Below are 52,571 nucleotides of genomic sequence, written 5' to 3' on the forward strand. Positions count from 1 at the left end.
ACCTGTAACCTGGATTGGATCCAGTTATTTTCTTTTCTTTTTGTTTTTGTTTTACACAATGTTCCTTTCGTATTTATCATTTTTATTGGGGTGGCAGTTTTGTAATAAATTACAGCAGAAGGTTTCAAGTGCCTGTTGAAGGAGACATTTATCTCCCCTCTTTACAAGCTGCAACATCAAGGTTAACAACTCCAATTTTGACAGATAAATAGTATTCAGACTGCTCCTTTGATGATAATAGAACAAAGAGGAATCCGTTATCAATGATACTTGGGCAGTTATTGGCCTAGCTTTTCATCACGAGGAGGTCTGCAATTTATTGGATATAATATACCTTCATGATCAGAAAGGCTAATGTGAACATAATTAGAAGTCTTCTAAGAAGTGATTATCACATTATATGATTAACAGGTGTACAATTGAACTCAAATAATGGCATCATGTAGACTAGGAAAAATTCCTCTATAAGCTGGCAAAAGAAGATCAGAATTCAGTATTGCCTGAAAGCATATTTATCTTTAGCTCATCATCCCCACTACTGACTCCCTGTTGCTATTCAGCTTTAAAAAAAAAAAGTGTCCCTGGATTCATTGGAAAAAAACTGGTAATCATTCTCTCCATTCCCCCCCCCCTCTCTCTCTCTCACACACACACACACAGGCCAACCTAGCACACAGGGTTGTTGTAGGAGGAAAGTAAGTACACCACCCTAAGCTCCTTAGAGGTAGAACAGAATATATTTAAGATGCATTTTTAAAAACACAGCTCGCTCATGTTCTGATTTTTTTTCCCCTTTTGCCCCAAACTGGAACACAGACATTGAAATGCCAATCCCGCTTATTCAGAGGAACAATGCTGAAATCATATTCCATCAAATATTATCTAATTATCCCCGCATGGCGCCTGTCCCACTCGAGATCCATTATTACGAAAGCATGTGTGAGTTAAGACAAACCCCATGGCTTAAGTGCATTCAACAGTGTTGGCACCCTCCCTTCATAACTCTTAGAGACTAGAGAAAGGAATAAAAAAAATCCTTCAGTAACACCTTAAAGACCAACTAAGTTTTTATTTTGGTATGAGCTTTCGTGTGCATGCTACTGCACACTGAAGGAATTTTTTTATTTTGTTTCGACTCAGACCAACACGGCTACCTACCTGCAACTAGAGACATGGGCGTAGGCAGGGGGGGCAGAAGGGGGCAGCTGCCCCCCCCCAGAAGCAAAAAAATTAATGTATTTTACAGACCATAACCAGCACTTTTCCCCTCCAAAAACTGAAGTGGAAAGGGCTTTGCTTTAGCAAGAGCAGCTAAGTCTCCGCTTGCTGGGGGGGGGGGACACAGCAGTAACAAAAACACATCAAATAAATAAAGCAAAGTGGCTACCAGTAGTTAAGCAGTTAAGACAATGGAGCATATATCCCCAGGCAAGATTCGATAGCTGACCATTTCACCCTATTGTTCTTAAGTGGGAGTTGTTAATGAGCATTCAGGAGCATTAAGAGTTCTATTGGCGATTTAATGAGGGTGCAGACTCAGAGGATTCAATTTGACTAAGGTGGCTCTGCAAGGCTAAAAAGAAGTGAATAAGAAAGGGGGGAGGCTGTAGCTTTGACAGACACAGTGATGTTTATAAAAAGCATTGGTGTTCCAGTCTGCCCCTCCTCCTGCATCTGTATACTGTAAATCAGGGGTGGCCACCTCCTAAGAGACTCTGATCTACTCAGAGTTTAAAACTGGGGGTGATCTACCCCCTTTTGGGGGGTTCAGGTCAAAGCTGTTGAGTTTTTTTTAAAGGAAGGGAAGCCCTGTTTTTTGGGGTTTAGGTCAAACTTGTTGAGCTTCTTTTAGGAGGGAGGGAGGCCCATTTTTGTTTAGGGCTTCAGGTCATAGTTCAACTTTTTTGAGGGAGGGGGAAAATTTTGGGTGAGCTTTTTTTAGGGGTGCCAGTGACCTACCAGTGATCTACCACAGTCATCCAGTGATCTACTGGTAGATCACAATCTACCTGTTGGACGTGCCTGCTGTAAATCAAGCAGAGAGAAAGCTGCTTACAAGGCTCCTGTACATGCAGAGTTCCAGCATCACAGCGTCACCCAGAGGCACCCACAAATATGAGTTATCCCTCTCTCTATTTCTTCCTTCCTTCCCTCCCTCTTCCATCCTTAATAAAATACGGGGGGGGCAGATAATCCCCACATAGAAAGCCCATCAACATGGGGGGATGACTCTTTCAAATACAGTATTTACCAGTAATTGGGGGGGGGAGAGGCACCTAGGCCTCTAGGAGTATGACAATTCAAGAAAGCAGAACGATGCATATGGTATGGTAATATATCAATAGAATCGTAGAATTGTAGTCGGAAGGGACCACAAGGGTCATCTAGTCCAACCCGCTGCAATGCAGGATTTTTTTTCCTAAGGTGGGGCGTGAAACATGGTTGAAATATTATGCTGATATGCAGCAACGCCTCGGAGCCGTCGTGGCTGCGGCCATGCCTTGCCTCGCCCTCGCCCGCCCTGCCACCCCCTCTCGCCTGCCCGACCCTCCTGTCCTCTTGCTGCAGTTCCAGCATCACAGCGTCATCCAGAGACACCCACAAATATGAGTTATCTCTCTCTCTATTTCTTCCTTCCTTCCCTCCCTCTTCCATCCTTAATAAAATACGGGGGGAGGCAGATAAGCCCCACATAGAAAGCCCATCAACATGGGGGGATGACTCTTTCAAATACGGTATTTACCAGTAATTGGGGGGGGCACCTAGGCCTCTAGGAGTTGGCTGCTATGCCTAGGAGTAGGACAATTCAAGAAAGCAGAAGGATGCATATGCTATGGTAATATATCAATAGACTCATAGAATTGTAGTCGGAAGGGACCACAAGGGTCATCTAGTCCAACCCCCTGCAATGCAGGATTTTTTTCCTAAGGTGGGGCTTGAACCATGGTTGAAATATGCTGATATGCAGCAACGCCTCGGAGCCGTCGTGGCTGCGGCCGTGTCTTGCCTCGCCCTCACCCGCCCTGCCACCCCCGCTCGCCTGCCCGACCCTCCCGTCCTCTCCAGCCAAGCAGGGTAGCCGCCAACGCTACCAGCACCAGAAGCACAAGGTGGCCGCTGCTGCCACCGCCACGATGTCATCAGGCCCGCTGGCCCTTTAGCCCCGCCCACTTCGTGGCCCCTCCCCTTCCGTGCCTTGGCCCCACCCCTGAATGACCATGGCTCCCCCCCCCTAGTTTTGATCCTGGCTACGCCCCTGACTAGAGAAAGGAATGTTACTTGCTCAGAGCTAATTGTGCCAGCTTGGCAGAATGCAAGATGTCAAGGGTAGTTCTGGATATGTTGATGAATAAAAGGATTTATTCAGGCTGGGCATAAGTAGGAGTCATTCCCAAGGCTATATCTGATCCACAACATCATTTAAAATGATAAGCGCATAGAAGCTTTATGATCTCTGGGCTACCCTCATATATGGTACCTCAGTTCCCCTTCACAAACAAGGAGGGGGGTTTGTTGCATGGTTAAATTCTTTTTTGGGAAACTCTTAAGTTTCCTAGAATCTGGGTATGCACTCAGAACTTTGTCCAGATCCTGGGAGAGTCAACCCCTGGGAGAGTCAAAACATGTGTTATAAGTTGCATTTGTTATAAATTGCGGGGGGGGGGGGAATAGAAATTAATAAATGGTAGGATGTTGATTATTTGGAATGTGAAGTGAGAAATACAAGCTGCAGAGGAATTCCTGGGCTAGCCTATGCAAAACAACCTGGCCAAGCTAGGGCCATTTAGAAACAATACAGGGCCACAGAGAACCATTGGCAATGCAAGGGAACTCTCCTCCCCGCTTGCCCTGAGGTGCATAGCTGCCAAGTCTCCCATATTCCCCGGGAAATACCCGTTTTTCCAGCTGTTCCTAGCTGAAAAAACGGATTTTTTTTGTTTTTCCCCGGTTTATTCTGGTGCGACGGCCATTTTGGAACTGGGCGGAGCATGCTCAGAAGCGACTTTTGATGCTGCTCTGCCCAGTTCCATAATGGCTGCAGTGCGACTTCTGGCGCGGTGGCCATTTTGGAACTGGGCAAAGCAGCATCAAAAGTCACTTCTGAGCATGCTCCGCCCAGTTCCAAAATGGCGGCAGCACTACTTCCGGTCTGCTACTTCCGGCCCGGTCCCTTATTTCTCCGACAGCAGCTTGGCAGGTATGCTGAGGTGTGAACAGAGACTGGGGGTTTGGATGGTTGCCAAGGTAACTGGGAGTGAGGTGGCAGGAAAAGAGAGTCTCCAGCAAGGGTTGCTGGGAGGGAGGGAGGGAGGGAGGGAGGGAGGGAGGGAGGGAGGGAGGAAGGAAGGAAGGAAGGAAGGAAGGAAGGAAGGAAGGAAGGAAGGAAGGAAGGAAGGAAGGAAGGAAGGAAGGAAGGAAGAGGACTGGGATCCTTCTTGGGCAGGCTGGGAGAGATGCCTTGTTGGTCTCCAGGGCTTTACTGCTGTGGGGGATATAAGCCCCTCTTGAAATGACCATGCAATATCTGGAATCCCTCCATGCAAACTGAGTGCAAATAGGTGAATAAACCATATTTCCTAAAGCTACAACAGTCTCTCTTGTATCTCAGTTCTCCAAAGGACCACAGACCCTGGCTGAGTGCCGGGAACCCGCTGGAACCTCTTGCCACCACTCAGCAGAGAGAGAAGGGGAGACACCCAACTTTTGTAACAATTTCAAATACCATGAGGTGAAAGCATTCTTTTCCATGCACTATATCAGGATGTTTCAGGAGAGAACCTTCCCACTATATAGCAACAAAATGCTCAGCCAGCCTGAAACTGAGCCTGAGCCTTTGATAGCCTCAGGCAGGACTCAGGAGAGGGAGTCTTTTATCCCTTTTCTGCTTCTGAAACGCTGCCCGCTTTGAGTAGTCTGTAAACAGTAAACAGAGACATCAATCCTAGGTGCTGCCGGTATTGTGAACATGTAGGGCAATACAGTATCTAGGGTTGTTAGGATCCATGGGGCTGCAATTCCCCTCACCCCAGACCACACTGGCTGACACTGATGGGAGCTGGAATACATGGCATATAGAGAGCCACAGGTTAGCCGGCCTTGGATTGTGGGCGCATTCCTATTAACAATGCCTGGAGCTTAACACCACCACCTCACCTCTGGAGCTTTCAGGGGGGGAATAGAGCAGCCTGGAATGGTCCAGTGGTTGCAGTGGGCCAAAACGGATCAGTTCAGTCCAGACTCCAAAGGGCTCTCAATCGGTTTCCAAATGGATATGGGTATGGACCCATGAAATCTAATGTGTACATCCCTCCCATTTTCAAACTCCACTGCATCACTGTGCAAACTGGATACAGGTAGGTAGCCGTGTTGGTCTGACGTAGTCGAAACAAAATTAAAAAATTCCTTCCAGCAGCACCTTAGAGACCAACTAAGTTTGTCATTGGTATGAGCTTTCGTGTGCATGCACACTTCTTCAGATACACACTGTGTGCAAACTGGAGGCAGACACAGAGGCTGTGTCTGTAGGCAAATGGAAGCTGCAGTCTTCAGTTACAGATGTACCTCCTCCATCACTGAGCTGTTGCCTTTCATCTGTCTTTCATCCTCCTTCCCCTTCCCCTTCAGTCTTACTATACTTTTTAGGCAAAAGAGCAAACAAACAAGTGTGAAGAGTTGTAAAAGAAGCTTTTAATTCTTGGCAATCTCCTTTTACTATCCTATTGTAGTAGGATACAATACTTACATTCAGAAAACATCCGTGTCAGAACCTGGAGGACTTTTCCATCAGTCATGTGTTAGCTTAGCAAATGGAGTTTTTATTTCTTACTACCATAAATAATATTAGCTCACTTAGGAGTGTTTGCTTGCTGAGTCTCTAAGTAGCAATTTTGATGGCATAATAATAATATTTTTTTTCGAAGAGAACCAGGCACATCAACAGATGTGCATATTCTTGCCCTGTTCTAGCAGGCTTTCATCCCTCTGATTTTCATTGTGGCTTTGCCTTCTGCTGGAACTTCAGAAAATACATACATTGACACAGAACACCCAGCTGTTAACACACACACAAAATAAGATATGCATTTCCTAATTAATTCTTCAAGTGTTCTGAGTGCACAAATTATGGTCCAAGCAACATTCCATTGCAAAGAGAATAAAACTAAGAGAGTGATATTGAATATTAATGCAAATGACGAGTCCATTGCATCAGCCAGAAAAAAGGGGGAAAGCACATTATATTTTAGAATGTGTGGCATTTTTTCCCTGTTTGCTACGAAGGCTTTTTCTAAAGCCCTGTCAGGAACATCTTACAGTGCCACTTTGTTCTTACTTAATGAATATTACGAAAAAGCAGGAAAATATTCGGAAGTTCTTACTACAGATGGTACAGTTAAAGGGATTTGTCTGTGAAGCACAGCAGTCTATTTCAAAAGAGATTGGTCCAGTATAAATAAGCAAGTATTTCTCGCCTGACATTTTCCGAATGTCACCTTACAAAATGTCTTCTACAAGGACCTATGAAGACTTTGAGCTTGGTCTCACATGCCCTCTGATCATTGGATCCTGTCGTCTCTTCAGCATGTTTTTGATGCCACTGCCACTGCGGCAAGAGTGGCATGGAGTGTTGTTGTTGTTGTTTAGTCGTTTAGTCGTGTCCGACTCTTTGTGACCCCATGGACCAGAGCACGCCAGGCACTCCTGTCTTCCACTGCCTCCCGCAGTTTGGCCAAACTCATGTTAGTAGCTTCAAGAACACTGTCCAACCATCTCGTCCTCTGTCGTCCCCTTCTCCTTGTGCCCTCAATCTTTCCCAACATCAGGGTCTTTTCCAAGGATTCTTCTCTTCTCATGAGGTGGCCAAAGTATTGGAGCCTCAGCTTCACGATCTGTCCTTCCAGGGAGCACTCAGGGCTGATTTCCTTCAGAATTGATAGGTTTCATCTTCTTGCAGTCCATGGGACTCTCAAGAGTCTCCTCCAGCACCATAATTCAAAAGCATCAATTCTTTGGCAATCAGCCTTCTTTATGGTCCAGCTCTCACTTCCATACATCACTACTGGGAAAACCATAGCTTTAACTATACGGACCTTTGTAGGCAAGGTGATGTCTCTGCTTTTAAAAATGCTGTCTAGGTTTGTCATTGCTTTTCTCCCAAGAAGCAGGCGTCTTTTAATTTCGTGACTGCTGTCACCATCTGCAGTGATCATGGAACCCAAGAAAGTAAAAATCTCTCACTGCCTCCATTTCTTCCGCTTCTATTTGCCAGGAGGTGATGGGACCAGTGGCCATGATATTAGTTTTTCTGATGTTGAGCTTCAGACCATATTTTGTGCTCTCCTCTTTCATCCTCATTAAAAGGGTGCTTTTAATAAAGCAGAAGGAGAGCCCCGCTAGATCAGCCTGAAGGTGCATTTGTACAGCACCCTGTTCCCACAGTGGCCAACCAAGCCCCCATGAGAAGGCCATAATCTTGACATGAGCGCAGTAGGTCTTTTCCGCATATGTTCCCAAGCAACTCTTGTACAGAAGAATACTTTTAGAGTTGTGCATCATTAGCTCTCCCCTCACACACAAACATCTTACACCTTCCCAATACTTCAGGGCTGAGAGAATCTTTTTCTTTCGCTTGTCTGCATTCCACTCCTCACGTCTAGTTTAACAGTGAGAATTTCTAATATTAGTTCTGAAATTGGAGTGTGTCGTTTGCCTCAACCTATAGCTTGACCTTCAGTCTTTATCCAGACGGAAACTGTTACCCTCCAGCTACAACTCCCTCTGCCTCTGTCCACTGGCCAGGTTGGTTGAGACTGGAGAGATTTGTAGTCCAAAACAGTGGTTCCCAACAGGTGGTCCGGGGACCCCCAGGGGTCCGCGAGCTATGCCAGAGGGGTCCGCAAGATGCTATTAGAATAAAATATATATTAAATATATTTCATATGATAACAAGATTTTTTGTTTTGGCCGCTTCCTGCATGAGCAGATTCTAGCGCAAAACTAGAATTAGATAGAGGCAGTAGTTCTGCTGTATGCCGTTAGGTGGCGCTTTACAAACACTACTGTTTTGCAAAGAGGCAGCGCGCACATTCTACTAACGCTCACCTCCCCAAGATGCTTTGTGCGCGTCCGCTTCATTTGTGCGCTACTGCGCAGGTACCCTGTCTTCTCCATTCCCCTCCCTCCTTCCTGGTGCGCGCTGCCTCTTTGCAAAACAGTAGTGTTTGTAAACAAAGCAAGCATTTTCTTCCATGTGTTTCATGAAAAACAAATATAGGAATCGGCTCGACATGCGGTCGGATTTCAGAGTGAAAGTTTCAAGTTTGGAACCTAATATTTCAGAAATAATGGACTCAAAGGACAGATTTAACTCATCTCATTAAGTACTGAAAATTAAAACTAACTGTATACTGATGGAGTACTCTGTTGTAACTGTAAAAAACGTATAAATATAGAATATAAAAAGACTCTTAATTTGGCTCTGACTTTTTAATTTTAGGATTAGGAAGTAATGGGGGTCCTTGTCACAATAGCGGCTCAATGAGGGGTCCTCGAGAAAATTTTGTTGGGAACCCCTGGTCCAAAACATCTAGAAGGCCACAGGTTCCCCACTCCTTCCTTATCACAGCGAGGCAGAGTTTAAGTGCAACTACATCTGCCCATTTTCACCTCTCCTGCTATCACTTCACTTTTTTCTCCCATTTTTCGGTTGTCTCCCTCACTGCCTAAATTCAGACTGTAAGCTCCTTGTGGCAGGGTACTTTTGTCTTAATTCTTCCTTTTGTTCCGTGCACTGGCAGTACCATAAAAATACTGGTACTAAGCTTTCAGGGCCTTAGAGGTAATATCTTTCCTTCTTTCCACATTTTTAGACTTTCCCAAGGGGCTGTTCTGTTTAGAAAAGGATCTGCATCCTTTCAAAAAGGAAGTGGGCCTCATTACTCATTCAGCCAAACCTCAAGGGGCAGCTGCCTGGCAAACTGCTATATCGAAAGTCCTGCAGCCACATCATAAGGTCATACCTCCAGGCAGAAAAGAGCGACCTAGGGTCACAGGAGGAAATTAGTCAAGCCCAGAATGACAGGCTTTGTGTTTAAATGGTATCATTGCTGTAACAACTTTTGCCTTGTCAAAGGGTGTGAGGCAGTTGGTTTTAATGACCTGCCGAATGCTAAGCTGGAGACAAACATCCATAGAAGTCTTTAGATGTCACTCTGTAGACCCGGGGAAGGCACCATCAGTTCCAAGTCCTCAAAGAATATTTTGGAGTAGAATAAATTTAAGTGCTTACAGTCCAATTTACACACATTCATGCACACATATGTGAGCACCTACATTAGCAGGGGCGTAGCCAGGATGAAAATTAGGGGGAAAGGGGCGGGGCTAAGGGGCAGGGCCAAGGGGAGGGGGAGGGGCCACAGTGGGGCAAGGAAAGCTCCCTTCTCCCTGGCTGGCTGTGGGGCGGGCGGAGGGAAAGCCAGGCAACCACTTTGCGCGGCTCTGGGGCTTTCCCTCCACCCGCCCTACAGCCAGCCAGGGAGAAGGGATGTCTCCCTTCTCCCTTGCTGGCTGTGGGGCGGGTGGAGGGAAAGCCAGCTTTCCCTCCACCCGCCCCAGCAATTGTGGAGGGGGAGGAGGGGATCGGAGCAGCCCGATTTCGGGCTGCTCCGACCCCCTCCTCCCCCTCCTCGACCGGCAGGGGCGAGGGGGCGCCAGGATCAGCCCGAAATCGGGCTGCTCCGATCCTCTCCTCCCCCTCTGCGATCGCCGGGGCGGGTGGAGGGAAAGCCCCAGAGCCGCGCAAAGCGGTTGCCTGGCTTTCCCTCCGCCCGCCCCACAGCCAGCCAGCTAGAAGGGACGTCTCCCTTCTCCCTTGCTGGCTGTGGGGCGGGCGGAGGGAAAGCCAGCCAAATGCTTTGCGTGGCTCTGGGGCTTTCCCTCCACCCGCCCCACAGCCAGCCAGGGAGAAGGGAGACGGCACCGGGCAGGCAGCGGGGCAGGCTAGCCAGCGGCCCTGCTTCTAGGGGGGGCAACTGCCCCCCTGCCCCCTGCCTACGCCCATGTACATTAGCCACTGCCACACTCCAAAAAAATTATTTGTATCTGTTAAAAATGGGTGGTGGTGGGGAGGGTGATTTGATGTGATACTTGTAAAGTGCATAGAATCCATTCTGGCATGTAAGCAGTATAAAACGTTTTTTAAAATAAATAAATAAAATAAAATCATTTTTATTAAATTTTCCATTTTAACAAGCCAATCAAATCACATCAAATGTTCCACATTATACATATACATATCAAATAGTCCATATATTCTGCCAAATTATAATTTTGGGGGGACTCCCCATGCTTTGAAACTTTGGAGGGCTCTAATCAACATCACAATCCTACTGCATTTCAAATCTTCTGGTAATTCTTATTTCTCTTTCTGTTGTTATCCTTCCTTCGTTCACAGCCTCTGAGCTATTCCCACAAGCGAGTTAAAGCAATCAATAATATTTTTCTGTGTGGATTTTATGCCCTTGGTTCCCTTCAATTAGTTCGCAGTATCATCACACGCTGGTATTCTGCCAAATCATTCCAAAAGTATTCTCATAACAAGCAGACGCTACTGCTGGCTGACACCATCTTCACACAATTCTGATGAATTCAGATCTGAGCTTCTGCTCAATAATTTTCCAAACCTGTTGCATCAACATAGTTTTTCCAGGTTTTTCTGTTGTTGTTGTTTTAACCAAATTAGACTGGAAGTACAAATATTAAAGCATATTAAGGGTTCATCGCCCCCCTATAACTATTTTAATTTCTGCAACTCGGTTAGATTCCAACATGGTGGATTTCCAATTTTCGACTGCGTCATTGTTGATAAAGACAAAGATTCCGGGAATCAATCCAGAGTTTTTATCAAAAGTCCAGCAATTAGTGAGTTCTGTTTCTGTCTGATGTCAGCTGAATTGGGAAACCTTTTATCCTCTTCCAAGCAAACCACAAATCAAAGTCTTAATTATATTGTATTTTCACTTCCACACAGTTTATACTTTTAAAACCATATCAATGGATACCAAAAATTCCAAACTTTCCATTCTCGCTTGCTATAGATGTTATAAACAGCTCTTCTAGGGAGGTTTTGTTAGGTAAATAGTAAGACACAATAATAAAGAAAGTCTTGCCCCCCTTTCTGTTCCGTTCACATACCACTCTGGTTCTGGTGTAATCTTTCCTTGATTGTTTTTTATTTCCTCAGTGGCTGGGCTGTTTAGCAGATAATTCCTCCCTCCTCATCCAAAGCATGTCCAAAACTTAAATCCAATTTTTCATCTTAAGTTATGGAACTTGACGCGCTGCGGGGATAGCGTCCAGGAGAGCAGGCTATCTTGGGTGCTTTCCATCAAGTGCCCCCCAGCTCCTCCTTCCTTCCGAATTTGGGAGCCAGTTGAGTGGGCATCTGCGGATGAGACTGCATCTTCCCTTCTCCGGGAAGATTTTGGGAGGCTGTATACTCCTATAACAGGGACCCAGGTGGCGCTGTGGTTAAACCACTGAGCCGAGGGCTTGCTGATCAGAAGGTCGGCGGTTCGAATCCCTGTGACGGGGTGAGCTCCCGTTGCTCTGTCCCAGCTCCTGCCAACCTAGCAGTTCAAAAGCACGTCAAAAAAATGCAAGTAGATAAATAGGAACCGCTACAGCGGAAAGGTAAACGGCGTTTCCATGTGCTGCTCTGGTTTGCCAGAAGCGGCTTTGTCATGCTGGCCACATGAGCTGGAAGCTGTACGCCGGCTCCCACGGCCAATAATGCGAGATGAGCGCGCAACCCCAGAGTCGGTCACGACTGGACCTAATGGTCAGGGGTCCCTTTACCTTTACCTTATACTCCTATAACAGCCTCTAATTAGCCATTGATAGTCAGAGCGATGGAATGTTCAACCATCTTCTGTTGTGCCTCAAGCGCAAGTCCCATAAGCGGTATAAAACTTAATGACGATAAAAAATCTGTGAACCCTGTTGCAGCCTTAGCAATGGCCCAATGATGCTGACTGCGGAGAATGGGCACAATAGCATCATGTCAACACTAATGTTTGAGGAGTATCACTTCATCCAATACAGCAAGTTACTATAATATTATATAGATAGAAAACCTCATCAATTTGAATTTCAGTCTCATTTAAGAGGGAATAGAAATCAGAAAGTTGTGTTAAAATTATTTCAAATTGAATCTAATGCACACAAGTGCAAATGATTTACGGATTAGACATGTTCGTTCAAAACTGGGCTTTACTTTTCGCTTACCCAAGCAGCGTTCCTTTCAAGAAGCACTCAAGAAAAACAGATTGTACACCAGTTTGGAAATGATTTAGCAGGTTTAAATTAAACAATAGTTTCAAAGCACGACAACATTTGGTGGACAAAAATAGACATAAATTGGGAACTGGAGGGAGAGAGATATTCTAGTTGTATCAAAACAAGAAATTCAATCCACTTTATAAATGTATTGTGTTACCAGATTTTTGGGTACCTGTAGCCCATTGGAGGGCTACCACCAAGTTTCTGAAAACACGCCAGGGGTGGGGCAGTGGGGGTGGGGGTGCTAGTTCCCCCCTCTCTGCCACTGTTTCGGTTGCCCTCATTTGTGGAGAGCAAATGATTGAAGCAGGGAGACTCCTGGATCCATGGAACTCCCTGTGGACAGTTCTGGAGTTAAATGTTTTGAAGACTGCAACCTCTTGAATTTCTGCTTATTCTCTTTGACTAGGAAAGTCCCCAAGTGGGAATAAGGATAATCCTGCTCTGCTGTCACACCCTGGTTATCTGGACTATGCTCTTTCAGTCTAAAGCATCCGATTTAAGATGCCATGGATATATAGCTCCAGTTTATCTTCTTTGTGAGCTGACTTAAGGCATAAGACATGTATTACCTTGGTTCCTTCGTAAACAACTTGCCGCACTCCTGACTTCAACCCTTTAATACCAGCCTCAAAAGAAGGCTGACGTCTCACATTGCTCAGAGGTCCAGCATCCATTTCGTATGCCGAAGGCATTGGGTTCAATCCCCACCATCTCCAGGGTCTGAGAGCCACTGCCAGTCAGTGTTCGCAGTAGTGAGCTAGGCAGTATAAGTCCGCTTCCCATGCAATAGCCGATGGGGTTATGCTGCTCACCTGAGCTCACACTGGCTGATTTGCTGCTGCAAATAGGGGTGGAGAGGGGGAAGGGTTGAGGCAGCATCAAGGTCAGTGCAGTGCAAACACCCGATGAGGCATTCTGGTGCCCAGGGCCAGCCCACTCAAGAGGCACGATGAGGCAACCAGCTCAGGCAGCAGGATCCACAGGGCCGGTGGATCCCAATGTCAATCTTCCCCGCCTCCCAACATGCACTTAGCACTCCCTGCCATACAAAACAACAAGGAACGAAGACTGGTATTCCACAAGGCCTCTGTCTAGCTTGTAGTTTTCTTTATTTTATTTTCTTTTAATGTGTAACAAGCTTTATTAATAGTCTTACAATACATTACATATATATATATAGTACATCTCTTAAAGTAAATTGAAATTTCAATCATGTACCAAAAAAGGAAAAAACCCATATACTTATCTTTTCTTACATAATTATTACCTTAAGCTTCAGCTGTATTTATGCTACTTTTTATGCGATTATTAACAAAAATTATTAGCAAATATTATTAACAAAAAATATCATAAAGACTTCCTGTCAATTCCCATTGTATGATTTTATTCTAATAGTGAATGTACCTACCATTGTTAATCTATTCTTTATATATTCTCTAATACATTCTTACAAAATGTATTAGAGAATATATAAAAATTCAGGGCACCCCCCTACCTAGGCCGTCCGACTCTGGGAAATGCCAAGATGCCTAGAGCGGCCTCCAGGAAAATTTGGGGATCCCGGATTGCGATCAGAAGCCAGGGCAGCTTTGGGATGTCCCAATTTGGGGTGTCCCGATTAAATCGGGTCACACTTGAGGGGGTCTTTAATCATCACCAGCCCTGAAAGAGGCTCTTTGACAGGAAAGGTTGATAGGAAGAGGGTACTAAATACCGTACTAAACATCTAGAAGCAGCTTCATAAAAATAAGCAGTAGAAGACTGCCACAAATCAAAGGTATATCTATCTTGGGAGATATTTTGCCTCTGCGCCCATCGTGGCAATACTTCATCTTTTACTGAAGAAAGCATCACAGGATGATAGCTGTTCAGGTTTTAAGAGGGTAAGATGGGATGCATTTAGCAAGGGTATCACATGCTGTAAGTTGCTTTAGTGCTATCAAGAGGGGTAATCTGATCTCCTCGGAAACACTGTACAGAATGAGTGGCTGAGTCCCCTTCTCAAAAGAAAAATCTATAATGGATGTTTTCTTAAAACATTTGCTTAAGAGAATGCAATATGCTGGAAAATTACTTTTTTCCATCAGAATTCCGATACGATGACATTTACCCTATAAGGAAAATGCTGTTGTATGGATAACACGAAATATAGTATATTTAAAATTGGAAATATGACTAAAAAGAACTATTTGTGAGTTTCTTTCTTTCTTTCTTTCTTTCTTTCTTTCTTTCTTTCTTTCTTTCTTTCTTTCTTTCTTTGTATTGTTTGCATAGGTGCACAATTCCCTAATACCGTAATTGGGAAGAGAGAATCTAGGTGACTTTCCTCCATGGACAGCATTAGCACTTGGAATTTATTCATCCTTTTCCTTATTAGCTTCCTGTTGCTAATAAATGTGATCCTGCATCAACACACACATCCCAGCAACTGAAACAACTTTCAGGATGGAGGAGAAATGAGCTTGGTCTGCATTTTGCAGCACACTGATCCAATCCAACTTTGTCGAGCCTTCTTGCAGAGTGGAAAGCAACACCCATTCAAAAGACGTGCTTTTCTAGGTTTTGCAATTCAGTTTCAGTAGAGGGAAAGTGTTCACAGAAATATACTTTTTACATAAAAGATGTGTACAATGTGTGCATTTTATGGACTTGCATTGAAAAGTGCATGTTTTACGTTAAAAATGTGTACAGAATATAGCTGGGATAGCTCTTCATCTCAGGGTGGCGGGTTCAAGCCCCACATTGGGCAACAGATTCCTGCAATGCAGGGGGTTGGAGTAGATGACCCTTGTGTTCCTTTCCAACTCTTCCAATTCTACGATTGAAAGAATGAATACAATTTAAGTGCAGGTTTCACACACACTCTTTCAAAAAAATGCGGCAGCTAGACTGGTGACTGGGAGCGGCCGCCAAGACCACATAACACCGGTCTTGAAAGACCTACACTGGCTCCCAGTACATTTCTGAGCACAATTCAAAGTGTTGGTGCTGACCTTTAAAGCCCTAAATGGCCTTGGCCCAGTATACCTGAAGGAGCATCTCCACCCCCATCGTTCTGCCCGAACACTGAGGTCCAGTGCCGAGGGCCTTCTGGCGGTTCCCTCCCTGTGAGAAGCCAAGTTACAGGGAACCAGGCAGAGGGCCTTCTCGGTAGTGGCACCCGCCCTGTGGAACACCCTCTCACCAGATGTCAAAGAGAAAAACAACTACCAGACTTTTAGAAGACATCTGAAGGCAGCCCTGTTTAGGGAAGCTTTTAATGTTTAATAGATTATTGTATTTTAATGTTCTGTTGGAAGCTGCCCAGAGTGGCTGGGGAAACCCAGCCAGATGGGCGGGGTATAAATTTATTATTATTATTATTATTATTATTATTATTATTATTATTATTATTCCACACAGAATGGGACTGAGCACCAGCAATACGGAAACAGGACAGAATTAGCTCCTTAGCCCATCTGCAGGTATAAGTGTTGAGTGCATTTCGAGTAACCCGTATTAGCTTCTGCTTGTGGCATCACTGGGGCAAGTAAGGCAAGTCCCTTTCCCTGCCCAGACCATTTTTGGCCTCGCCTTCCCACTCCTGTGAACTATTTTCCTTTCCAAAATACGTTAGAGCAGGGCATGTCAAACCTGTGGCCCTCCAGATGTTTTGGCCTACAACTCCCATGATCCCTAGCTAACAGGACCAGTGGTTGGGGAAGATGGGAATTGTAGTCCAAAACATCTGGAGGGCCGCAGGTTTGACATGCCTGCGTTAGAGGCTGACTGTTCTCCCTTCGTGTCATTCATGGGCCACTCTGCCTATGGCATTGTCCTACCATATTATTCATAGTTCTTCTTTCCTCTTAAAACAGTGGGAGGGGGACCATTTTCTCCCCAAGGTCCACCGTTCCTCATGAACAGCTTTCTGGGGTGGGGACACATGCCAGTGATGGGTGCAGCAACAGATGCGAGTCCAGTAGGCTGCAGTCCAGTTACACAAAGGTGAGGACTCTATCCAGGCAAACAAGAGGCACATGGGAAGGAGGTGTGATCTGAGGAGACACCTGAAGTCTAGATAGAGAGGCCCAGAGGGCTTCATTTTGCCTGAGGCCTGGAGTTTCCCACCCCTGCCCTGACATTGTGTTTGAAAGTTAGTGCTCATCCCCTCAGCACATCTTCTGTGAAAGAGGATAATCCAGTTATCTCAGAGCCTTTTAGAGTGTCCTTTCATTTCAAACAGGGCCTGCTGAGTTCACATGTGCTTCTGCTCATCACTAGGCAAAGCATGAGGTGTCATTTCAATTTCAGCAGGTATCTCCCCTCCACCCATCCTAAGATTGACAACAAACAATGTCATCCAGAGAATACAGGACTTCTCCATGATGACATCATGGTGCAAACCCCGAACAAGATCTGAGCTAAAAAACATTGGCCCTCCCAGGGTTAATATGTATTGGTTAAATAAAGGTAAAGGTAAAGGGACCCCTGACCATTAGGTCCAGTCGTGACCGACTCTGGGATTGCGGCGCTCATCTCATGTTATTGGCCGAGGGAGCCAGCGTACAGCTTCCAGGTCATGTGGCCAGCATGACAAAGCTGCTTCTGGCGAACCAGAGCAGCACATGGAAACGCCGTTTACCTTCCCACTGTAGCGGTACCTATTTATCTACTTGCACTTTGACGTGCTTTCGAACTGCTAGGTTGGCAGGAGCTGGGACTGAGCAACAGGAGCTCACCCCGTCACCGGGATTCGAACCGCCGACCTTCTTATCAGCAAGCCCTAGTCTCAGTGGTTTAACCCACAGCGCCACCTGGGTCCCATTGGTTAAATAGGTCAACATTTAAACCTCAGTTGAATTTTCAGGTGGGACCACTGACAGAAATGCTCCTGCCCCAAGAATCTTACAATGAAAAATTTGACCGTGAAAGGGCAAACAAAAGAAGGAGAAGTAATAAGAGAGCAGAGATGGGGATATTTGTTTGGTTCACTTTTGCAAGCAAACCCACCTAATTTGCACTTCCACAAGCCAATATATGAACTGAATCACATCTATAATTTGAAATCCACACATCTTTGAATTTGGTGATACAGTTCTCCAAGTGAAAAAAAAACACATATGAAAATGCATACACTAAAGGAATGGCACACTCTTCCATTGTCTCTTGAGACAGACAGATGCTAACAAAAGGTGGCAAAAATATAAAATATATTAGGGGGAAATGCTTGCAAAAAATGTGTACTAGGAGACATGCTTATGAAAAGATGTATAAATTTTAATGTGGACTTAAAAAAAACGCCAACTAATGCAAAATGAGGTGAACTAAACCGAAGACTGGGAAAAAAGAAATGGGGAGAAATGAAAATTGGCAGATTCATCCATCCTATAAAGGTAACAAGGGAAGAATTTGCACCTTGATATTTTGATATACGGTAACAATAATCACTGAAAAGTCTCCAAATGTCTCCTCCTTGTGAGAGTAGCATCGTCTTGCCAGCTGAGAGGTTATTTGCAGATTCCATTTTTATATCCAAGAAAATATTAATAAAATGAGATCAAAGACGGTAATCAGATCCCAAAGCAAGAAACAGGCAAACCCAACACAACGGAGCAATCTGGCAACTTTATTGCCATTCTTTCTATGCATTGCCAGAGATACATTTTGTCCACATGCTCATGTGATGCGCAGCGCGAGTGAAATGTGACAGACTAGTTGGATGGACTTGAAGGTCCGCTGTTACAGGCTCAAATAAAATAGAGAAAAGTTGATGTGGAAAGGGGGAAAACATACACAATCTGAAAACATATGGGTAACCTGGATTTTGTTGAAAGAGAAGAACTGAAAGGGAACATTGCCTCCACCAATGGAGAAAAACAGCTCTGATTTCCTTGACATGTCCAGTTGTGAAGCCAGAGATGGCCAAGGTGCCACTATATCTGCTTCACTCATGGAAATGTTTGTTTATTAGATAAGCAGTTGCTCAAAGGGTCAGTTCAGACATCATGTTGGGGCATACTGTCAAACACATCTGCACAAAAGAGGGAATTTATAATGTGTGGCCCCAGAGGTCATGAAAGCTGACTCAACATTCCAAGATCTGTATTACTCGAAAAGTGACATCACTAAAGCTCAGAGCTATTCACTCATTCTACATGCTACAATTCGTATACATGCTTCCCTGGGACTAAGACCCATGGAGCTCTTTGGGGTAGCATGCACAGGATTTCACTTCTAGCTACCTGTTTGTTACGTTTGTTTATTAAAAATATTTCCATTTAGCATTTGCCCAAAGCAACATACAATGGGGGTGGGTCTGCACCCAAATAAAACCAAGATGAACAGAATAAAGTAACCAGAAAACCAGAAGAGTAATTCTACAGAGACTCCCAATGACTCCCAACTCCTTGCCCTTTCTGCTGCCCATTTCTGGGAAGAGACAACAAAAGCAGGTAATAATACAGTTTGATGACCATCTCTGAGGATCCATTTTAGCACTAGCTTATGGAAACACAGAGATAGCCTTAATGAAGGCTTTTTATTCATTCATTCATTCATTCATTTATATTCATTTATATTTATACAATTTGTATGCCTTGCCTTAAGCCAAGTCACATTAAACCAACAATGCAATTCAGCCTTACACTTTCACCAGCTGTTTATTTTCTTCCTTGTCTGTGGGTCTGCCCTGTGACTTTTCTTTCCACAGTCTGTATCATGGAAAATATCTGCATTTGGTCAGGAAGGTGGCACACTTTTTAACAGCATGCTCACTGAGCATTATCTTTAAAAATGCCTTCTTTAAAAGAAAAGGCGAGGGGGTTTTGCTTGGGCCACGAAGGTGATCTTTGTCAAAGGCTTGCATATACAGTTACCCTGAAAGCAGGGAGCAGCTATAAAGAGTATCAGACCTTGGCCAAGGAGAAAAGAATCAATCTGACATGGGTTTTTACTCTCATTTCTTTGCTTGGATAATTATTAATCGTTCCCCTGTCCTTTTGTTTCTGCTTTGGTATTTTTTTTCCCCATTTCTACTGTATACAACTTGTAATACAATAACAGCCACCAACATATTTGGTCATGTAAACTTGGTGTACAGTTTTTGTTGTACTCATATTTCTTTTGGACTGAATGCACAAGGATTTGCAGAAAGAAGAGCCAGAGGTAAAAAAAAGAGAATTGTGTGCTCTAAAAGTCTTGGTTAAGACCAATTCTTCTTGCACTTTTCCATAATTCTGTTTGGGACAGAGAAGCTATGTTTTCCCAAGGAGTCTTACTGCATGCTTGCTTGCTTGTTTTCTCAGCAGAAGGGAGTGAACATTCCTGTCTCAGAAGTCTTCTCTCAAGGAGCCATTTACTAACAAACCACTCTGTTCCTTTTTGATCCCAGGTATCAGCTTCCTTGTCAAATGGCCACCTCAGCCTGGGCTTTCTGAAATCTGTTCTCTCAGGCTGACTGAAGGTTCAGCCTCCCCCTCTAACTTCGAAGGGTTTTCGGTGTGCTGTGAATGAGTCGGGGACCCACCCTGTGCATCATTCCAGGGCAATCTCTGGAGACAAGCCTGGTGAGGTCTCTCTCTGGATATAGAAGTCTCCTGGATCAGTGCCAAAGTTGGGAGACTCCGTCTACTCCCCAGAGTCTCTGGGCTACAGGAGGTTAGGTAAAGGTAAAAGTAAAGGGCCCCCTGACCATCCGGTCCAGTCGTGTCCAACTCTGGGGTTGCGGCGCTCATCTCGCTCTATAGGCCGAGGGAGCCGGCGTTTGTCCGCAGACAGCTTCCGGGTCATGTGGCCAGCACGACAAAGCTGCTTCTGGCGAACCAGAGCAGCGCACAGAAACTGTGTTTACCTTCCCACCAGAGCGGTCCCTATTTATCTACTTGCACTTTGATGTGCTTTCGAACTGCTAGGTGGGCAGGAGTTGGGACGGTTGCAGGGATTCGAACCGCCGACCTTCTGATCAGCAAGCCCTAGACTCTGTGGTTTAACCCACAGTGCCACCTGGGTCCCCTACAGGAAGTTAGGGGATCCCTTCTTCTGGCCTTCTAAGAGACCAGCATCTGGAGAGCAGAGGGCGCTGAGTGGAACAGTGCTGAAATCAAAATAACTTGTGTCTTCAAGCTCATTTGCCAGTGATTCAGACAGTGAAGTTGACAAAAAGGTGAAAAGGGAAACACAAGCAGTGCCCCAAAATCCTAAAGAAACAGAAGACCGCTAAAAGGTGCTGCCTCCTACAAGCAAAGTAGTAACAGAGATGAGAATAGAAAATACTGGATGGATCAAGAAGGTGAAATGGCACCTGGCAGAAAAGGTAAATGCATAACAGTGGAGCCAGTTGAAGGAACAGATTACAGATGAAGCAGTAAAAAAAAACAGTAAAGATGAGCCATGCAGAAACTCTGCTGTTATAAGTTTAAGTAGTCTTTTTACATTGGCATTCCTTTTCTAAACTTTTTGTTTTCCAAGAAATTTGCAAGATGAGCATTTTTTAAAAATGTGCATTAAAAGTGTAGTATTCTGGGCAAAACTACAAGAGAGAGAAAGAGAGCAGCATCTGATATGATAAAGTGGGTTTGAGGACCACAGTCACAGTTTTACAGTTGTTAAATGCTTTTTCTACCACATGCAATCTGTAAAAATTAAAAAAGAAAGGAAAGGAAAATGGTTCCAAACATTTTCACCATGCCAATCTGTAAATCTCAGAGGCTGACTTTTTTCATTAAGATTATGGTTGCATTATTTGGATTTAATTTAAATGTAACAAGACAGCAAGAATGATCATCTTTTGCTCTGAATCTCTAATTCCAACTTTTCAATGCTAAAATTGCATTTGATATACTTGGAGCTACGGAAATGTAGTATTTCCACATCCATAACAGACAAATATCTACTTCTCGCAGTGATTTGAAAGCTCTCAGTCAGAACACATGAAAGAAAACATTCTGCTCTCCCTTCTTCCACTCAATTTTTAAATTGCACTTCAATGTTTTTTATGTTCTTACTCTCATGAGCCGCATAAGCAGGTGCATAGTTGACTTTTGTTTGTGATCATTGTGTTGTAAACAAGTGCAGGGAGATCTGTATGCTGCAAGCAGCATGGGAAACTTCCTGAGCAATCACCTTGTATTGAAATGCCACTGTCCTCCTTGAATATTCAGGCTCCTTCCATCTGCTAGAGCAATTCAGCTTAAAAAATCTGCAGCTGTATCTAAATTACTCAGGAAGATGCAAGTTTTCAGTACTGAAAATTACCATGTCCTGTTATCTCATTGAAATGATGATGGTTGCCTCTGATTTATCATTCAGTTGCAATGATAACCAGGTGACAAAATACATACACAACCCAAAAGACTTAAATGATCCTCAATGTATTTGTCCTTAACTTCAGAGGCCAACAATGGCATCAATCAACAAGCTGCTTACTGCACTGAATGAGGACCAGACCACTGAAGTACTTCCCTGAAGTGAATGAATGAATGAAAACTAGAGAGTAGCCAGTTATCAGCTTAAAGATTCAAAACACCTGCAGATTTAATCAAAGTGCCGCACTGCAAGAAATTAACTCATTGCTGATCTTGATATGCAATGAGCACAATTATCTAATTAACAGGGACCTGCTGGAAATCTATTTGTTTCAGCAACAATTCTTGGAGAATTAATTTGATTCAGTATTGATCATTTGTTCTTTAATTTATGATTTTATGGTTTCATAATAGAATAGTTTTATGATGTTTTAATGATTTTATTGTACACCGCCTTGATCTTATGATTTGGTGGCTTAGAAAAAATTCTGACAAATCGGGGCTAGGGAAGCTCTAAACATGGGCCAAATTTGACCCGGCATGGGTGCGACCCACGAGGCTATTTTTCCAAACCCCACTCATCTGTCCCCACCCAAATGTGACATCGTGTGGGGCAGCTGTGTGCCTGAGCTGTCCAGGAGGAACTTGATCACACAGCTGATCCCTTGCAGAAAGTAGCTTCGCTGAGCACAGAGCTGGGAAAGCTGCAGTTCTTTAGCACCCAACAACAAGCTGGCTGTTAGGTGCTTGGGAAACTGCAGGAGGGACTGTAACAGGAGAGCGGGATTAAAGACATCGGTTGACAAATGGGTCAACCAAATGGAGAGCCAGTGTGGTGTAGTGGTTAAGAGCGGTGAACTCGTAATCTGGGGAACCAGGTTCGCGTCTCCGCTCCTCCACATGCAGCTGCTGGGTGACCTTGGGCTAGTCACACTTCTCTGAAGTCTCTCAGCCCCACCCACCTCACAGGGTGTTTGTTGTGGGGGAGGAAAGGAAAGGAGAATGTTAGCCGCTTTGAGACTCCTTCGGGTAGTGATAAAGCGGGATATCAAATCCAAACTCTTCTCTTCTTCTTCTTCTTCTTCTTCTTCTTCTTCTTCTTCTTCTTCTTCTTCTTCTTCTTCTTCATCTTGCCCACTTGTCAAAGTTGGCCTGAGGAGGTGGGGCAGAGAGAGACTTGGCCCACCAGGCCAAAAAGCTTCCCTCATCACTGTTATAATTGAATCAATAAATCGCTTATTAAATAGTATGTTTGTTTAAAATATAGCCCCCCACCCACCCACCCACCAATTAACAATAGAATTAACTCCCATAAAAAAAGAAAATAGAACGACAATAAAACAGAATTACAGTAGCAGCACCAATGGGCAAAAGCTAACTTGACAGAGCTACTCGAAGAGGCCAGCAATGAATGCTGCTGCTTTGGTTGACCGAAACTTAATTTTTCTTGTAACATTTTAAATCGTAAATTCATAGAATTTAAAATGAATACTTTAACAGAATGGAAGTATATAAATGCAGCGTATAAATATAAATCCTAACAGGAGATTAACATTCATTACAATAAAAGCTCCATTGAAATTAAGCTGGAAGGACTCTCTAACTTCTACAGTGTTACTCAGAAGTAAGTCCCCAGTGCACCCCATTCAATAGTCTTTACACCCAAGTAACCACACAAAGGAGTGCATCTTCTGCCTCTGATGTCAGGCCTAGCAAGAATATCTTGCAAAGGTGCTGGGAATGTACTCTATCATCTGTGTCGGAACTGGCATATTAAAATTGAATAATGTATCAGATTTCTGTCTGAACTGAAAGAAAATAGAAAGTTAACAGGATGGCTTTTGATGGGCTTCCTGCTTTTACCAGCTGTGAAAACCACAGCAATATATTTAACATGATCTGAAATACCTCCTGTGATGCTAACATCCTTGCTTCCTTTTCTGTATTGTGGAATGTTTTGAATACAAAGTACTAGTCATATAGCCTTCTTTTTCAGTGTTTTTTCCCCACTAAGGCTAAGCATTTTTACAATAATTTTGGAATAAGACTTTAGGTACAAACGGGAATATTCGCAGGACACAAGATTTGCCTTCAGTCTCGATCTATAACATTGGGAAGCAACCTGGTCTTTCTTAGATCTGACTTATTCTTGGGTCCCAATCTGATCTATTAAATCTGGAACACTGTTCCCACCCCACACCCACCCACCATTTATTATAATGGAAAATGTAAAACACATATAACCTCTCCCCCTTTTCACAAATGAAATTTGCAGTCCAAGAAGCCTCTCTGGAGCGGATTAGGTTTCCCAAATTGCAGGCAGATCCATGCAAGGGCTTTTGTGCAGGGTAATGTTAAAGTTTAGTAATTTTTAAAAAGGGAAAAATCTCTAAACTGTGCATCAATATGTATAAATTAGGATATATTATGAAAATCTGTGTGCTCGTGTCCTCAGGTCCTCTTTTTCGGTGCTGCATAAGTGGTCAGCCTTTTAGCAACCAGGCAGAGAGCCTTCTCAGTGGTGGCACTCGCCCTGTGGATTACCCTCCCATCAGAAGTCAAATAAATAAACAATTACAGTGGTACCTTGGTTTACAACCATAATCCGTTCCGGAGGTCCATTTATAAACCAAAGCAGGTTGTAATCCAAGGCACACTTTCGCCAATGGGGCATTCAAAAAAAAATTGTTTGTAATCCAAAAAAAGGGTTGTCATTCGAAAAAAAGGTTGCAAACCGGGACACACACTTCCAGGTTTGACGTGTTTGTAATCCAAAACATATGCAAACCAAGACATATGCAAGCCAAGGTACAACTGCATCTGACTTTTAGAAGACATCTGAAGGCAGCCCTGTTTAGGGAAGTTTTTAATGTTTGATGTTTTGTCGTGTTTTTAATATTCTGTTGGGAGCATTCTAGAGTGATTAGGGAAACCCAGCCACTTGGGTGGTGTATAAATAATAAATTAGTAGGTAGTACCCAGGTGGCGCTGTGGGTTAAACCACAGAGTCAAGGGCTTGCTGATCAGAAGGTCGGTGGTTCGAATCCCTGCAACGGGGTGAGTTCCCGTTGCTCGGTCCCAGCTCCTGCCAACCTAGCAGTTCGAAAGCACGTCAAAATGCAAGTAGATAAATAGGAACCGCTACAGCGGGAAGGTAAACGGCGTTTCCATGTGCTGCTCTGGTTTGCCAGAAGCGGCTTTGTCATGCTGGCCACATGACATGGAAGCTATACGCCGGCTCCCTCGGCCAATAATGCGAGATGAGCGCGCAACCCCAGAGTCGGTCACGACTCGACCTAATGGTCAGGGGTCCCTTTACCTTTTTACCTGTGCTTATTCTTCTAAGGATATTGGGCTTTATTTTATATTGCAACCTGTATGAACTGAACCATAGCAACCAGCATCTCATCTTGATTGCCTGCTAACCTTGGCAGAGCTGAACTTATCTTAAAGATAAAGGCTAACCTTTGACCTCTTTTGGCATTTCCAGCCCTCTTGCATATCAGGAACCTCTCCCTCATAATGCTAATCTTCATCCCTGTTGTTAGAAGACAGTCGCATAAAACTATTTTTTTAAAAAAAACATGAACTACAACAGGCTCCCCCAGCCTGGTGCCCTCCCAGTGTTTTGGACTGCAACTCCCATCATGCCTGACCACTGGCCATACTGGCTGGGACTGGTGAGAGCTATAGCCCAAAGAATATGGAGAGCAGTAGAATGAAAAGGTTGAAGAGTCCCATTATTCTCGATCACTCAAAATCATTTTCCTTTATTCACATTGACTTTTCTAGGTTTGTGGTTTGTGGTTCCATTTTTAGCCTGGTTAATAGCAAATCTACTAAACCCAACACTTGGTCTCCATTATGTTTTATTCCTTATTGCTGTTTCCTCTATTACAAGCTTTTTCTTAGAGCAGGTTACTTTTAATAAACAAGCAATTACTGGAAATGGCTTTCATACCCAACACAATCCTTGGAGGCCTGTAAATCTTCCTCTGCAGTCTTTCTCCCCAGCCCCTAGGTGAGGGCCAGGGTAATGGCAAAAACAACAATAAAAAGAGGCATCCAGCGCTATCAAGGAAATTATGAACCAATTGATCAATTGGCCGAATCAATTGTTCTTGTTTTGACATTCTGCATTAATCAGTAACTAATTGCCCAATTTCAAATGCTTTTAAAAAATGTATTTAGGAAATCAATAATGCAGTAACTGCTTTTGAAACAGAAGACCGAGCATGGCTTCAGAGGGAGGAAATGGACAGGCAAAGCCGGGGCGTGTTCTGCAGCACCGCTGCGCCCCAGAATGCCACTCTCCTTTCACGTGTCTTCCTCATTCACGTTTGCTTCCTGACAAAACACGTCCATTTGCAGCAAATCAATAGCTCACCTAGAATTTCAGGAACTGAATTTCAGGCTCGGGAATGTACAGCCTCCTACAGTTTATTTCTTATGGGTTTTTATAATATAGCATTCACAGGTAGAGCAGCAAAGAGAGATGCGACCTCTCGCTCTTTGCTTTCCAGGAAGAACTCAAAGATCCCTTGAAAGGTATTCCTATGAGTTCCCTGTGTGGAAGTCGTATGGAAAAGGATAGGAAACGAGCAGGTTCAAGGTGGTATTCCTGCATTGCTTCCAATTATCTCACTAGGCTTGGGCAAGAGAACATACCAGTGGATTCTTTTCTGAAACAGATTTATCATGGGTCTTGCCCTCATGGCTTCGGCATCCTTTTACCCTTTTACAAATCGACTACGCCCACTTTTTTCTGGATGAAACCAAAAACATAATTTTATGTCCTTCATGCGGATCTGCTTTGTTCTTCTGGATTCCGTTTGCTGGAAAACCATTTGAGGGTTTTCCTTCTCAGACATTGGCTCTCACTTCTAGAAACACCGGCTGTAAAATGAAGGAAATAATTCTTCCGAAGCCGAACTGCATGGGTGATTCTTGGGCTGGGGAGAGAGGGAGACAATAAAGGACTGAGATCTATGTAGCAGATTATTCATATGCTTCTTGGGTGGTCATGTGCAAGTCATTTTCTCTTCATGTCTCAATGCTAGAAATAGGGTTGGGGGATAATATACTGGCCTCCTTTCCTGCTCAAGATGCTGTGAAAGTTAATGGAACAATGATGTAAGTCACTTAATTATGTAAAGAGGCGCCGTGTAAAATTTAAGTGTTCTCCCCACACTTCTCTACTTGAATATGTTCTCTGAAAGTTGGAGAGCGGTTGTTTGGAGGATATTTTACATACATTTTCCACCTTCTTTATTCTACTTCTCTTGGCAATTTCCCCCCACTGCATTCATGAATCCATTCACTTAAATGTCTTGTTAATTTTGCCTAGTTGCGTGTGAAGACCTCTAAACCTCCCCCTTAAATAAATTCAGACAAGACTCAAATTTTGGTTTGGTCTTTGGCAGAATTTAGGCCACAACTTTATTGCTTACATCAGGTGAGTGGTTGCATAGGCCAGCGTTTTTCAACCACTGTTCCGCGGCACACTAGTGTGCCGCAAGATGCTGCCTGGTGTGCCGTGACGAGAAGGGTGAGTTGGGCGAGATGTTGCCTGGTGTGCCGCGACGAGAAGGGCGAGGTGTTGCCTGGTCACATGCCGTGACGAGAAGGCGGCCGCCATCAGGGGGCGCTGACCCGCCGGAAAGGAAGCCGGCCGGGTCACGGCGCGGGGCGAGTGCGGCTCTGAACAGCCACCACCACGGCCTCGGACGCGAGAGGCGGCCGGCGGGTGCTGCTGCTGCTCCTTTTCTCGCTCTCGCTCCTCTTGCTGGCGGTGCCCAGGGCTTGGTCGGCGCGAGGCCGCGGGGCCGACAAGCAGAACAGCCTCCGGAGGGCAGCCAGCGGCGTCTACCGGGGCGTGAGCGGCCTCTTCGGCGAGGAGAACGTGCGCGCCCTGCAGAAGGTGAGGTGCCAGGGAGGCCGCAGTGGCGCCTGGCCTGGACTGAGAAGGGGCAGGCCCGTTGCTCCTGGGGGGTTGCGCGGGTTCCAATGGATATTTGGATATTTATCCAGTGGATAAAAAATGGGGCAGGTGCTGGCGGGGGCACGATGCTTGCCTTTGAGATGTGGGAGCGAGGGGGCAAACAATGACCCGGAGAGGAAATATCCGTGTCCTCTGGGTTTCTGTCAGTAAGGATAGTGGTTTGTTTAATGGCAAGATAATAATACTGTAATGGGAAACTACCAACTTTACAGCTGCTGCAAAGATTTTATACTACAGTACTAGCTGAAAAATGACGTGGAGGGAAAGTGTAGGGGTGATTATTGGAGTTAGAGGTTGTCATTGGCAGAATATAGTAAAAATAGGACTGAGGAATAGGAGTAAGGAATAAGAATGCCTTTATGGCACAATCACTGATAAAATAATTGACTAATAGCAATGGGAATGAGGAATAATGAAAGAATAAAGGAACAGGAATGTTTTTTGACCATGTTGTTTTCACAAAATAATAAACCCCCCCAAAAGCCCTATTCTTATGAAGTCTCACCATTACTATTTCAGTTCAATTCATTTGTCAAAACCACAGGGCCATAACTCCATTCCTATAGCTTTGTGTTCAGGCAAACAGGCCCAGGTTGCGCACTGAATAAAGTATTTTATAATTTTTCATATTTCTGTTTACTTACTATTTCATAATAAAGTAATTATAAAGTAATTATAAAATACTTTCTTTGTGTTTATTTGATTCCTATTCAAGAGAATTACTTTATATATAGTCAATATAGGCACAGAGTTAAATGTTTTAACTTTTTTAATGGTGGTGTGCCTCGTGATTTTTTTTCATGAAACAAGTGTGCCTTTGCCCAAAAAAGGTTGAAAAACACTGGCATAGGCTCTGGTTCGACTAGCTCCCTGCACCCTTGCAGGTAGCGCTGACCCAGGGCACCAGCATAGGTCAGCCTAGGGTGAACACCTGGAATGGCGGAAAGCCAGGGACATGCTATGTCCACCAGCCAGATGTCCCCCTGGACTCAGGCACAGGCACAACCCCCTCACAGGGTTGACCAAACCATTGAGTCCCTGGATTCCTTTAACGGAATACCATTTCACATAGGGATGGCGAGAGCATTCCCCCATCCCTATCACCTGAAGCAGAGCCTATCTGCAACCTTACAAGTTGTGACGATTTGCTACATGGCAGGAGAAACCCAAGTGGCACCAGCCAATCAGCCAAGTGGGGAAAATTCCTGCCGTGCCCCTGTCCCAACGGCAGACGACACACGATGGCATAGCAAGGTTAAGCGCACAATCCCTAAATATAGGGAGAGGTGGGTGGGTGTTCCGATGCACTGACCAAGAGAGAAAGCTCCGAGTCACGTGCATTGGCATATATAAGTCACCTGATATCATTCATTGTGATGTCAGGTGAAGGACAAATGGGTGGCCTCATCCAGCTTTTACATTTGGCCCACAGGGGACGGAGGAGATCCTACTGACTGGATCCAGATCACCACGCCGGCTCCATGTCAATATAAATGCAACCGTACAAATTGTAACAAGTCCTTGCAGTCTGGGTGTTTACACTTGACAGCATCATACCCTCCAACATTTCCCTGATGGAAATAGGGATGTCCTATTCCATACATTTATTATTTATATCCCACTGGATCTGACTGGATTGCCCCAGCCACTATGGGTGGCTTCCAACATACATTAAAACATAATAAAACTATACAGGGCTGCATTCAGATGTCTTCTAAAGGTTGTATAGTTAGTTATCTCCATGGCTTAGGTGTCACATAACTGCATACTCTCCAACATTTCTCTGATGAAAATACAGACCTCCTACCATATCCTCCAATATTTCTACAGTGGATATAGGGACGTCCCAAGGAAAAACGGAATGTTGCGGGATTAAATCAGAAATCAAGATGGCTTCCATAAGTCTAGGACTGTCCCTGGAAAATAGGGACACTTGGAGGGTCTGCAGCACGCAATGGACAGCCAGGGCCGGATTTAGGTTTGATGAGGCCCTAAGCTACTGAAGGTAATGGGGCCCTTTATATGTCCAGCTGTCCTTTGTCAACAACAAATTGTCGCTGTTTTTTTGTATTGAATATATGTTATATGGGACTGTGGACAGCAAATATTTAAACTGAATTTATTGCATTGTTTGTCACAAGGCTTTCTAATGTCTGTACCATGAATACTCCCAAGCAAAAGGAATTAAAGCAGACTGGGAAACTCTTTTAAGTCCATAGGTATTGTAATAAGGCCTGAACTCCCACCATACCTCCTCCAAACCTTTAGAATGTTTTTACACTTACAACTCAAGTTGACACTTTTCAAAGTTACGGCAGACGCTTAAAGCCAAACCAAATCTAGTGATCCGCCACCATTTGAGAGGGAAAGCCTGTCACCCTGCTTGGTTGCACAGACTCTGTGGAAACAGGATGACAGAGCTGCTCCCAGCCATGGGAACAAACCTGTGTAGAAACCTCTTTTTGTTTCCTAGTGTGGATATGCTCCAAGGATTCACATTTGATCTGTATTGGCTCCCTGGAGTATGTATTTCTGTCTGGAAGTAAAGTTCGCCCATGTAGGGCATGACTTCCCTGCAAACTGAAACACACCACTTTGTGGCCCTCTCCTCTGAGGAAACTAGGAAATGTCATTCTGAGACACGCTTATGAGAGAATTCTGAGGACCCTCATAAAACCTCCGACTCCCTGTGTTCCTCGGAGGTTGTGATGAGAAACACACCATCACATAAAATAGGACTACATTTGTGGTACACATATATACGCCCTCTCATTTATCACAAGAAAACAGGCATTGCTTCTCAAGTTTTAGAGAGGTCCTAGGGAGTTCAATACTGCATGGGGAATTATGCATTTCGGACCCTTCTCAAAGAGAGAGAGAGAGAGATTGGAAATGTTCTGTGACGTTTAACTTCCTTGATACATTGATGTCAAACCTTTTCTTCAAGGGTGACAAAAATAGGCCTTTAGCTGATGTGAAGATTTAGGACTGATTTTTCCTCACTGCTAGTTTATTCATTACAACATTCTATTGCAGCTTTAGTGTGAAATGTATATTTGATTTATTAATAATTTCAAAGGTTGGATATTTTCTTGCCTGTGTATTAAGGTTTGCGTGTTCTGCAAGCCACTTTGTGAGCCCTGTGCAAGACAAAATATAGAATACAGTGGTACCTCGGGTTACAGATGCTTCAGGTTACAGACTCTGCTGACCCAGAAATAGTACCTCGGGTTAAGAACTTTGCTTTAGGATGAGAACAGAAATCGCATGGCCACGGTGACAGGAGGCCCCATTAGCTAAAGTGGTACCTCAGGTTAAGAACAGTTTCAGGTTAATAATGGACCTCCAGAACGAATTAAGTTCTTAACCTGAGGTACCACTGTACAAACAAACAAAAATAGATTTGATCCAAAGTATTGATGTCACTCGCTACCGCGAGTCCACATGGAGTTCTCTGTCTTAGAATTACTTGTGCCGCTCGTACAGGGATGGGGAACCAGTGGCCTTTCAGGTGCTGCGGAATTACAAGCAGCACCTGATCATAGCTGCCAAGTCTCCCATTTTCCTAGCTGAAAAAACGGATTTTTTTGTTTTTCCCCGATTTATTCTGGCGCGGCGGCCATTTTGGAACTGGGCGGAGCATGCTCAGAAGCGACTTTTGATGCTGCTCTGCCCAGTTCCAAAATGGCTGCAGTGCGACTTCTGGCACGGTGGCTATTTTGGAACTGGGCAAAGCAGCATCAAAAGTCACTTCTGAGCATGCTCCGCCCAGTTCCAAAATGGCGGCAGCGCTACTTCCGGTCTGCTATTTCTGGCTTATTTCCAGCTTATTTCTCTGACAGCAACTTGGCAGTTATGCACCTGATATAGGGTATTGCGAGTGGTTTCCCAACACAGGACACCAAGGCCAGGGGGCGCAAAATTGAGAAGACCCTTAGCTGAGAAGATCCATTTGGGGTGCCAAATTTTGACCATGCATAAGGTGCTATGTAACGAAAGATTACCAAAGTCTGCCCCTGCTACAAGCCCTACAATACCTGGTCATTAGCCATGCTGGCTGGAGCTGAAGGGAGTTGCAAGTCCAAAATCAGGAGAGTCCCCATTCTGGTATGATAATGCAGTGGGTGCATGACAGAGGAAAGCAGAAGTGCAGGCCTAGCTTTATGCCACAGTTGGATCCAGAGATCCAGTGTTCAAGCATGCCAGCCAATGGGGTACATGTTATGACCACTTAACATTATACTATGAGACATCACTAATAAATGAGGAGTATATTGGCGGGATGCGGGTGGCGCTGTGGGTTAAACCACAGAGCCTAGGGCTTGCCGATCAGAAGGTCAGCGGTTCGAATCCCCGCAATGGGGTGAGCTCCCGTTGCTCGGTCCCAGCTCTTGCCAACCTAGCAGTTCGAAAGCATGTCAAAGTGCAAGTAGATAAATAGGTATCGCTCCAAGCGGGAAGGTAAACGGCGTTTCCGTGCACTGCTCTGGTTCGCCAGAAGCGACTTTGTCATGCTGGCCACATGACCTGGAAGCTGTACCCCGGTTCCCTCGTCCAATAACGCGAGATGAGTGCCGCAACCCCAGAGTCGGTCACGACTGGACCTAATGGTCAGGGGTCCCTTTACCTTTTTATATTTATGAAAACTGAGGGCACAGCTAAATTCAGCAGAGTTATTTGCAGCCGAGATAGATCACTTTGAGCATTCAGCATCGTGCATATCATTTCTGGCATGTTCTGTAGAACAGCCAGATCTCCAAAAATCTGATTTGTAAGAAAGGGGATAATTGAGAACAAACAGCTGCTCTGAGCATTTGTGAGGTTATTTGTTCCCGGAGGGGTAGAGATCAACAATTTTAATTAACATCAAATCAATCTATAAAGATGTCTTAAGAAGAGGGTTGTTGGAATAGGGTCATTTTCATAGTTGGCAAAGAGTCTGCAACAGCCCAGAAGTTACTTTGCCAAAACAATCACAAAGAGACTGTGACACAAAGGAATCAGATGCACTTATAATAGAAAAATACATGTGTCAGTAGGCTTTTTCCTGGAAATTGTGGGTTATAATCCTATATGTGATAGCCCGCCAGAGGGATAATGAAGGGACCCTATTTTTAGCTGGGGCTGTGCTCTCTGGCCTACTTAGGAGAAGGATTGATCCAGCCCTAATAGCTCACTAGGGCAGCCTCCATCTGAATGGTGAAACATGGCCACATTTTTGAGAACTTTCTCTGCTTTCTCTTGAGAGCATTAGAGAAACATGGCCACATTTTTGAGAACTTTCTCTGCTTTCTCTTGAGAGCATTAGAGAAACTTCTTACAGGTTTTTTTTATGAAACAGGGAACTACATTGTCTGGGAACAGGATGCAAAACTGTAGCAGCAGTCGGATGAATTAATGAATGAATTAAAAAGACAAGCAATTGTGACAGGGCTGTGTATTTCACAACCCCAATCTGCATGCCTTTCAAGCCTCTCACATTCCCTATGTAATGGCCAGATATGGGAACCATTAAGTGGGGAATTACAGGGTGTTCGGAGCCCCCCCCCCAGCCTCCCGGGCACAGAGTACTCTCACTTTCCGCTTCAGTGTAGCTTTCCAACTGCCTGGTCGCTTTATACAGAATCAATAGGACAGGAAGGAAATCTAGATTCTTGGCACCATTAAGGGGGACACATATTGCTAGGCTACAGAGTGACTGTCAAACTGTGGAGATATTTAACTCTTAATGCATGTCTGCTTTCTTAAAATAGCTCCCGAGGATGCTGTTATCTTGCTTCTGTAGCTTTGGAATGAACTCCCCACATCGTCACCCTTTTCATTTCTTTACCGCTTTCTCTGCAAAGAGGAGGGCTGCTTCCAGATGTGGATAGTTTAGCAGCACCAAGCAATGCTGTCCTGCTTTAATCTAGAACAGGGGTGTCAAACTCAAATTCATCGGGGGCCGCATCAGCAGTTTGGTCACCCTCAAAGGGCCGGTTGTATCTGTAGGACTATGTGTCCACTCTTTATTATCATAAATTATTGTCACTGCATTCAATTATTACTGTTTTTTTGTAATAATGTAAGTAATAACTAGCTCTGAAAGCAGAAACATAGTCAGAATAATGGCAAGTAGATATTCAAATGTACAATTATTGTACAATTTATTGAAAAATGATTTTTGGTAACTGCACTGGGTGGTGGAGGCTCGCTAGGGTTTCATGCAGGAGCTTTGCAGAGCTACTGGTACCTGGAGATGCTGGGGTCCTTCTGCAAGCAGGACAGATGTTCTGCCAGTGAGCCACCACCCTTCACCAAAGGGACTGGCTGAGGTTGACTCACTGGAGCTGCTCTCCTGGTTCCAGGGTTTAAGGGCCAGAAGTATAAAGCAGCATCCTATGTTTCTGAGGAGAGGGAGAGGGAGGGGAGGGAGGAAGGAAGGAAGGAAGAAAAGAGGGAGTGGGAGGGAGAGAGGAAGGAAGGAAAGAGGGGAGAGAAAGAAGAGTAGGAAAGAAGGAAGGGAATAAAGAAGGAAGGAAAAAGAAAGAGGGAGAGAAGACGGAAAGGGAGAAAGAAGGAAGGAAGTAGAGCGGGAAAGAAAGAATAAGAATGAGGGAGAGGAAGAAAGATGGGAAGTACGGAAGGAAGGAAGGAAGGAAGGAAGGAAGGAAGGAAGGAAGGAAGGAAGGAAGGAAGAAAGAAAAGAGGGAGTGGGAGGGAGAGAGGAAGGAAAGAGGGGAGAGAAAGAAGAGTAGGAAAGAAGGAAGGGAATAAAGAAGGAAAGAAAAAGAAAGAGGGAGAGAAGACGGAAAGGGAGAAAGAAGGAAGGAAGTAGAGAGGGAAAGAAAGAATAAGAATGAGGGAGAGGAAGAAAGATGGGAAGGACGGAAGGAAGGAAGGAAGGAAGGAAGGAAGGAAGGAAGGAAGGAAGGAAGGAAGAAAAGAGGGAGTGAGAGGGAGAGAGGAAGGAAGGAAAGAGGGGAGAGAAAGAAGAGTAGGAAAGAAGGAAGGGAATAAAGAAGGAAAGAAAAAGAAAGAGGGAGAGAAGATGGAAAGGGAGAAAGAAGGAAGGAAGTAGAGAGGGAAAGAAAGAATAAGAATGAGGGAGAGGAAGAAAGATGGGAAGGACGGAAGGAAGAAAGGAAGGAAGAAAGAAAGGAAGAAAGAAAGAAAAGAGGGAGCAGGAGGGAGAGAGGAAGGAAAGAGGGGAGAGAAAGAAGAGTAGGAAAGAAGGAAGGGAATAAAGAAGGAAAGAAAAAGAAAGAGGGAGAGAAGACGGAAAGGGAGAAAGAAGGAAGGAAGTAGAGAGGGAAAGAAAGAATAAGAACGAGAGAGAGGAAGGAAGGAAGGGAAGGGGGGGGTCTCCACCTTCATTCAGCGCCAGAAAAGAGCGCGAAGGGAACCAGGGGCAAAAAACATTTCCCGTGCAGCGTGAGGCAGCGGGTGTCCGTTTTAGGAGACGTGCGTAAAGCCTCAGAGTTGCACGTTCATGAGGCTGAGCCGCTGCTGAGCTCACGTTCATGGGGCTGAGCCGCGGCAGGAGGAGGAGGAGGTGGAGGTGAGGCAAGAGGAGGAGGCGGCTTGCCGGGTCGGTGCCCGGCAGCGCCGTACGGAGAGTCCTGAGCCTCTGGGACGCAGCAGTGCTCTGTAGCACTTTGAATCCTCCTCCTCCACGCGGCGCTGCTGGGTGCTTTGTCTGTGCTTCAGCAGCAGCAGCAACAGCAGCAGCTGTTTCCAGGCGCCGAGCCGTGGCAGGAGGAGGAGGATTCAAAGTGCTACAGAGCACTGCTGCGTCCCAGAGGCTCGGCACTCTCCGTGCGGCGCTGCTGGGCGCTGACCTGGCAAGCTGCCTCCTCCTTCTCCTGCTGTGGCTCGGGGCGCTCCACGCAGCGCTGCTCCGGCCGCCTTTCTACCCCCCCCCTCAGGCCCCAGCTGTTTGTCGGCGCTTTGTCGGCTGGGTCCCGCTGGCTGGGGCGCTCGGCGGGCCACATGACGAGGTCTGGCGGGCCGGATTTGGCCCCCGGGCCTTGTGTTTGACACCCATGATCTAGAAGAAGAATCCCAGCCTCTGCTTTTAGAATCTGTTCTGTAGCCAGGTGGGCTGTTCTTCATTCCCAAGCTTCAAATGTTGAAATAATGCCATTTTAATGATATGAGGTGGGGGCCATGATATAAGGGAATGCACTCCTAATCATGATACCCCCCCCCCCCGGGGGGAGGAGAGAAACAGGTATAAAGGCAATGGCAGTTAGAAAGGGGAAGGGTTAAAGTGATAGAGTCTATTTCCAGAGAGGAAGGAAATGCAGGTTATAACTAGTCATAAAACAGCTGGTTGGGGGGGGGGATTGTGCAGTAGTTCACTTCTGTCAAATTGTCCATAAAATCAAATTTTCTGAGTGGAGGGAATAAAACATGGGAGGAGGATGTTTTGACCAGCATTGTATTTAAGTTATTTTGGAATCTGGACTTAGTGGTCTTATGGGGAGCCCTCCCCCCCTCTTGAGCTGGTAATGTCTGCTGCCTACCTTCAAGATGTGGTCATTTATCCCTGCTGTGTTTGAGGGACTTCCTTCTCAATGTGTTCAGTGGGATCCTGGGCTCCTGCCTCAAAGCCTTGCCCCAACACTGCCACTGGTTTTGGTTATGATGTCATGCAGATGCCCTGTTTAAAAGTGAGTGAGTGAAGAATGGCTATTATTCCACAATAAATGCCCATTATGGAGGCAGCCTACTAACCACGTGAATCTTTGGCATCCATTTCTGTACCAGTTTCTGGCATGCAGCAATGAGGAAATAAGCCAGTGTCCTTAAGAATGGCTTCCTGCAAATAGACGAGGCTTCATATGGCAACTCACAGACTGAGTAATCTATATTAGAGAATTCCCCAAATATCAATTAGGAGTTTAGACTATACCTTTTTTTAATTGTTGTGCACTACAGTAATTGAGCGAGTGCCTTTTGCAGGCACTAGACAGATGTGTGTTTCCTACAGGCAAAAAAAAAAAAAATCTCCAAAAGAAAGGGAATAATCTCTAGTGAAACCTTATAAATATTTAACTTCTCACCTAAAAAGAGATGTTTGCAGAGAAAGGAAGGTGAGCAAATTACTGTCGCACTCTCAGGAAAATAGTAATAGATGATGGCACCCTTGTAAAAGATGTGTGATACTCTCCCAGTCCGTGTTAATTGAGTCCGTGTTAATTACTCTTGTGAGGGCTCTGTTTAAATTCATTCCACAATATGCTGTAAAAAAAGCACAATGTGAATTGGGTTAGCCTTTTATGCAAATCCTTCCTGTATTTGGCATGGCTTAGTTATTATTGATGGCCACTAGTAGAGCATTGCTGCTTTTAGAACTCCATTCCAGTCTTCACATTTCCCTTCTTCCATGCCCGTGTCTACCACACTCCCTGCATTGGAAGTTTCTGCTCCGCACCCGGAGGCTGATGGATCCAATTGGTTTGTGACTGGCACTCCTGTCAAAGCCCTGGCCAACTTGTGGAACATCTGGATGGCTCAGGCCGTTGACACAATCACCACTTTGTGGAGCCCACTTCTGTCCCTGGTAGGGTGATAGCTTAGGGTGAGGAAACAAGCTGGGAAACAGCTTGAACATGAGTGGAGGTAAACTCCAGTCAAACACTGGTGAGGACTAACATCATTGAGCATACTTTGCTGCCTCCATTGCTTCCTCATTGTGCAATCCGGAAGAGCTTTTCCGAACCAGGATGAATGACAATAAACAGCAACCCTAGTCTTTGTTGTTGTTTAGTCATTTAGTCGTGTCCGACTCTTCGTGACCCCATGGACCAGAGCATGCCAGGCACTCCTGTCTTCCACTGTCTCCCGCAGTTTGGTCAAATTCATGTTGGTAGCTTTGAGAACACTGTTCTCGTCCAACCATCTCGTCCCCTGTCATCCCCTTCTCCTTGTGCCCTCAATCTTTCCCAACATCAGGGTCTTTTCCAGGGAGTCTTCTCTTCTCATGAGGTGGCCAAAGTATTGGAGCATCATCTTCAGGATCTGTCCTTCCAGTGAGCACTCAGGGCTGATTTCCTTTAGAATGGATATGTTTGATTTTCTTGCAGTCCATGGGACTCTCAAGAGCAGGGGTAGGCAACCTAAGGCATGTGGGCCGATGTGGCCCAATCGCCTTTTCAATCCGGCCCGTGGTTAGTCCAGGAATCAGTGTGTTTTTACATAAGAATGTGTCCTTTTATTTAAAATGCATCTCTTGGTTATCTGTGGGGCATGGTCTGAGGGACGGTGGACCGGCCCATGGCTGAAAAAGGTTGCTGACCCCTGCTCAAGAGTCTCCTCCAGCACCATAATTCAGAAGCATCAATTCTTCGGCGATCAGCCTTCTTTATGGTCCAGCTCTCACATCCATACATCACTACTGGGAAAATCATAGCTTTAACTACACGTTAAAGCTTTGCCGGCAAGGTGATGTCTCTGCTTTTTAAGATGCTGTCTAGGTTTGTCATTGCTTTTCTCACAAGAAGCAGGCGTCTTTTAATTTCATGACTGCTGTCACCCTAGTCTTTAATGTGCAGCAAAGCCGGCTGTTGTTTTTGCTGCAACAGAATACACTGGCTAGCCTTCTGGAAATAATTCCAACTTGGGTTCTATCTGCAGCAAGTTTGGGATAAGAGAAGTTGTAGCAGGACAGATATGGGGCTGATTTGACTTAGAAAAAATAGACTAAAGGCTTAGCTGCACATAATGCCAACTGTGTTTCTTCTTCTTCTTCTTCTTCTTCTTCTTCTTCTTCTTCTTCTTCTTCTTCTTCTTCTTCTTCTTCTTCTTCTTCTTCAACAAGACAGGTAATGTTGGGAACACAGCACAGCGGAAGAGACTGCCCAAATCAGTGAAAATTCCTGCTGTTCTGCAGTTAGGCTTGATGCCAAGGAGATCTTTTTCCAAAGCCTAAATGCAGTACATGTGTGTCAGGGGAGGGGGTTTCATTGTTTTCATGGTGGGGGAGAAGTTAAACCTTGCTTTCTGTAAGTTGTATTCCCAATGGACATCACTCCCCCGCACACCTAAAATAAAATATTGTAGAAGTAAAACCTGAAATGGTTGCGACAAGTTTGAACTTGGTGCTGCCTGCATACTTGTTTTTGCATCTCTTCCCATAATGCTGCTCAACCTGGACAAGCACATGGCTACAGAAGAATGCCATCGTTGACTGGCATAGGCTGAGAATATTGCACCGTGGGCATTTGGTCCACAGGTTGAGGCAGCTTCGGTACTCCCTGTTTAGAGTCATTATGGTAGTTGTAAGGATGGACAGACCAATCTGATTCCACTTCATGTCACTTTTGCATGTATTGCTTCAATGTTTATTCCATCCTGGTTCCACATTAAACTATGAACTGTTGTTTATTTTTTAAAAAAAACCCGCATGGAAATTATCACAAAATATTGATTTCATACCAAAGTACAGATTTCCAAACCAGTACTGGAAACTTCAGTTGTTCCTTCCTGACCCCATGGACCAGAGCACGCCAGGCACTCCTGTCTTCCACTGCCTCCCGCAGTTTGGTCAAACTCATGTTAGTAGCTTCGAAAACATTGTCCAACCATCTCGTCCTCTGTCGTCCCCTTCTCAACCTTCAGAGAAGTGTGAAATCAGAAGAATAACTCCAATTTGGTCTGGGAAGCAAGAGTTTTGCCTGTTCACTGAAAAACACAGACCGCCCTGTATAGTTGCAATGCCTTCTACATATTATTTCTAAGATCCTAGTTGTTTATCTATCAAGAAATCCTATTTAGCTCAATAGACTGAAATATCAGTTTATTTTGCAATTTTCATTTTTTAAAAAGACTGAAATAAATTTCACCATCAATAGCCCAGGACACATATATTTACCATGCATAATGGTTATTATGGTAACTGCTGCCTCCCACATTATTATTATTATTAGTAGTAGTAGTAGTAGACTTGTTAGTCTCTCACTGCAAAAGTGTCTCAATACATTAAGAGCCAAAGGCATAGCATAAAAACAAACAGAAGAAATTCAAAAAATTACAATGACCCCAAACTCATCTAGAAATGCTGTGGAGACAGAATATAAAAATGGTGATCAAACTGATCTATTTTTTCTAGTGTTGAACAAGTTGCTCACTCAGTCTTTAAATGGTTACATGTGTCAGAGGGTCTGGGCCAGGTTCCCGGTCATTTCACATTTAACCAAACAGAACTCCCATTTGCTTCTAGGCATTTTCTCACCAAGAAATGCAAGCGCATAACCATCTTCCTTCCTGGCCTTTGAATACTTTTAACATGAGATGAAAACACAGATTGAAGTCTAAATGACTTACTGCCGCCTAAGGAGTCTTCTGTGATAAATGCTGGAATTGTAGAAATCTCATTTGGGTGTTTATGTGGTACAAAGGCTAAGTGAGTTCATATTTCCATTTAGTAAATCAGTGGTCAACTAGATGGCTTTCGTATGGTAGCAGAAGTGGCAGGAGGAGAAAGTATTAAGATTTATTGGAAAACATAAGCTTAAATATGGTTGTTGTGACCACAGAAAGTTTCCAAAGTCCCGAAAGACCATTTCTGGTTCACTTGCCCCCCCCCCCACTGAAGGCATGTAACACTTCTTTGGGTTGTTGTTGAAATGATGAGATTAAATGGTAAATAATAAGCGATAATCATAACCAGCCATCTTGCGCAGAAAAGAATTGAAAGTCATGGGCAGAACAGCTGTCATTCTGCTTTCCCTCACTCTAAGATGCAAAGTGTCTGTTTCACATGGCTATACTAACAGCCTTATAATGGCTGCAAAAAATTAAACGCAGACCCTCGTGGGAGTCTCCCTTGAGCAGCTTTTAACATTTGAGGATGCAAATTTCAGAGGGAGCTGCCATTAGTGGTGTTATACAATATTCCCTTTTCGGGAATAGAGGGGTTGGTGGTCCACCCTTTGACATGAACTAGCCTAACCTCCAGCTTGGGATCAGCCTGTGCTATGACAACCTTTTGATGCTTCTCTTATGGAAACACTTCCCAAGCATTTCCACATGAGCTGACAAATTACTATGAACAGTAACCTTTGTACCCAGTCCTCATGTGATATGATAATTCTTGGCATAGCTCTTTAGATGGCCTGCCATTGCATTGTGGGATTTCACAGCCCCCCGTCTATTTCAATTATCCTATAATAAAATGCTACCATATTTTTCAGTCATTGCTCAGAGCTGGGCCACATGCACCATTCCTGTTAACATCCTTTAGGGTAGGGGAGGCTCCGCTAAAGCAAAACTTCCCAATTCTTGTATGAAGGGAACCGGTTAATTAAATTTGTCTTTGTATATTGAACTTAATTCTCGGGCCTGCTCGTGGTCTCAGAAGGAAGCTCAGTTTTAGAGACACATACTTTGTGCTCCTTTATCTCCATCAGACATTCATAGCCAGCCTGTTAGATAAATGAGAAAAGCTGTGACTACCAGACTTGGAGCTGCTTCACAAGTTTAGGACTATGTCAGGTGGTGGAGGAAAGATAAGACAAGGGTGAAAAATACTTCTGAGTTCCATGGGAAGGGAACCAAGAGCAACAGGTGTGGTGAGTGAGTATACCTGTTATATTCCTGTCCGGTGTGCTCCAGAGCCCATAGTAGGACAAGCATATTACCTGGCATTTGTTTCTATAAAGGCGGGAATCTAAGAGAGAGACGTTTGGGTTGGGACAGGATCCCATGTCTAATCCAAGGATTCACAGTGACTTAGAATCAAACTAAGGAACGGGCCCAAACGCCTTCTAAATCCGGCCCGCAGACAGTCCAAGAATCAGCGTGTTTTTACATGAGTAGAATGTGTCCTTTTATTTAAAATGCATCTCTGGGTGATTTGTGGGACATAGGAATTTGTTCATTTTTATTTTCAAAATATAGTTCGGGTCCCCCACAAGGTCTAAGGGACAGTGGACCGGCCCCCTGCTGAAAAAGTTTGCTGACCCCGGATGGGGAATTTTATCATATGTGGTGGACATGCGATAAAGTCAAAAGATTTTGGGAGATGATATATAACGAATTGAGAAAGATTTTTAAATATACTTTCCCCAAAAAACCAGAGGCATTTTTGTTAGGAATTATGGGAGGGGAGATTATGAAAGAAGATCAAGTATTGTTTATGTATGCGACAACTGCGGCTAGGACATTGTTGGCCCAAAAATGGAAACTTCAGGAATTACCAACAATTGATGAGTGGCAGATGAAAATGATAGACTATGCAGACTTAGCAAGACTGACTTGCAAGATCCGAGACCAAGGAGAGACAAGGTTCCGAGAAGACTGGAGTAAATTTGTGGACTATATGGAGAAAAACTGTAGAAGCTTAAAAACACTTGCAGGGTTGAAATAAATCCTACGAATTGATTAAAACAAGGACAATAAGGAACTGCAAGATAGGAGTTAATGAGAAAACCGCATGAAGGGAGGGAGGGAAGTCACAGCTCGGCAGAGCAAGATTTAAGATGAATGGTATAAAAATTATTGTTTTGTTTTGTTTGTTGATTGGAAAAATTGAATAAAAATTATCTTTAAAAAAAGAAAGAAAAAGTTTGCTGATCCCTGCTCTAGGCAAATCAAAACAATCTAGTTTAAACACCGACAATTGGGAGACACTGGCCTACAAGCGCTGCAGTTGGAGAACAGCCTTTACTAAAGGTGTCATGGATTTTGAAGAAGTTCGAATTCAGGACGAAAGGGAGAAACATGATAAGAGGAAGGCACGTTTGGCAAACCCTCACCGTGATCAACTCCTGCCCAAAAACCTATATCCCGACTATGGAAGGATGTGTGGATCCAGAATTGGCCTCCACAGTCACTTATGGACTCACTGTTAAGACTGTGTTCATGGAAGACAATCTTACTCGGCTATGAATGATAGAAGAAGAAGAAGAAGAAGAAGAAGAAGAAGAAGAAGAAGAAGAAGAAGAAGAAGAAGAAGAAGAAGAAGAAGAAGAAGAAGAAGCTGTGATACCATCCCTTGACACTGGTGCATGTGTGTATTTTCAGGCTTTAAAACATTATTGTCACTTGAGTCCTCCAAAGGAATGAGTGATCAAAGGAGGAAGAACATATAAAGAGTCAAATAACATATTGGGAGTAAGAAGGGTGGCACTTTCAAATGAATGAATGTTCGTTTTAGCTCTAGCCCCTAACAAAAGCGAAACTGTTGTCTATGTACTTAGGGATGGGGGTTTACAAATCCTAATGCGCTTGAATTGCAAACAGAGGGGCAAAAGCTTTTTTGTTTAATGCATGTTAAGGTCAGACTGCAGCATGTAAGAGAAGCAAGAGGCCAGCCTCCTCAGAGACCTATTCTGCTAGAAGGCCAAGAGTCTACTTAATAATAACATACTTAGGCCTGTCTCCCATGGGTGCTCCAAGGATAATGCTTGTAAAGTGCTTTGAAGATGCAAAGTGCAATCTAAGTACTAAGGATTAGTAACCTTCAGAAGAGCCCTGATGAGAGAGATAAAAGTGCCTAGAGCCACTACTTCCCTCCGTTCAGCCTCATATGTCCTTACCATGAAGGCATAGGGAGCCGGTTGACCTAGTTTATAATACAGTGTAGAAGGCATCTCCTGCTTTGTTGCATCGTCCAACACACAGAAAGAGCCTTGTGTTCAAGGTAAGGTAAAGCAGGGTAATAGCAATACATCATTCCTCACAATGATCTTTCCGAGCTGTTGACATCATGCTACCGCTATGCTGCAGGTAGACATGTCAGGGTAGAAATAGGATTAGCACAGCGGTGGGGAACCATCTCCCACTAATGATTGGGGAGGCCAGAGGCAAAAGCAGGCTGAGCAATAAATATAAATTTTAAACTAGGCTAGTTTCCACATACACTTACACACCCCTCTTTGTTCTCCATTGAGAGTTGAATGACACGTTCTATACCAGGCAAACATCACCTTGCCGACAAAGGTCCGTATAGTTAAAGCTATGGTTTTCCCAGTAGTGATGTATGGAAGTGAGAGCTGGACCATAAAGAAGGCTGATCGCCGAAGAATTGATGCTTTTGAATTATGGTGCTGGAGGAGACTCTTGAGAGTCCCATGGACTGCAAGAAGATCAAACCTATCCATTCTGAAGGAAATCAGCCCTGAGTGCTCACTGGAAGGACAGATCCTGAAGCTGAGGCTCCAATACTTTGGCCACCTCATGAGAAGAGAAGACTCCCTGGAAAAGGCCCCGCTGTTGGGAAAGATTGAGGGCACTAGGAGAAGGGGACGACAGAGAACGAGATAGTTGGACAGTGTTCTCGAAGCTACGAACATGAGTTTGACCAAACTGCGGGAGGCAGTGGAAGACAGGAGTGCCTGGTATGCTCTGGTCCATGGGGTCATGAAGAGTCGGACACGACTAAACCACTAAACAACAACAACATACCAGGCAAAACAAACTCAAGGTATGTGTGAAGCAGGGCTGAGTTTCCTCAGTGGTTTTTGTTTAACTTGGGGATTGCTTTGTATTTGAAATAATGTTTTTGTTTTTTTGACTTGTTAGCCACCTTGTGTTTTATCAAAGTAGGCTGGATATATGTGGTTTGTTTTATTTAATGAGTCAATGTTGGGGATACCATTTGCATTTCCCTCAGCAGCCCAGAGCAACACTACAGAAGAGCACTGTGGGGAGTTAAAATGGCGGCTTCAGAATCCTGCTACTACTTGCCACTGATGTTTGGCTGTGTCCCCTTTCAGCCCAATAAAGGTTCTGTGGCATTGAAAAACCTTCATAAGCCCTGCACTGATCCAAAATGAAAAGGTTGCCCCCCTTTTTTACCGAGAGCGTCCCATCTTCCATGCCTTTGTGGCCATGCCCTGTGGAAGCTATTAACAAGCTTATTAGCACTAACAAATCCTTTTATGAGGCATTTTGGAAGGCCTTCCCCTACCAAGGAGCAATGAACAGTTAATTTCCCTTCCATGCTTCACTTTCAGTATGTAAATAATTAATCACATTGATATTCTATCAATACATCTTTCTTTAATGTTTAAACACGTGTTAATAATTCAAATATCTATGGGTGACCTCTCTGCACTCCTGTGATTTTTGAAAGCCCCAATGCTCTTTGAAGGAAGTCTATCCTTATCATGTACAGCACAAGTTAAAAGCCTTTTGTTTCGTGATCTCCCTCCCTCCCCCTCACAGCCCTTCCAGCAGGCTCCTTTTCAGAAGGTGTCCTCTTTGCCTGCACGGCCCCAGTGCAGTTTTTAATGGAATACAAAGTTCAAGGAGTTGGAGCCACCAATTCAATTATAATAAACAGGCACAGCGAAGACATCACAGGCTGATTGACAAAGGCAGTGCGGTGTGAAACCTGTTCGCCCTCAGTTATATCTTCAGGATGTGTTCTTGTTTGAGGACAAAATGTGAATGGGGGAGACTTGGTTCCATTTACATAATGAACTGGTGGACTCAAATGGCTCTTCAAAGCCATACTTAAATACTGTGATTTCTCCCACAGTTTTCTTCAACACACATAGCATATGACAAGACTGGGCATTTATCACTACAATTGCTTCCAGGACTAACTAACAAACCAGGGCCGGCTCTAAGGCAAGGCTGGGTGGTGCAATGCGCCAGGGCGCTGGGCCGCCAGGGGGCGCCGCGGTGCGGCGCCCGCTAGACAGCCCTCCCGCTTGCCCTGCTCCTTGCCTCCCGCCTGCCCGTCCGCCGCGGGTTCGAGTCCTGGCCTCAGCCTGGCGGGTCGGGTAGGGGGCATGAGGAGGACAAGAGGCCGGGCGCTGCGCGGCACCGCCCCCCTCCCCAGGAAAGGCCTCCGCGCAGGAGGAGGAGGCGGAGGCGCCCCGGAGGACAACCAGGCAGCCCGGCTCACCCGCTGCGACGCCCCCGAGCCTGGCCCACCCTCAGCACCTGCCCTGACCATGCCATGTCCCTCCTCTGCGTCCGCGGCGAGTTAGGGGGCGGGGGCGGAGGGACCTTTGCTCCACGGCACTCGATGTGGTTAAGACGGGCCTGTAACTAACTATTTGTTTGTTTGTTTATTTATTTAACAGGCTTTATATACTGTCCTGTTTAATCCTAAAAAAAACACAAAGCATTGTCATTAACCTGCCCCCCCCGCCCCGTTGGTTTCACCCATTGTGGGATCCAGGTTAGCTAATGCATTTCACACCTTAAGATGTAGACCCTCTGTGGGTTAGGGTTAACATGCAAGGAATTAAGTAGACTTTCCAGCTTTCGTGTAGCTATGCCACACAGAATAGCTGCCACTGCTTTGCCATTTTCTAGGTCAGCAAAGCTACCTTGCTATCCCTCCCCAGAAAAGAACTGCCTAGATCTGATGAGAAATATATGCAGGGATTCAACCATATCATATGCCTAATGTGTATTATCTAAGTACTAAGCAGGTCAATCATAGCTGTCAAGTTTTCCCTTTTCTCACGAGGAAGCCTAATCAGCACAAGGGAATTTCCCTTAAAAAAGGGGAGAACTTGACAGCTATGAGGTCAATGCATTTATAGATTTGAACAGACAATCTGATCTCCAAGACAATAGTACACAATCCAGTTCTCTCTAGTGCTCTAAGCTAGCGCCTGCTTAGCCTGTACGGTTTTTCCAATGGGCATGATAATATACGATATGGCCTCCCACAAATGCCTTCATTCTGTCCCACAGAAGTGCTCCGTCGAGAGTAGACAAGTCATCAAATGGCAGGAGATCCTTGATTTCTGTTTTGATTTCTGTTTTGTTTGTTGAAAGTGTAGCTCATGTAGCAGTGGTGTATTTGGCTTCCAGTGTGAAGATCTTTCACTTCCCATATTCTGAAAATTAATTGCGATAGTCACAAGGGTAGGATGTGATATTATATAAGGCCCTATAAGCAAATAATGGGAGTGGAGATCAGAAAATAATCACGCTGTGAACTTATTTGATAATCTTTGGCAGATAAATTATAACCCTTAATCTGTGCGTGATCCATCCCTACCTAAATGTACTTTGTACTTTGTCCTGTACAACTGCGGAAAACGTCTGCAGAAACCAGCTTCCACCTATGCATGCCTCCACCTGAATTGCAGCAAATGTAGCACAGCTTCACTGCTCTGGCCCTACATTTCTGCACAACAAAGCAAAACTCTGTGTCTGCTTGTACATGAGCAAGCTGCGATGCCAGTGTAGCTATAGAGCAGTGCCACCAAGTGATTAACTGATTTAAGTAGCCAGAATGGAATACTGCATGACCACAAGCTTAATGTGAGTCAATGCAACAGCAAAAAAAAAAAGGCTAATGCTATTCTAGGCTGCAACAACAGAAGTATAGTGTCCAGATCAAGGGAAGTAATAATACCACTCTATTCTGCCTTGGTCAGACCACACCTGGAATAGTGTGTCAAATTTTGGGCACCACAATTTAAGAAGGATGTTGACAAGCTGGAACATGTGCAGAGGAGGGCAACCAAGATGATCAAGGGTCTGGAAACTAAGCCTGGTGAGGAGCACTTGAAGGAGCTGGGTATGTTTAGCCTGGAAAATAGGAGACCCAGAGGAGATATGATAGCCATCTTCATATATATGAAGGGCTGTCACATGGAGGAGGGAGCAAGCTTGCTTTCTCCTGCTCTGGACTCGAACCAATGGCTTCCAGTTGCAAGAAAGGAGGTTCTTACTCAACATCAAGAAGAACGTTCTGATGGTAGGAGCTGTTTATGGCGTGGAACAGACTCCCACGAGAGGTGGTGGATTCTCCTTCCTTGGAGATTTTTAAACAGATATTGGATGGTCAACTGTCATGGATGCTTTCGCTGAGATTCCTGCATTGCAGGGGGTTGGACTAGATGCCCCTTGGGGTCTCTTCCAACTCTACCATTTTTTTGATTCTATGATATTTTAATGGGTAATGCAAGGGATGGCGGTCATTATTTTTTTGGCCATGCTTTCCTTCCTGTGTTGCCTGTTCCATCCTGCAGACTCCAGGTGGGTCATGATATAGACCAGGCATCCCCAAACTGCGGCCCTCCGGATGTTTTGGCCTACAACTCCCATGATCCCTAGCTAACAGGACCAGTGGTCAGGGATGATGGGAATTGTAGTCCAAAACATCTGGAGGGCTGAAGTTTGGGGATGCCTGATATATACTCTTTTCCTAGTATAAATACAGAACCAGATTCCACCCCCCTTCTCTTTTAATGCTTCACTTTCTGTGCTTCTTGCCGACTCCATTTTCTTTCTTCTATCTATCTATCTATCTATCTATCTATCTATCTATCTATCTATCATCTATCTATCTATCTGTATTTTGATATGCTGCTGCTGCTACTATTATTATAATACCATCATTGTGCATGGCACTTTACAGAAACCAAGAGAGTAGGTCCCTGCCCTGAAGTGCTTACAGTGTAAAATTCAATACAGGGGAAACAACAGAGGACAGAGGAGGCAGGAGTAGACAGGAGATGAATGGGCAATTATTGCAGTTAAATGTACTTAGGATAACTTTCAGACTTAGTTATAGTGGGCCCTATTGTAAATATGCTGTCATATAATGACATTATCATTAACCTTACTGAGTGACATTATCTTACTAACATTTCTTTCCTAAATACACTTATGCTCAAACTTACATGGTATGATTATTTCCTCTGTGGGCTTTTAAAAAACAAACAAAAAAACACAGAGACTTGAAGCAGCCTGCATCTGATCTGAAGGACAGGCAGAGAAAAGCTCACTGCTTTCCCTCAAGCTAACCTAAAAGTCAGTTCCAGATCTAAAGCAGAATATAGCTCAAGTTTAGCTCCATTATTTGCTTTTTTTCTGGAAATGAGAACTAAGCATTTAAGTCATGTGAAAGCTTAAATACAATGCGGAAATTAACAGTTAGGGAAACATCAGGAGAACGGAATAAACTTCCCTGTGATTTCAGCATGTATCACTTCAGTTCTGAACATCTCACTTCTGCCTCCATAGCATACCTGAAATCTCTTAAAGTTCAGTACAGATGTTGGGAGGGGCATAAAGGCTGTCATTTTTCACACTTTTAGCCAGAACCATGAAACAACAGGCAGGTGTTTCTTAAGAAGAATATTCCATGCGGGTAACAATCACCATGCTATGAGTTTTTTTATTGCTATGCTCAAGTCCCACCACAGCCAAATATAAAAGCAGGAACACGAAGACGTATTACATGGTGGGATAACTCACTAAGTGGAGGCTGTTTCCAGAAGCAAAAGTAACAGGTGATCCTGCCCTCTGGCCCATTGGATGGTTTTAGTTCTCAGGAATGACCCCAAAGGAAGAAATCCATGCTTGTTAATGATGAACTTTCCAGTTGCTGGCCAGTTGCTTCATTCTCCAGTGAATGGCCAGTTTTAACCAGGAGCTGCATGTATGTTTATGCAGGAATTACTGGTAAGCTGTCATTGCCTTTTACCAAATCTGATACCATTAGAAGAACTTGTTTGATCACATGTGTCCTTTTAAAAAATATATTTTTAAAATGGATGATTTGAGAGTCATGTCACGCGGAAGCTGCAATGGAACACTTCCCATCCCCTTCCAACAATAAATGCTACATTCAGAAAAGCAACAAGAAGGCAGCTTTTTAAAAGACGGACACTTCAATTCTATGCATACTTGAATACACAGCATACATTTAAAGCACACATGCCCCAAAGAATGCTGGGAACTGTAGTTTGCCCCTCACATAGCTACTTTTCTCAGCACCCTTAACACACTACAGTTCCCATTATTCTTGGGGGCTAGGGTCGAATGTGCTTTAAATGCATGTGCGTAAGCAAGCAAGTGTTTATTTCATTGGACTCATTGTCATTTAAGTCTGCTTAGGATTGCATACTTACGATGTTGTTACCAATGGCAACTTACCCTGAGTTGGCATTCCAGCCTCCTCCTTCCTGAAGCATCTGTGCCTTCACTCCTTTGATTAAGGGACCGTCAGCATTCAAAGCATCACCATCTGGCTCAGTGGTGATTGTCTTGTTTGTTTCCGTTTATATCCCGCTTTTATGCAGCTTCACATTGAAAGTGCGGTTCTAAATTCTTATTTAGCCGTGGGAGCTCATAGGGTCAGCTTGTGGAAGATCTTTGGATCTAACTCTTACCTCACAGTGGGATCACACACACAATAATAAATACATATGTCCGACAAAAGAGAGGTGCTTCTGTGTTTATCCTTTTACATGCATAAGCATGTTTCAGACATGTATGAGAACCATAGCTGCCAAGTCTCCCGTATTCCCCGGAAAACCCCCGTTTTTCTAGCTGTGCGACTTCTGGCACGGCGGCCATTTTGGAACTGGGCAAAGCAGCATCAAAAGTCGCTTCTGAGCATGCTCCGCCCAGTTCCAAAATGGCAGCAGCGCTACTTCCGGTCTTCTACTTCCGGTACGGTCCCTTATTTCTCCCACAGAAACTTGGTAGGTATGATGAGAACACACACAGCAATGAGGAGAAGTCTGCTGCCGCAATGTCGCTCTCTGCCCTATGCACATTCGCTGAACATATGGAGCCCTAGAGGCATTTCTGAAAGGCACTCAAGAAAGCACAGTAGCACCAAATCCTATAGTTGCTGGAGAGGAGGACACAGTGGTACTCTGTGCATGTGCTAATAATGGCATACTTTCCTAAATGAGTGCTGCACAAGTCCTATTGCGAAGAAAACAGCAAAGTTGAAAACTGCAGCCCTCCCAAGTCAATAGGTTACCAGTCACGGCTAGATACACCTGTTTCCCACATTATATATTTTTATACATCACGTTGAGCTGTATTTCTTTCTTTAGGCCTAAAGAGATGCCTGCTTTAAGAAATGGTTTCTTCTGCTTCTGGGTTGCTGTTTTATGATGTTTATTGTTTTTATGCTTCGTATTTTAATGAATTGTTTGTGTAACCAACCTGGGTTGGGTATAAATACGGAGAAGAAGAATTGATTCATTATTATCACTTAAGAGCATTTTGTTGACATTGAATGTCTTATTTTTGTCTGCCCACCATTCTCATTCTTACTGGGAGAAAATATATCTGTGACAGGTTATTAAACCATGGCTAGTAGAAGCAAGATTCAAAGCACTCCTTTTAAAAGCTTTGTATTTGTGCAATTAAGTGCACAGTTTTTTGCACGCTCTATGAAAATGGCTTGTGGTACATTATTTACTCAAGCAATACTATGCTTTAAACGAAAGAACATGTTTCGCAGAGTCCTGTTACAAAACAACACAGCCCAGTAAACTAGAAACTTTTCCTCAAGGAACAGTGTTCAAACATGTGCTAGAAAGTGGTTTATGAACATATTTAAGTATTTACATTCTGAAGATATTTAAGTATTTACATATTTAAGTATTTACATTCTGAACATGGCTCATCAGCCATGTTGAAAGCCTGTAGAAGAAATCATAGAATCATAGAATCATAGAGTTGGAAGAGACCACAAGGGCCATCCAGTCCAACCCCCTGTGAAGTAGGAAACACCATCAAAGCATTCTTGACATATGTCTGTCAAGCCTCTGCTTAAAGACCTTCAAAGAAGGAGACTCCACCACACTTCTTGGCAGCAAATTCCACTGTCGAACAGCTCTTACTGTCAGGAAGCTCTTCCTAATGTTTAGGTGGAATCTTGTTTCTTGTAGTTTGAATCCATTGCTCCGTGTCCGCTTCTCTGGAGCAGCAGAAAACAACCTTTCTCCCTCCTCTATATGACATCCTTTTATATATTTGAACATGGCTATCATATCACCCCTTAACCTTCTCTTCTCCAGGCTAAACATACCCAGTTCCCTAAGACGTTCCTCATAAGGCATTGTTTCCAGGCCTTTGACCATTTTGGTTGCCCTCCTCTGGACACGTTCCAGCTTGTCAGTATCCTTCTTGAACCGTGGTGCCCAGAACTGGACACAGTACTCCAGGTGAGGTCTGACCAGAGCAGAATACAGTGGTACTATTACTGCCCTTGATCTAGACGCTATACTCCTATTGATGCAGCCCAGAATTGCATTGGCTTTTTTAGCTGCTGGATCACACTCTTGACTCATGTCAAGTTTGTGGTCTACCAAGACTCCTAGATCCTTTTCACATGTACTGCTCTCAAGCCAGGTGTCACCCACCTAGCTCTTAGCGCATGTCTACATCAGTTCTGCTGCAGCCAAAGTCTTTCCCAGCCTCCTGAGATCCTTTAACTGGGCATGCCAGTACTGTAATTGAACCCAGTACCTTTTCCATGCAGATCTTGAGCTCTAACTGAGCTTTAGGACTGAATCTAAAACCTACCCAAGTCCATCATCTGCAGCCTATGCTATCCCACTACAACTGTGTGCATGCCTTTCATACCTTGCTTGACAGACCAGAGCCAATTGCTGAGGCGCATGAGCGCTGCACGGTGCTATTGGTTTGCATTCATGTCCTGCTTGCAGGCTTCCCAGAGGCATCTGGTTGGGTCACTGTGTGGTCAGAATACTGCGCTAGATGGGCCTTTGGTCAGGTCAAGGAGGGCTGCTCTTATGTTTATCTGTGGCCAGCCATAGCAACATTGCATCATCATCTTTCCAACCTAATCCTGCCCTTTTGGAATGCTACAATTTACAGGAGTTTGGGAAAAAAACTCACTGGCTACGAAGAGATGGAGATGTAACAACAGGGCTCATTGTTTTTTTAAATTCTATATTTATTTTTGTTGTTGTTAGCTCTCTTAGCAGCATTCATATACTGTACACGGGTGAGATACAAATCTAAATTATAAAATATACATAAATACAGGGGCCCACTCAACCCATTCTGGGGGAAGAGTTGCTGGAAATGAGCCAAAGTGCCGATTGTTCAAAAAGCTTCATGCCTCCTAAAAGGAAATGGGCTGCTCTCTACAAAATAGGGATTAATCCTGGCGATGGGGGAAGTGATCAGCCCCCTTTGGTGTGCTGGGTGAGAATACATTGCTTTCCCTTTTTACGATACTGTGCCACACAAATGTTATTTCTTCA

At 44.4% G+C, this 52,571-nt stretch overlaps 1 pseudogene; it reads left to right on the forward strand.

Moving 5' to 3' along the window:
* The first annotated feature begins 18,713 nt into the window (after window positions 1-18,713).
* LOC148684357 (activated RNA polymerase II transcriptional coactivator p15 pseudogene) lies at window positions 18,714-21,756 on the forward strand (annotated as a pseudogene).
* Window positions 21,757-52,571: the final 30,815 nt, after the last annotated feature.

Source organism: Zootoca vivipara, chromosome 10, assembly GCF_965207765.1.
Source record: "Zootoca vivipara chromosome 10, rZooViv2.hap1.1, whole genome shotgun sequence".
Taxonomy (NCBI): Eukaryota; Metazoa; Chordata; class Lepidosauria; order Squamata; family Lacertidae; genus Zootoca; species Zootoca vivipara.